Below are 72,089 nucleotides of genomic sequence, written 5' to 3'. Positions count from 1 at the left end.
CTTCAGCTGCACAGAGCTGCTGGGCCAGCGCTATGGCTCCCATCGCGGGGTATACCTGCTCACCAGCCACCGCACTGCCACGGCTGCTGAGGAACTGGCCTTCCTCATGCAGTCACTGGGCTGGGCCACGCTGGTGGGTGAGATCACTGCAGGCAGCCTGCTTCACACCCACACGGTGCCTCTGCTGGACACCCCAGAGGGTGGCCTGGCACTCACAGTGCCTGTGCTCACCTTCATTGACAACCATGGTGAGTGCTGGCTCGGGGGTGGTGTGGTGCCTGATGCCATTGTGCTGGCTGAGGAGGCCCTGGACAAAGCACAGGAGGTTCTGGAGTTCCACCGCAGCCTGGGAGCCTTGGTAGAGGGCACAGGACGCCTGTTGGAGGCCCACTATGCACGGCCAGAGGTTGTTGGGCGGACAGGAGACCTGCTACGAGCCAAGCTGGCCCAGGGGGCCTATCGCACAGCTGTGGACCTGGAGTCACTGGCCTCCCAGCTCACAGCTGACCTGCAGGAGATGTCTGGGGACCACCGTCTGTTGGTGTTCCACAGCCCAGGTGAATTGGCAGCAGAGGAGTTGCCCCCGCCACCCCCTGCCATTTTCTCTCCAGAGGAGCTCTCCTACCTCATTGAGGCCCTGTTCAAGACAGAAGTGCTGCCTGGCCCACTGGGCTACTTGCGTTTTGATGCCATGGCTGAGTTGGAGACAGTAAAAGCCATTGGGCCGCAGCTGGTGCAGATGGTGTGGCAGAGGCTGGTGGACACGGCTGCACTGGTTGTCGATCTGCGCTACAACCCTGGCAGCTACTCCACGGCTGTGCCCCTGCTGTGCTCCTACTTTTTTGAGGCAGAGCCCCTCCAGCACCTCTACTCTGTCTTTGACAGGGCCACCTCAACAGTCACGGAGGTATGGACCCTGCCCCAGTTGGCTGGTCAGCGCTATAGCCCCCACAAGGACCTCTACATCCTGATGAGCCACACCAGTGGGTCAGCAGCTGAGGCTTTTGCTCACACCATGCAGGACCTGCAGCGGGCCACAGTCATCGGGGAGCCCACTGCTGGAGGGGCGCTTTCTGTGGGCATCTACCAGGTGGGCAGCAGTCCCTTATATGCCTCCATGCCCACGCAGATGGCCCTGAGTGCCAGCACAGGCAAGGCCTGGGACCTGGCAGGGGTAGAGCCTGACATCACAGTGCCCATGAGTGAAGCCCTCTCCACAGCTCAGGACATAGTGGCCTTGCGTTTGAAGGTGCCCACTGTGCTACAGACAACCGGGAAGCTGGTTGCTGATAACTACGCCTCCCCTGATCTAGGGGCCAAGATGGCTGCCAAGCTGAGCCATCTGCAGAGCCGCTACTCCAGGGTGACCTCTGAAGGGGCCTTGGCTGAGATGCTGGGGGCTGACCTGCAGGTGCTTTCTGGGGATCCACACTTGAAGGCAGCCCATATCCCTGAGGATGCCAAGGACCGCATTCCTGGGATTGTGCCCATGCAGGTGAGATACAAGAGAGACTTGGCCCAGCACAGTCTCAGGAGGGAGTTGACAAGTTGTCTGTATACTCAGGGTTCAGGGTTCCGTGAGAATTCAGAAGCCAAGACAAAGGCTTCTGAATTTTCATGTTGAAGTTTCATCAGTCACATCTTTCTCTCTCTCTTACTCTGTCATCCCATCCACTCCCATGCCCATTGGGTCCCACAGGAACTCAGTTTGAAAACCCCTGTTACAGAGGAGCTACATTCTTATCAGGGTATTTGCAGGGCTTCTCATCATCAGTGTTGGAGAAAGAGGTCAGTAAGTCACATGAGATCACAGTTTCCACCTCTGGAAATGTGGCCCTTCTGTTAATACCACCTGCTTGCCTCAGGGGTCTGCAGTGTGTGGATGAATCAAGGGGATAGAGACAGGGAAGCAAGGGAGGCCTTGGCCTCACAGCGCTTTGGAACTAAAGCATGGAGCCTGAACAGACCCTGGCTTAATCAGGGGTGGCAGGGCACAATCAGGGGTGGCAGGGCACAGCTCAGAGAACCACAGCAATGAGTTTTGCTTGGTTAGGTACTGACTGCCTTCTCCTCCCCTCCCATGATGCAAAGCACTGCACCCTGAAGGAGCTGTACGGGATGGGCATGTGGCCAGATCCAAGGGCCAACTGGATGGGAAATTCTGAGTGAGGCTGCGTGGTCAGAATATTTCAAGTTTGGGGAAACACTGAATAGGTGAATCAGTGCTGAAGAGTTTTGTGGCTGCTGCTGGGTGGTTGAGGGCAAGTTCTCCAGACCAGTGGCTAAGGGAAGCCATTAGGACTCACCAAGCACTCCCATCAGGTGAAAGCTCTACCCAAAACAGCATGTACAACATCTCCCCACATCTTCTATCATCTGTGATTTCAGTGCATAGTCAGGGAATCTGTTTTCTTGAGTTCCCTTAAAAGCAGGGCCTAAGACCAGGGTTTGGGTATAGGCAACTTACCTGGGAGGTAGACACTGCAGCAGGAGTGAGGGAGCAGGTAGAGTGAGAGCAAAGGAGGACAGCTGACAAGCAGGTATATTATTTGTTCCATAAGACTTGGACAAGTATGAGGAGTGTCTCCCAGAGCTACCCTCTGCAGCACTTGTCCTCCATTGGCTGAGGGTTCCCCTGGGATACACGATTGCTCTGAAACTCTGAAGAAGCTTGGAGAGAGTTCTGAAGTGGAGAGTAGAAAAACACAGGGGTGTGCTGGAGGCAGGGCCTTGTCAGCTGGGGTCCAGTTACTGCTGAAATCAGAGGAGGGCTAAGGGCACCAGAAGCATCTATTGTAGAATTATTCTATTCTACAAAAACAGAAACTGAGGTCTGGAAAGGTACAGAGGACAGTGTTCTGTCATCAAATAGCTTGCTACTGAGGCTGTGTGTCCCAGGCAACAGTGATATCCTGATGGCTCCTTGCCCTTAGTCCAGCTCACAAAGCCCACAGACTTCTAGCAACCTTGGAGAAAAAGGAGGAGGCCCAGGCATGTTAGGGGAGCCTAGTGCTGCCAGGACAGCACTAGTCTGACAGTGCCGCCATATTCAAACTGGGGGCTAACTCCTTTCCAGCGCAGTCAGAGTTCACAGTTTGGTGTCACATGTGGATTCAGATTCTGTGTCTACCACTTACTTGGCTGTGTGACCTTGGGAAAATTTATTGAATTACTGTATGTTTCAGTTCCTTATTAAAACTATGGGGATTAATTGACTCCTCTACCTACAGGGTGGCCATGAGACTGATGGTTAAGTGCTGGAAAGTGCTTAGTACAGGGCCAGGCCCGATAGCCAATGTTGTTTCTCCCTGCCCTGAAATGAGGGGGTATGGGGGCTCAAGGACATCAAGAAGTATCTGGTGAGGTCAGGGGAGACAGAGTGGAGATAATTTCTGGACCTTTCAACTCTAGACATCAGGGCACAAGGTTGGTACACATGAGCATTCTTGTAAGGAGCCTGCTGACCATGCGTGGGACTATCAGAAAAGGTTCTGGTACCCACCACCTCCCTCAGAATTACCTTTGCATACTCTTATTATTTCTCTCAATATGAAAGAAATCTTTGGTGTCCAATTTCCCAAGCTTTAAATTCTTCTCCCCTCCTGACTCTGAGCTGAATCTCTCAATCTTTCAGATCCCTTCCCCTGAAGTCTTTGAAGACCTGATCAAGTTTTCCTTCCACACTAATGTGCTTGAGGACAACATTGGCTACTTGAGGTTTGACATGTTTGGAGACTGTGAACTGCTCACCCAGGTATCAGAGCTGCTGGTGGAGCATGTGTGGAAGAAGATTGTGCACACAGATGCCATGGTTATTGACATGAGGTCAGTGGGCCAACCATCAGTGGTTCTTGGCCTGGCCAGGGTAGCTGCTGAAAGACAGTCAAAGTTATGGGCCTATTAGAGAAGAAAAAGGACCCTGGGACACAGGATAGGATTTGAAAGGACTAGGTCATCTGGCTATCAGGGGTTCTGGTTTAATTGGCTGGGTGAGACCCCAGCACTGATAGATTTTTAAAGTCTCTCCAATGATCCCAATGTGCATTCCAGGATGAGAATTACTGAGTTAATTCAGTGGTCCCCAAATGTGCCTGACTGCAAGACTCCTTGGAGAGGGAGAGGGAAAGAAGACATGAAGAACACACTGATTCCAGTGCCCCACCCTAGCCCTACTGAGTACAAAACTCCAGGGGTGAGGCCCAGTGGTCTACATATTTGAAAGGAATCATCCAGGTCTTTCTGATGATCAGTCATGTTTGGGACAATTGGGTCTCTACCTGTGGTTGTGGCTCACATTATACAGAATCAATCTATGACCAACCTGATCATAAGAATCATAAAGCTAGAGTCCCAGAGAGAATTTACAAATTAGTCTCTACTGTTGTAAAAAGAATTCTTTGCCTTACAAAATTATTTTTGGAGGGAAGATATCAGCTACCCACCTCCTCCTGCTTCTGTAAAGGTGTGCCTGATAGGTGTGTTTCCCTCCTAGAATAGGATCATGTTTCCCATGCCTCCCAGGTCCACCAGCAGGCTTGCCTGGGCACCCTCCATGGCAAGGGGAAGGTCAGGCTACCAGACAGATACTGCTGGGATTGGCTAAGATGGAGTGTCCAGTTCTGGTGGTTGGCTCGAAACATTCCCAGGGTTTTTAGTCATCACTAGGTTGCTCTGGATCCCAGCAGGTGGTTCTCCTCCCTGGGGGGAAAAAAACTGTTTCCAGGGTTCCAGTGTATGTACCCAGAACTTGAGCTTGGGGGCTCCTGTGTGGTCTCTGATCTCTTCATTCTTCAAATGCTCTATTAAACATCTGAACAAACTGCATGCTAAGTACCTATCTGCTTAATGGTGCCATGCACATTTTTTTTAAAGGATGCCCAGCCTACAGGTATACTTTGCTTAAGGACCCTTCCAATCTGAGGTTTGGAAGTTCAGATGCTGAGATCATGGGCCCCGAACTCAGCCAAGTCATCCCAGACCATCAACCAGAAGAGGCTCCTAACACACTGCCAGCCCTGCACTCTTTGTTTCCCAATTGAAAAGACAGGGGCTCAAGAAAATTGTCATGTGGGGCAAATCTAAATGGCCTAGGATTGGTGCAGTCTTTTTCATTTCTGGTGCAATTTCACAACTCTGAGCACTCAGCCACATTAATCGCCTCATTAAGACACCTAGTAGGTTTTGTGAAAATATTTAGAATGAATCTGGGAGGACAGTGTTCCCAAGATGTGTTCCATTCACAGGAAGCAAAGGTACAGGGGAGCAGTCCATGGTCAGTAAGTTAGGAAAATTTATCAAGAAGTTCCTGATGGTAGGACTTGTAAGAGCCTTTAATGTAATGTATACAGTTTGTATCATACATTGTATTATTCTGTGATCAGAAGAGGTAGGTATGGTCTGCAGTATATTCTAAATAAATTTGACCTTGAAAGAAAGAAGACTCTTTCTTTCAAGAGATTGTACTCTGGGGAACTCCATCCAAGGAATCCTGTAGAATGAGGGCACTAGACTGAGGCGGTCTGGAATTAGAACCCCCCACAGGACAAAGATCTAGACCTCCCAGGGGGCAGCAAGGCCCTCAGTGTGAGATCTCTTCTCAGGGGCCTCCATTCCCTTCCCTCAGGTTCAACATTGGTGGCCCCACATCCTCCATTTCTGCGCTGTGCTCTTACTTCTTTGACAAAGGCCCTCCCATTCTGTTGGACAAAATCTACAGCCGGCCCAATGACTCTGTCAGTGAGCTCTGGACACACACCCAGCTAGCAGGTGGGTGCAAAAGTCTTTTCCTTTCTGTTCTCATTCTAGAAGTTTCTGGAGAATTAAAGAAAGACAGCTTGGGTTCAGGTAAAAGTAATAGTAAAAGGAATATAAAGTCTCTATCCTATGCCATGCACTTTGCACATATGATTCTTTTTTAAACCTGTGCTCTCTCTCTTTTTTCCTTTCTTTTCTTAAAGATTTTATGGATGTATTTAGTTTTAGAGAGAGGGGAAGGAAAAGATAAAGAAAGGGAGAGAAACATCAATGTCCACTGAGTAGAATATCCTGCCTAATATCACTCAACTAATAAGTGAAAGCGCCAAAACTTAAACACTGGTTTGTCTAAAACCAAATGCCTCCATTCTTCCCATTACAACCATCTACCTATAAGACAGATACAGAACCAAAAGAATCCCCCTGCCAATCACCAGATCCCATAGGGTTTTTAGTGTTCATCTAACCTGAACTCTCATCAGCAGCTCAGCGCACCTACCTAAATGAAGTTCTTATGCTGGCAGGGCTTCTGTTACCTGCCCTAGACCCAAAACAGTGACCAGAGGGGCAGGGAAGGCCCCTGTGCTTTACAGAGCCATGGCCTTCCCAGGTTTTTTGCTAGTGGAAAGCCTCATTCCATCCCACTTGCCCAGCATCCCAAACCAAGGAATTTGCTCTCCCATCAAAAACAGGAAGCTGGGAGAAGAATAGGGGTATGCATATAACCAGAAAAGCACCCTGAAAATTTCACTTGTACAGTTCCTTATCACATAAGCATTTGGAACTTCCAGCACACATGTTCAACAATATTGAAAAATGTAAATAAAAAATCAGAACCAGGTGAATTGTAAATTCAAACAGACATTTAAGACCAGGAGTTACAAATAGACTCAGATCTTCAGATCATTGCATCCTAGAACTTTAAATTCCATATGGGAGCCTCTGAGCATGGAAATGTGGCTCATATGATTTCTGATATGTAAAGTGTAAAGTGAATGCCAGATTTTGAAGACATTTCATAAAGGAAAAGGATTTAAAATATGTCATCAATAATTTTATTAACTACATTTTTGAGATAAATATATATTTTATATATTTAGTTAAATAAAATTTATTAAAATTTATTTCATCTGTATCTTTTTACTTGTTTAATGTGGCCACTAGGAAACTTAAAATGACAACTGTGGCTTGTATTCTGGCTCATGTTTCATTTCTTTGGATATCATTTTCCTGTAGGATTGTTGTCAAGTCACAGATTTGGCTCTTCTGAGGGCCCAAGGTGAAAAGGTATTTTGGTCTGGTTAACTTTTTGTTATTAATTTCTTTTTATTTTTATAATTAATAAAAATTGTTAATAATAAAAAGGAAATGTACATTTTCCTTTCCTGGAAAAAAATCAAGCCTTTTTCCATTACTTGGTGAGAAAAGAATCTGCATGGAGGTGGGCGGGCTGGGAAGTACTTCCTGATCAAGATAGGGCACAAGCTCTTAACCCCATTTTACAGATGCAGAAACTGACGCTCAGGAAGGTGGAGTGACTTGCATGTGGGTGCAAGGATGAGGAACTAAATGTCAGGCCCTCTTCTCTGTGGGTCCAGGCAATATAGAGAAGACAGGTCTCCCAGGGGGTGACTTGACAAGCTAACTTGAAGTGCCTTCTCGTTTGCAGGTGAACGCTATGGCTCCAAGAAGAGAGTGGTCATTCTTACCAGCAGTGTAACGGCCGGGGCGGCGGAGGAATTCACCTATATCATGAAAAGGCTGGGCCGAGCTTTGGTCATCGGGGAGGTGACCAGTGGGGGCTGCCAGCCTCCACAGACCTACCATGTGGATGACACACACCTCTACATCACCATCCCCACAGCCCGTTCAGTGGGGGCTACAGACGGTAGCTCCTGGGAAGGGGTGGGAGTGGTGCCTCATGTGACTGTTCCTGCAGAGGCAGCCCTCACCAGGGCCAAGGAGATGCTCCAGCACACTATGATAAGATCGAGTTGGGGACCTGGCCAGCAGGGCCCCCCAGAGGGCTTCCATGGACAGAGCCCTGTGGTAGGCGGGACCTCTGGGCCACACACCAAGGGACCTCAGGTCCTTGGTTTTGCCTGAGGACCCAGGGTGCAGAAAAGGGGCCTGCTGAGCTCCGGTTAGGCTTAGAATTGTAAGTACCCTTGGAGCTCATTCACCTGGTCTTATCACCACTGTCATCATCCTCTCTGTTTGGACACCTGGGGAACTGACATTCTCAGTAATACTTGTTTTGCAGTGGTGCAGTCCAGATCTACCCCCAGCCATGCTTCTTAATCACCAGTCCCTGGTCCTCATGCTGTCAGCTAGAAAGCACAGCTCTATCCAACCGAGTTATACGGTGAGTCACAGATGCCAGGACCATGCGTCAATTCACATTTTTTGTAGCCACATTTAGAAAAGTAAAAAGATGCAAGTGAATTAATTTCAGTAATATATTTTATTTAACCCATTATATTCACAGCAGTATCATTTCAACACATACTCAATATAAAAATTATTACAAATGAGATGTTTTTGTACAAAGTCTTTGAAATTTTCCAGCACATTCCCATTCTCATGTGCTACATGTTTAGTGCTTAATGACCATACATAGCTGGTGGCTACCTGTGAGACAGCACAGGTCCAAAGATAAGGGCCCACCACTCCTCTAGAACTGTCCTCTAACACTGTCCTCACTCTTCCCTTCCTGCACCTGCACCTCCCTTGTTAGAACAACTCTCCCACTCTATCCCAGACCATGTCTGTCTCCACCATGCAGACATGGTGCCTGGTGCCAGTGGCAGATGCCTGTGAACACAAGTGGATATCAGGCTGCAAGTCTTCATTTTCCTCAGGTGGCAGCCCTCAAACACTTGAAGAAAAGTCCAGGTTCACTTGGAATCCTCTCTTCCCTGTCCCAGCCCCTTCCAATTCAATTCTACACAGCAAGTCTACCTTTCCTTCACATGTACCTCCCATGCCCTTATTCTCCAGCTCTGCCAAGGTCCCAAAAGCTCAGCATCCTGGTGTGCTAGGCTGCTGCTGAGGGGAAGGCAGTCCTGGACAATGGTCTGGGTACTTGGCCTGTTCATCCAAGTATAGCCTGTTACTGCTGTCTCTGGTGACCAGGCCCAATCCTAGCAGGATGAGAAGCTTTTAGCATGTAGATCCCAATACCTCCTCCAAAGAGGCAACCTTGGGGAATGAGGTTCCTGGATGTCCCAGGTGTCCTGGGAGCCATATAACCTTGCTCCACTGGAGTCACTAGAGACCCAGAAGTGAGAGACCTTGAGGACCCCTCCCAAAGTCATGGTGGGAGTGAGGCTGGAAGAGCAGAGTGGGCGCCAGCTCCAAGATGTCTGAGTGAGGATGAGTACTGGTACCTTCTGGCCTTCCTGCCTATTGAATCCAGGCAGCATCTGCGCCACAGACCACTTCCCCCAGGGCACTGGGCTGACTTTACTACACAATCTTGACTTCCCTGGACCCAAGAGAGTTGTGGAATCTGGGCACACTGCTGGGCCACCACCAATACCAAGGACGTTTGCCACTGGAAAACTGAAAACAGCTCTGTCCAAACAGGACAGTCCAAATGGAAGGCAAGATTTTACCTCTTTTCCTTCTGCTAAATTGAAATAAGCTTAAGTGCATGACTGAATTTTAGTACTATTGTATACTGTGATCTCACCTTTTTCTTCATTAGCCCTATTAAGGTTCAGGCAAATGTGTGGCCCCTGATATGCTTACATTCTTGGGTTCTGTCTTTTCCCACCTCTCTTCTTCCTTCTCTCTCTCTCTCTCTCTCTCTCTCTCTCACACGCACACACACGCAAACATACAAAATACAGACACACAAGATAGAGATCTGGGAGCCACTTCTGACTTTCTCCTCTCAGCCCCCTGTGTACCTACCCTGTACCTGCACAATCATCAGGACCCAAGAAAAGTTATCTGAATTAATAGCGCTCTGTTCTAGGCCCACCTGCAATCTGTCTCCCTTGTCTTGGGGTCCTGGATCTATGTGTAAATCCCCACCACAGCCTCTTGTCTCATCTCTGTGCTTCAGCGTCCAGCCAAAGCTTCTGCCCTACCATGCAACCTTCTCATGTTTCCCCCCTGCTTGAGTACTCCTCAAGGGTCCCACTGCCCAGCAGTGAGAGGGGCTGGGCCAGGCTGTTGTCTGCCTCCTGTTCCCCCAGCATAGCAAAGGGCTTGTGATGTGTCAGGTTTTCCATGCTCTCTAGCACCCCCTTGCTCCCCAGAACCTGCTCTGATGTCACCTGGTCAGATGAAGCCCTTGATTTCTCTGTGCACTTCCAGTCCCCTGAACACCTCTACCACAGTGCTTGTCTCTCTTGTATCATTAGTCTCCCCAACTGTTCTGTGGGGCACTTAGGGATAGAAACTTAGCTTGCTTGTATCTGCTCCTCCAAGCCCAAACAAGCTTGGCAACTGGCAGGAAAGCTCAGCACACCATGAATGAATGAATGGATGGATGAATGGATGGATGAATGAATGGGGCCCCTCTTTACTGAAAAGGCATTATTATGTGATGCAGGTATTCAAGGGGTCTTATGTATCTGGCCCTCCTGGAAACATGGTAAGGAGGGAGGTCAACCAAGAGCAAGAAATGAGGGCTGAGGGTGGCCCTTTGTCCCTCTACCCATTGGTGCTGGAGTGGTTGTAGGACTCCAGATGGGCTGTGTTGCAACAACAGCAACTCAGACCACATTCTGGGCAGCCAAACCATGGGGTCATTATATGGATAAAGAATCACATAGCATGCTGAGTCCATCTCTCCCTTCTGTACCATCCCAGTCATATCCCAAGTAGGTCAGGCCAGCCACAGCAAGTGGTGGAGGCACAGAAGACACGGGACCAGATATGCGCAGCAGAGGATGGGGATGGGGCGATGGGGCACAGAGCTAGGGTGAGTGGGATAAAGGGAAGTGCCTCAGAGTTCCAGGGACCCACGTCCAAATGTTGTCCAACAGAAGCAAGCCATGACTGTGCCAGGATCTGTGTAATTAGAAGAGTAAAGGAATGGTGACTTTCACCATCAGGATTCTTGCTAGATACCTGACTCACCCTCACGCTAGGAAGCAGGGGCCAGGGACTTACCCAGGAAGGAGTGTGAAGGGGTCACCTGCCAGATCCCATAGGTCCTTTCTTTTCAGGGAGGGCTGGAGCACCAGAGGAGGGGACCAGCTCTTCCCCAATTTTACTCTCCTGCTTCCCATGTCCCTGTATCTGCCCACACATTTGTAGGGCTCAGTTATCTACACAGCTTTAGTGAAAGGAGAGGACATAGCACAAAAAGAAAAATGATGCTGTCCAAATTACACTGGTAGACAAGGAAACCTTCCTCCAAAGTCCCCATGCTATGGTGCCCATCTTGCATTTCCTAGCCCTTGAGGATTAATGCCACTTGGCCTAAGGACCTATTTATTGCCTTACTGAACAGGACAGCTGGTGCTAAAAATAGCCTCCTAATCCAAGCAGCTTAGAATAGCAAGGGTAGCAGAGGCCACTGGCTTCCTGTCTCCTGTCCTAGAAAAACACAGTATGGTCAGGCAAGAAAAAAATTGAATTTAGTGAACCCCAACCCTCCTCCCAGCATGCACTATCTCCTCATTCCACATTCAATATTGGCTTCCAAAAATTCTTTTCTCCTAAGTGGCACAAATCAAAACACATAGGAAAAGTGGATTTATTTTCTATAGGATTTATATCCTGCTACACGATCTTAAACTTCCTACATGATTTCAACTACAAAAAAATCAAAAAACACCATGCAAATAGCCAGAATGTATTAACCATTTTTCTGAAAAGAAGTGGCCTGCAGAGGAGGCCTGCTACCTCTAAGAGATGCAAGCACCTTCCAAAATAAGGGAGGATGCATGTTTCACCTTGAGAGTACTGCTGCCTTTCACCCTAAGGAGAATTCTCTTCCTGTGCCCAGATGGATAGGGCTGTATGGATGAGGTTAAATAGTGCCAGGCCGAGCACCTGGCCTGTTTGCAGACTGGGACCATAATAGAGTTAAGGATGCCCAGCTGGTGATTCCTGCCTCTCCTCATCATCACCATCACTAATATGCTTCCTTAAGTCTATGCATTTCATTTTGGCCTCCAGTCCCTGGGTGCCCAAAGACCCAAGACCATAGGAAAAGTAGATGAGAGGACAGAGCCTGTAGGAAAATAGTGGTAAAGACAGCAAAATAGCACGGGCTGCCTTGATGTTAAGATGGCTTGATGTTAAGAGGCTACCTTCTTAGGTGTGGAGTGCTGGGGAGCTTTTACTGAACTTGGAAGGCAGGAGGGAAATTTCCAAAAGACATGTTGCATATCAAAGCCAAAGAATTGGAGTGCAAAGAAAATTAAATATGATGTAGAGAATTTAAGGAATGTGACGATTTTTAGCCAAGAAATGTAGAGGAAAATTCATACCTGCTGATGTGATGTCTTGTGGCAACACAACCAGCCAACCCGTAAATGGAATAGAAGGTGACAGAGAGAGGGCAAAGTCATGATTAAAAGTGACTACTCTCCTGTAGAGAAAGGAGGGCAGGAGAAAAGAGTGAATTAACAGGATTCGACTGCCAAGAAGACTTTGGGAAACCAGCCTGGTGTCAAGTAGTAACTGTCACATTAATAAGTTGCAAACCATCACCTCTATAAGTCATCTTTCAGTCTGTCAATTTAAATGTCTGCAAAGCAACTTGCATTTACCTCAATTTTTACCAAAATAAACTCCATTGTCAAAGTCAATTTTTATCAAACTAAATTCCATCTTGAAAATCAAGTTGGGTAAAGATGTTTTGTTATGCTTCTTCATAACTTGAATTAATTTAATTAGCTTAAATTTATCTTTTTTTCATAACATCTCCCTTGGTTTTGATTTCTGTGGTTCCTTGAGGAGTGCAGCAGGCTAGGAAGACTCACAGACTGAGTTCTGACAGGAATTTCAGGAATCCTGGCCTTGACCTCACCACCACTTGCCCTACAACACTCTATGTCCAGCTTATCAGTGGACATAAATGCTTACTGCTGTAAAATGAGGGAATGGACTAGAATTCTACAATCTCAATTCTAAATTTCTATTTTTGTCTTAGCATAATGCATTTATCCCTCTCAAAATGATTTCAAAAATATTATGAACCAATCCAATAAGCCAGAGGAGGATGGCTATGCACACAGTTTGACACATGTCAAAACTCCTGTTGTTACCAAACAACAAGAGGTCCGAGAGAGGGGCAATACAATATTTGGCCCACCTAGGGATGCCCAAAACTGCTATACAACAGGGGCCCCTCCCAAAAACAAAATACTAAAATCTACTGGGCCCTTCTGTCCGCCGCCAATTGGAAAGACATCTCTTAATGCCAGAGATTTGTGAAAAGGAAACAAAATGTTTATTTAATGCTATTCAGGCTTAATGCCACCACTAAAATATCAAAGTCCTTTAGGGTATACACCTACACCCACACAGCGCTCCCTTCTCCCACTGTCCCAACTCCGGGTACCGTAAATCAGGAAAAGAGCACACGTCTGTATTGCAGGCCGCTGGCACCGTCAGCTGTGTCACTGTGCAGGATCTCGAGTTAATCCAAAGTACTGTGGTACCCTCTCATGGTCCACTGGCAAGAGTCCTTTGTACCCAGTTCCAGTCAAAGTCTCTCTTGCTTTTCAGGCTCCGTGGCCAAAGGGGGCACCCCAAAGCCGTGTGGGCCTCTTCTACCAAAGCTGCAGGAGTCCACACTCCACCAAAAGCATGTGGCTTTCTTCTTCACCTGGCTGCAGGGATCTCCATTCTGGCAAAGCTGCGTGGTTCTTCCCTTTCACCTGGGAAAGAGGGGGTCCGCACCCTGCCAAAACCGCGTGGCTCCCTCTTTCACCTCACCAAGAGGGGGTCCTCACTCTGCTGAAACCGCGTGGCTCTCTCTTCATCTGGCCAAGCGGGGGCCCTTCATGTCTTGGATCCAGCCTTTTCCAAGCTCCCACACAGGCACTCCTCACTCCGGAGCGCAGACCCTAGTTCCATCTTGAGTCCCCTGCTACTCCCTTCTCCCTGGCTCCAAACTTGGCCACAGCTATTTAACATATCTATGAAACCAGTTAAAGGTTATAGATATGTTAAATAATCATTCCAGAGGTTAGCTGCAAAACTGTTGCTATGCAAAACAGCTCTCAATGGCCTGGCTCCACTCATTTCTTTCCCCTGGGGGGAGGGGGGAGGACATCTTATACGTCTCTCCAATATTCCTATACACTTTGAATTCTGGACACCATTCCAAATCTTTTTTGGGGCCCCCCCTGGCTGCACCCTGTATCACTGTGAGAAGTTGATTCAAGGTTTGTCAGCAGCAAGGCTGGAACCAGGCATTTCATTCATTCCTTCCACGAATGAGAAAAAGAAGGTGATCAAAACTATGAGCAATAAAATGACTACAAACTCACAACTATCAACAACTGAACCTAAAAACAAAAACAAACTAAGCAAACAACTAGAAAAGAAACAGAATCACAGAAATGGAGACCACATGGAGGGTTATCCATGGGGAGGCAGAGGGAGGAGAATGAAGGAAAGGTACAGGAAATAAGAAGCTTAATTGGTAGATACAAAATAGGGGGAGGTTAAGAATAGTATAGGAAATGGAGAAGCCAAAGAACTTAACATGTATGTTCCATGGACATAAACTAAGTTGGGGGTGTGAATACTGGAGGAGGGGTGTAGGGAAGAGGGGTGTAAAGGGGAGAAAAAAATGGAACAAATGTACTAGTATAATTAATAAAATATACTAAAACAAACAAAAAATGCCTATTGAACAACCGCTATGTGCCTATGTTCTTCTAGCCACTGGGGATACAGCAGTGCGCAAAGAAGCAAAAATTCCCCCACAAAACTTATGTTCCATTGATGGAAGACACAGTAAACACGACAAATCAGTAAAACAACATAGTACTCAAGATAATAAAAAATACTAAAGAGAAAGGCAGAAGAAATGTGTGTGTGTGGTGGGGAGGCAGAGTGCAAGTTGAAATCAATGCCTGGTCCTAGTTTTTAAACCATTCACGATGACACATGAACACACTGAGGAGATGCGTAGCAGGCTAGGAAGGATGTGAGCTCAAAATGAGGAAGAAGATCCTGGGGTCTTGTTTTTGCACCCATGGTCTTAGGAAAGTCAGTTAACCCTTTGGAGTTTAGTTTCTTCTGCAGTAAAATGAAAATTAAATATCTATCTCCTGGGTATGACAGGGGAATTAAATGGTATACGTCAATGCATACTGTGGAGCCTCAGGATCAAACCTTTTCTGCCCCACAGGGGACAGCAGAGGAGGGAGGCTCGCAGCTTCAGACTGATTTGGGCACAGCATCTCTGTGGGCAAATTCTGCCCCCACATAGCTCCCAAAGGGGCTGGCCCACAGATCATTCCTAGTGTCTCTCAGGGAGAGGGGATCCTCCAAGATTCCCTGTGAGAATGGAGGTGCTCTGTTGGTGCCTGCAGGGGAACACTTCTGGCTTCTTCCAACCGCAAAAGAAAATGCCTCAGGGGGTCATCTCCTCTCTCCAGCCCATTCTTCCCTTCCAACTGTAAAGAGTTCCCCTCCAAGTGCTTCTAGGAGTGAGCTCTCCCAAACCCTTATCCAAACTCTTCTCTTTGGAGGCCTTTGTGTTTCCCCTTCTCCTCGAGAGCTGCCTTCCCAGCTCGTCCTCCTCCTGCTGGCCTTGCAGCACCCTAAAACTTCTGCAGCTCTAGATCACTCTTCTCCTTAGCCATTGCCTTCCCTGTCTGAATCAGAAAAGCCTGCTGGACTTTGAAGCTCAGCTCATGTCCCCAGTCCTCAGGAGGCCTCCCCTCCCCACAGGTCCCACAGGTCTGACTTAGGCATGTCTCCCACATTACCAACCAACCTGAGCTCTGTGAGGAAGGCCCCACCAGAGGGCTACAAACCGCAGGTTAGATGAACAAATTCTGAAAGTAAAGTAGAAATCTGTCAAAAAAAAAATTGCCTTGACTCAAAAGAACTACCAAGAAATGACCTTCATAAAACTAGCCTGCATGATGTCAAAGTTTATGACCTGAGGTTAGCAAGGACAAACATGGAAAAGTAGAGGAGAAAATAATAGAAACCAGAACTCTTCCAATCCTCAGTGTTTTCAGCTTTAAACATTTGCTCATATTCCCTTCCTGAGAGCTAAGGATTGTGTGATAGGTGGGGAGGTGTGTTGTTCCATTTTTTTCCCCTTTTCACTTATTCAGAATGTGAAAAATCATGGCTAAATTGTTGATCTCAATTCTTTGTGTTCCTATAGTAGGATGATACACTCACTTGCTCATCATGGCCTCACCATGGGCAGCACACATATTTCACTCCTTTGAATTGGGCTTGGCCATTGACTTGCTTTGGCCAAAGAAACAGCAGAAGTGACCCAAACAGAGGACTGTGTTGGAAACTGCCCTGCCTAGTTTCAGAAGCTGTAATCCCTGTGTCTAAGGATGAGTAAAGGACCTTGGGACCATAAACCACTTAGGAGACAAACCTTATCTTTCTTGTAGTGGCACCACCTCTGTCTCCTTTCTCTTCACTCTGCTTGGCCCCCGGTGGATGACTGGTTAGCCAATGGTGGGTAAGATTCCTCAAAAGAGGGATGACCTAAGACGAGCATGGTCACAAAGGGACCCTCAAAGAGGGACCACAAAGGGGAGGACTTGGGGGGCAATAGAAAAAGGGAGTGATGGACCCTTGCCCCCTGGCTTTGACATAGCCTGAGTACCCATTCTGTCAGCAAGACTTCTCCTAATCTCTTGGCTGCCTTACTTCCCTGGCCTGACTTAAACCTGAAACAATGCTGGAGGTGGGTGTGGCCCTGTCCTGGAAAGGGCCCCGTTCCCTAGGGTAATCAGGCCTAAGAAAGAATGCATAAAATCCTATTAAAACTGCTTTGCTAATACCCTGAATTTAAATGATAAGGGTCCAAGCAGGAAGTGAGTTTGTTCCCCAAAGTTTTACAGCCCTTTAACTATCTGATTCTGACTCAGAATAAGAATAAGCCCTTGTAGTTCTTTGACTGTTATCTATTGTTTAATCATTTCTGCCTGACAACAATTGATGAACTTTACATTTACACCCCGTATTCCTGTGTAAATTGAACCCAATAAAAGCCTGTCAAGGCAAGGGTCAGAGTGCTCTCCTCTTTTTTTTTTTTACTTTATTAATTAATTTTATTTAGTTATTTTTCAAGTACAGTTTTTTGTCTATTTTTCCCATCCCAGCCTCCCCCGCCCCTTGCTCCCCAAGAGTGCTCTCCTCTTGAAAGAAAAGCCACACCATCCTATTTCCTCCACAGAACGCCAGGACCTCATGGGGACTGAGACGTGTTTGTGTATTAGGCTTGCCCTCTAGTGCTTTAGCATAACCATGAGAGAAGAATGAACTGGGTAGCCCATCAGTTCCAGAGAAAAAGAGCATGGACCTAACTATGTGACCTGGAGCCAAGCCAGCAAAAACCAAGTCAAGCACAGCTGACCCACAGATCCCCTGGTAAGAAGTAGGTACTCTGGGTTATTTGCCACCTAGATTTGTTTTGTAACAAATCTGGATCATGATAATACATGTTATTTACACAGTGATCGCACTGCTCTAGGCGCTGTGTTGGCCATTTTCCTTACATTTTTTTCCACGTAACTCCCTAAAACATTTCACAAAACACAGATGTCATAAACTACATTTTACAGATGAGAAAACTGGGGCTCAGACAATTAAAGCAATTTGTTCAAGGTCAGGTCTAGTATTTAAAAGGGTTAAGACTCAGACCTAGGTTTGTCTGCACCCAAAGCCCATGCTGTGAGCCACACTTGGCTCCATAAGGAGCAAAAGGAATGGGGAGAGGAGCAAGGCCCCTAATTCTTGAAGCTATTAGAGACACTTTGTGCCTAGTGTTACATCCCGTCCTCGCGAGCAAGAAGGGTCGGAGACTGCTGGGTAGTCAGAGGTGTTTTATTGGCCAAAATTTCAAAGTTTTACCTGCGCAGGGGCGAACTCTCGGGGTGCCTCCGGAGACACACGAGTGCCAAAATGGCTGCAAATGAGAGTCGCCCCAAACGCCTACAGACTAGGGTTCTTAGAGAAGCGAGTAAGCAAGCAACTTCCAGAAGCAGAAGGTGGCAGTTAGCTATTGGCTCAGGGGCTATACTAAGGTGCGTGATCTGACCAAGGACTGGTTACTAGAGCTCGTGGACAGCTCGTGATAGTATGGCTGATTGGCTCTTAAACCTCATGCTGTGGTTGTGGTCTTTTTACCACCCCCCCCTTGGCGTTCCAGGAGCTGACTTAACACAATCAGCTCTGTACCTCCTTTAAGTGCACCCTGTCCTTATGGTCGAGCGAGCAGCTAAAGTTGAGAACAATCACTTTGAGAACAATCACTTCCTCGTTTCCCTGGCTCCTTCATTCCCCCCTTCTGTTTGGAGCAGATCAAACCCTTGATTCTGTTTCATTAGAAGGGAGAATAGTATAGGGTTGTGATAAGACCATTAATTTCACTACCTCTACTCTTTCTTTGATAAAGGCTAAAAGTTTACTTATAACAATAGGTCCTATAGTCAATGCTAATAGAAGAATCAAAACAGGGCCAGCTATAGCAGATATTAGGGTAGTTAGCCAAGGGGAGGTTTGGAATATAGAAGCATACCAGCTGGAGTTCTCTTCTTCTAATTTCCTATCTTTTAATCAGTTGGCGAGAACTTTGATGTTCTCTCGAATTACTCCAGAGTGGTTGGCATAAAAACAACACTCCTCTCCTAGGGCTGCACACAGTCCACCCTGCTGCAGAAGCAAGAGGTCAAGTCCTCTTCTATTCTGTAGTGCTACCTCTGCCAGGGAGTCTATCTGGCGTTCAAGATAGATTACTTGATCTTGCAACAGGGCAATGTCCTTCGAAAAGGATTGTGACAATTGCTTCAGACTCTGTTCCCCATGTACTATGGCCCCAGCCCCTACTGCTGCAGACCCCAAGACCCCGATAGTGGCTAGTATAGGTATTAATAACGGTGCTCTCTTTGTTCGCCCCCGGGGCTGTACTAGTGAGGTAGGGTTGCCTCCATATAGGTACACTTGGGGAATAATATATGCACTGATACACAGTTCTGGGCGGCTGGTTGGCACCAAACACTTGAATATTCCTTGAGTGCAAATAAACCATAACCCCTCAGCAGCTCGGGTCACTTGTGGTGTACTGATGGTTTCAGGGACCCTCCTTTGGTTCAGGCAATAATCACTATAATTTGAAGAGGATAAATTATAGTTACCAAGGAGGTAGCAGGTTCCACTCCCGTGGAATTCCGCAAGAGTTAATGCACTGTCGGTCAGACAGTCTCCTATCTCCTGGTGGTTCATTAGGCCTTCGGGAGCGTTTATGCTGCCTGCAGAGGTGTTGGCCCCTATCCCTATATAGAATGGTGGCCTCGGGCTTAAGCATAACCAACATGATTCAGTGAGGCTCGGCTGGGTACTGTTGAAAAAAGGGAAAATCTTATCTAATAAGTTTAGGGCACCAGTCATCTGACGATGGGGCTGTCCTTCTAGGTGTGGGCCTTTTTCATTTATGACATCTGGACGAGCCACCTCTGGTGTATCCTGTGGAGGCGGTTCCTTTGGCCTGCTGGGAGCGTCATGCGGACTTATGAGAGGGCGCACCACCTTGGGTGGCAGCCCATTTCCTAAGCCCTTCATGGCTGGCCCTTCTACTTGGGGAACCCGCCTGATGGTAAACAGGACCCCTGGGTCATAACCCATTGCATAGAGGCGTAGACCCCAGGTGCGTCCTGTATCCCATGTAGGGTCCTTTGGGTCTAAGATAGTTATAGTTATAGGGTTACACTTATCTTGGGCACAAAGGGGATTTTCTCTGTTAGCTGGTGGTTGGGACCTATTTCTTGCAATAGTAATATAGGCGTCCCTCATTGATGGTTCCCATGATGGGGGTGATACAATTGTCTCATATCCCCAACTTTTACAGTAATAATCCTTTACCCCTCCACAGAGGTCTTGAAAATATTTCATGTCATTCCCGACCCAATGTGGACACACATAAAGGTCAGTATGGAAAAGGTCTCGGTTCAGATTTTCATTTCTGTTACAGTCAGATCCTTCTATCCCTGGAGTTCCTCTTAAGGTCAATGCCCTATTTGGGTTAATAGAGGTGAGTCCATTCCCTTCACATAGCCTATGTCCGAACCATTGAGAGAGGTCAGCTTGCAGGGTTACTCTGTTGTCCTTCCCTATGCCGCTGCTGGCAATTACTTCACTATCAGAGAACCTAATTATAACCCAGTGGTGGGCCAGTCCTCCCATGGGGGTGGCCCAAGAGGCAAGCCATATTCCTATGAGTGGGAGAAAGTAAGCTTTAGGGGTCTGTCTGGATCCTTTCGAACCCGCCATTCTCGAGAGTCTTCTCCTGGTGCTTGGGCTACCTTGGTGTGGGAGAGGTGTATCCAATATGGCTTCTCAGCTACTCAAACTGCAGTGGGGGTACTTAGCAGTACCTGGAAGGACCCAGTCCATCGAGGCTCTAAGTTCCCCTTTCTGTGGTTGAGGATCCACACCCACTGTCCGAGCTCCAACAGCTCAAGCGCTGTGCCTCCTCCCTCCAGGTGGCGGGCTTGCTGCAGGGCGCGCACCTCGCTCCAGATCTTCTGCAGCGTCTGCAATGGCCTAAGGAAGTTGTGATTAGAGACTTCTATCTCTTCCTTAGTTAGGCGGGGAACCAGGGGTATAGGTTGACCAAATAGTATTTCAAAAGGGGCCCAAGTCTTAATATATGGGGTACATCTCACACGGAAAAGGGCGAAAGGGAGTAGCTCTACCCAATTCTCGCCAGTCTCTCTCTTTAGCTTTACTAGAGTTTCTTTGAGGGTTCTATTCATCCTCTCTACCTGCCCTGAACTCTGGGGTCTATAAATGCAATGAAGTTTCCAATTAATCCCTAGACTAGCCGCTAATTCTTGTGAAACCTTAGAAACAAATGCAGGTCCGTTGTCAGATCCTATGGCTAGGGGTACCCCATATCTAGGTATAATTTCTCTCATTAGAATCTTACAGACTATGGAGGCCGTCTCTCCTCTTGTGGGGAAAGCCTCGACCCACCCTGAATAAGTGTCAACTAGGACTAGTAAATACTTGTAGCCCAACTTCCCTCTAGCCATTTCAGTGAAGTCAACTTCCCAGCGTTCTCCTGGGGTATTCCCTCGATATCTCACGAAGCAGGGCAACTTCTTGTTTTGTGCATTTACCTGAGCACATGCCCTACACCGTGAGGTGATCGAGTGAATTACTGCTCTGAGGTGTGGCCCTAGGTAGTACTTTCTAATCAGTTGCTCTAACTTATTCTGACCTAAATGGGTGCTGGTATGGATATCTTGCACTACTTGCCTTACTACTCCTTGGGGCAAGTAAATCCTAGTATCAGGGAGTACTATCCATCCATACTTATATTTTCTTCCACCTAATTTGGTTCCCTCTTGCTCCTCCTCGGTGGAGTATTTGGGATCCGGAGGCAATTCTGGCTGGGGAACTAGGGGGAGCAAATTGTCACCTTGGCTTGTTGCAGTCTCCTTGGCGGCAGTATCAGCTAAAGTATTTCCTCTTATAACTGGGGAATCTCCCTTCTGGTGGCCCCTGCAATGTATGATAGCAACTTTCTTGCGTAGCCATATGGCCTCTAGGAGGGTGAGGATCTCCTCACGATTTTTAATGTCCTTGCCTCCTGCGGTCAGGAGGCCCCTTTCCTTGTAGATAGCTCCATGGACGTGGGTGGTGGCGAAGGCATAGCGGCTTTCAGTATAGATATTGACGACCTTTCCTTCGGCTAGTCTTAGGGCCTGGGTCAGTCCTATTAACTCCGCTCTCTGTGCAGATGTTCCTTTGGGCAATGCCTTTTGCCATAGCACCTTATCCTCTGTGGTCACTGCTGCTCCTGCATACTGCTGTCCATTTTTGATAAAACTACTCCCATCAGTAAATAGAGTCAGATCTGCCTTTTCATAGGCTTGGTCTCGCAAGTCTGGGCGGGCCCCGGTCACTGTGTCTAGGACCTGGGTGCAGTTGTGAACAATCTCAGCATCTGGAATCGGTAGCAAGGTGGCCAGATTCAAGGCAGTTGTCTTAAGGAACTGCACTGCTGGAGGATTCAACAGTTGGGCCTGATACTGCGTCAGCCGCACATTTGACAACCACCTGTCTGGGGGTGACCGCAGGATTTGTTCTATATAATGTTCACCAATAACTTGTATATCCTGTCCCAGAGTTAGCTTACTCACTTCCTTGACTAGCAATGAGGTGGCTGCAATGGCCCTCAGGCAGGCCGGCCACCTGGAAGCAACCGGGTCAAGTTTCTTGGATAAATAGGCTCCGGGTCTCTTCCATGGCCCTAGTGTCTGACTCAATACACCTACGGCTACTCCTTCTTTTTCTGCTACAAACAATTGGAAAGGCTTAGCCAAATCTGGCAGGGCCAGAGCTGGGGCAGCTACTAATGCTTCTTTTAAGGACTGAAAGGCTTGTCTCTCTTTTTCAGTCCATGCGAATGAGTCCTCTTTGCCCCTGGTTAGCTCATGCAAGGGCCTCGCTAGTTCTGGAAAGCCTAATATCCACAGCCTGCAGTATCCCACGGCCCCCAGAAATTCACGTACCTGCCTTTTGGTGGCCGGCTCTGGAATTTGCAGAACTGCCTGGATCCGTTGACTGGACAGAGTCCTCTGTCCCCCCTGCAAGTTGTACCCCAAGTAACTTACAGCTTGAGTCACGATTTGGGCTTTCTTGGCGGAGACCCGGTATCCCATCCTCTCAAGGTCCCGCAGCAGGTCTAGGGTGGCTGTTTCACATTCCTCTTGTTCTTGAGCTGCTATTAGAATGTCATCTACATACTGGAGGAGAACTATGGTGGGGTGAGATTTCCGAAACTCCTGGAGGTTTTTGCTGAGGGCCTCATTAAAAATTGTAGGTGAGTTTTTATACCCCTGGGGCAGTCTGGTCCATGTGAACTGCCCTACTAGTCCATTTTCGGGGTCGTTCCATTCAAAAGCAAAAATCTCCTGGCTCTGAGGAGCCAGGGGTATACAAAAGAAGGCATCCTTCAAATCTAAAACAGAGTAATAAGTATGCGTTGGGGGCAATGAGCTTAACAGCGTATACAGGTTGGGGACAGTGGGGTGTATTGTCTCGACTCGGGCATTCACCTCCCGCAAGTCCTGCACTGGACGGTAATCCTGGGTTCCAGGTTTCTGGACAGGCAACAAAGGGGTATTCCATGCGGACTGACACTCTCTTAGAATGCCTGCTTCTAGCAGGCACCGCAAGTGTCTCGCAATCCCTTGCCTGGCCCGCGCTGGTACAGGGTACTGTCTTATTCTGACTGGGCTTGCTGTACTGGACAGCTGAACCAGCACCGGTGGCTGGTGGACGGCCAGCCCAGGCGGGTTAGTTTCTGTCCACACCCCTGGTACCTTTGACTGCAGCGCTTCAGAGACTCTGGCGTCCCCCCGCCTCTCTTCCTGGAGCGCAGCCAGCAAGTACTCTGAGCTCAGAGAGGGGAACTGTTACCTCCACGCTGGCTCCTGCCGCGGGGTCTTCTTGTTGCTTGAAGGTTATAGTGGCTTGGAGCTTCTGCAACAGGTCCCTCCCCAGCAGCGGGTATGGACAGTCTGGGATAACTAGGAAGGAATGAGTGATCGTGCCCCGACCCAAGTCCGTGATTCTGGCAGTTGTCCATGGGTAAGCTTCTGCTTCACCCGTTGCCCCTACAATCTTGGTGGTTGCCTTCTGAATTTGCCCTCGTGGCTGCTTTAGGACGGAATAAGTGGCTCCCGTGTCGACCAGGAAGTGTATTTGCTTGCCCTTGACAGTTAAGGTGACCATGGGCTCCTGGGAGCCAACAGGTATGGAGCCCTGGCCCCGTCAATCCAGAGTCTGGAGGAGGACTTCCGGGCCATGCTCTGGGCCCTTACTTGCTCCTCCTAACTTTGGGCAATCCCGTTTCCAGTGTCCTTTCTCCTTACAGTAGGCACACTGGTCTTTGTCTAAACGCTGTCTCTGACCTTTCTGCTGCTTTCCACTTCCTTTTCCTTTCGGAGGTGCCTTCTGTGCCTCGAGCAGGATTTTGGCCACTTCTTTCGCTCTCCCTACTTCTGGGTCATCCCTGTTTATATATACTTTCTGTGCTATTTCTAGGAGCTTGCTTATATTTTCTCCCTCAAACCCTTCGAGCTTCTGTAGCTTCTTTCTGATGTCTGAGGCTGCCTGAGTCACAAAGGCTATATTGACTAATCTCCTGTTTTCAGGTGCCTCTGGATCTAGTGGGGTATACACCCTGTAAGCCTCCCTCAAGCGCTCTAAGAAAGCCCCGGGCGACTCATCTCGTCCTTGCACAACTTCACTGACTTTACTAAAATTAGTGGGCTTCCTAGCTGCTGCCTTGAGACCCCACAACAGAGCCCGGCAATATTGGAGGAGCGCTTCCCTCCCACCACTCGAATTTGGATCCCAATTAGGAGGTTGGGAGGGCAGGATACCCTTTAGCTCTAACCTTCCTCCCACAGTGGCCCCCTCCTCCCCTATAATGGCTTTTGCAGCCTCTCCCATAATTCTATCCCCTTCCTCTGAGGTGAACAAGGTGTGCAGAATCTGTTGGCAGTCATCCCAAGTGGGCTGGTGTGTCCTAAAAATAGTTTCTAAAAGGGAAATTAACCCCTGCGGCTTCTCTGAGAAAGGGGGGTTCTGGTGCTTCCGGTTGTATAAATCACTGGTGGAGAAGGGTACAGATCAAGCGCGGGGGAGCCGGCGGCGCATCCGGCGCGGTGGGGGCCTCTCGCAAGGGTAAAATGGCCCCTCCTGCCTGAGGAGGTAAAACGGCGGCCACTGTATCTGCCCTGTTGGGGGGCCCGTACCTTTACTATACTGAGTGCCGCCACGAGTATGAGGCGGACTCTGGACCCCTCTACCCTCCTCGGAGGAGTCTGGCAGGTGCTGGGTTGGATACGGGGGTGGAACAAGGGCTGGATCCAGAGGATCCTCGGGCTGACCGGGCAGTACGGGGTATAACCTGGGTCGGGCTGTAGTTACAGTACGTGACCCCCCCGCATCTGGTTCTTCTCTCACCCCTGTGTCACCTTTCTGCCCTGTGGTTACACAGATTGCCCTCTTCCCCCCCTTATTGGCCTGTATACATTTCCGAATGTATCCAGGACGTTCAGGGGCTATATCTACCCAGACATCAATATAGACAAACTGATCAGGGTGGGGCACCCGATACACTGTGGCCCGAACAGCAAACAAGCAGGGGGAGATCAAAGGTCCCTTCGGTGGGCCACCCCACGTCAAAAGTTGGCCACTCAATCTGGCTGAGGGTCCGCAGGAACTCCGGGTCGGGCGGAGGCCCACCGTATCCACTAGCCCGCCTCTGAAAATCAGAAAAGTTGTTCAATAGACAGTCGAGGGGCGATCTAGGCACTGATCCATTCTGGCCCATCCTGAAGTGCTGGACAACCTTAGGGATTTCAGAAACAAGAAAAGAAATGACCAGAGCTAACACAAAACACGTAAACAAACGCCACAACTCCCTACCATGCACTCTCCTCTCGTACACAGGCGAACCGCGGTTCTCAGGCCTGCGTTCTCTTGCAGCGCAGCGCAAAGTGGAACTAAACACAAAGCGGCCTAGTCGCCACTCCCGAGGGCGTCCCCTCTTCCGGGAGCCCCTGGGTGGTATTGCGGTGACGTCTCACCTACCACTTCAGGGTCAAACAGTCTAGACTTCCAAACTAATTGCAAAACAGGATCCTTGTTACTTACGTTCGCTCGAGCAGCTCACCCAGTCTCCGAATTTAGATTTTATATCTCGCTAGGGCCTCCAAATGTTACATCCCGTCCCTCGCCGGAGCAAGAAGGGTCGGAGACTGCTGGGTAGTCAGAGGTGTTTTATTGGCCAAAATTTCAAAGTTTTACCTGCGCAGGGGCGAACTCTCGGGGTGCCTCCGGAGACACACGAGTGCCAAAATGGCTGCAAATGAGAGTCGCCCCAAACGCCTACAGACTAGGGTTCTTAGAGAAGCGAGCAAGCAAGCAACTTCCAGAAGCAGAAGGTGGCAGTTAGCTATTGGCTCAGGGGCTATACCAAGGTGCGTGATCTGACCAAGGACTGGTTACTAGAGCTCGTGGACAGCTCGTGATAGTATGGCTGATTGGCTCTTAAACCTCATGCTGTGGTTGTGGTCTTTTTACCCGCCCCCCCCACTTGGCGTTCCAGGAGCTGACTTAACACAATCAGCTCTGTACCTCCTTTAAGTGCACCCTGTCCTTATGGTCGATCGAGCAGCTAAAGTTGAGAACAATCACTTTGAGAACAATCACTTCCTCGTTTCCCTGGCTCCTTCACCTAGTAGCCCCAATATCCTCGGTTAGCAAAATGCATAATTTTATTTCATTACTTTATTTATTTCAAAGCATATCATAACCAAACACTTTTGCTAATTATGACTGAGCTGTTCATCTAGGCAGTCCATTGCAGACAACCTCACAGACAACTGCAAATTGTCTTTTCAAAGGAAGCCCTGGCAAACCATTTCTTTGCCCTTGCCAAATGGTGGACACTGTACTTAGAGATTTGTTCCACAGCCACCTGTTAACTGTGAGAAGTCATGTGCCGAGAGAGATGGTGGCGTTCCCGGAAATACTCATGACAAATGGGGCATGTGAGTGCCTCTTCTGGCAGCTTCTTAGAATGTAGGTCAGGCCCTGCATGTTCCTTTTTGTGGTGGGACCGCATATGAAAAACCAGGTCCGAGGTCATATGAAAGGAGAGGTTGCACTTTGCACACCAGTTCTGGGTGGATAAGCCTTGGGAAGGGAACGTGGGTGGCAGGAGGGCCCAAGAGGCAGGGGAAGGTGATGACAAGGGTGTGGGTATCTGGTTCATGGCATGGTTAAGCCACAGTGTAGGGGAACCCAGTAAAGCACTGCAGAGATGAGTGTTCTGTGGCAGCATTTTCGGGTTCCAGAAATCACCCACAAAAAGCTTAGAATTGGAAAGCTGACCCCAACAAGGTAAATCTCCAGTCTTGATGAGTCCCAACAGCTCCCCCATGGCATCTGCAGGTCTGCTTGCCTGAAAAAGAGAGGTTGACCCAGGTCTTCCTGATAGATACCTGGCTGGCTTGCTGAAGGCACTTCTCTGCTCCTGTGGGGCTCTGCTGGGCCGCACAGAGAAGACTATACTGCCAGCTGGTTTCCAGGGGATGTCCTGGGTTAGCTGTTGAGGGTCAGGCTGGCCTGTGAGGGCACCATGCTCCCTATCTTTGGCTTGTCTGCCCTGTAGCCTTTTCTTGAGCTGAGAGACCTCCAGGAAGGTGCTCTGCTCCTGTTTCCAGCACACCTTCTGGGCCAATGACTTTCCCAATCTAACCTTCCCTGGGGGTGTTACCAGTGCCAGCTCCACACTGGTCTCATCCTGGCCACTCCTACTGATGGCACCCTGGGAGTCCGGGAAGTTTGCTTTGTCCAGCTGCATTGGCTCGCAGCCCTCACTTTGCTTGGGTTCACTAAGCCACTGACTATTTTCAGATGAAGGGCTATGCAGAATCCCCTTCCGAGCAGCCATGTTGATTGGCAGGGCCTGGGGCAGCTGAGCAAGGTGGACACTCCAACAGTTGTCGTCTTCAGGGCTTTGGCATTCTAGAGGGCTTGGCCTGGGTAAGAGCTGCAGTATTGGAGAGCACCCCCTGCTGGTTGGGCCAGCAACACTTGGACCATAGGACTCTGCAGAGAGAGGAAGCAGCAGGCAGTGAGAGAGGTGCTCTTCACTTGTTGTTTGCATTCAGAGAACCCTGACTACTATAGATGCCACAACTCACCCTGTCCCAGAGTTCTATACCACATGCTTTCACCTCCAGGACTCCATTAGGGAGGAATGACCACACTGTACAATGTTGCCACCCAGAGGCATGGCTCACTACTCTCTCCATACCTGTCAACGTCTAGGCAGTAGCTGCTGTATTAATGGAGCACATATCAACCAGCCAGTTCTGATTCTGTTGACAGCTCTAACATGTTTGGATGCTAATTTAGGGAAGTTTGCATTCCTTGCTACACAGCATGCCAATTTCCTCCCTGAATCTTTAGAAGTGCCAAGAACTTTAGGCACCTGGGGACAGGAGCCCCTGCAGGTAAACATGTGTGGAGAGATGGAAGCTGAAGCAATAAATATCTAGGCATGACAGGGTGGGTCTGGGGCTGTGCCTGGCTGCCCCTTATACCCCACACCTGGGGCACGGGGTACAGGGGGCAGCCACCTCTCTACTTGGCCCTACCCTAGGAACAAGTGAGGGTCTCTCCTGTCTCTGCTTGCTGGAAGTGAAAACACTTGGTTCTCACACATGAATCCACTTTATTTCTTTCGGCTCCCCTGGTAACTGTCAACTGTCCTCTGTGCCCACCTGCTGGACATACTAAGGTAACCAAGCTTCCATTTTGCTCTTGAGGCTTCAAGGAGAGATATATAGTGGCCATTTGTGAGGGTGGCATCAAGGGGAAGAGGGTGCCATCAGCCCTGCTGGGGAGGCATTCATTCCTGCCTTTCCGTAATCAGATCCATCAGCAAGTTTTAGAAATTGGGAAACCCATCTTCAAGAACCCCACCTCAGCTGGTGAGTAGTACTGCTAGGCCACAGTTGACTGAGTGCTCCAAGTTTTCATCATTAGAAAATATTTATTCCCAGGCCCATAAAGACCGTAAGGAGTAGGTGGCTGAGCTTCTTCACAGGTATCTCCATGGGCTTTTTATGTACAAATACCATGTGTGCTCATATCAGCTCTTTCTGCTAGTCCTGCTGCCTGCCCCACATAGAGAAGGAAGCCCAGACACCCTGCCTTCCCTCTATCTCAGTGGCAGGAGTCTGTGATGGGTATTTTGCATATGTTACCTCCTTCCATCTTTGCCCTTTTTCACAGATGGTAGGACACAAGTTTTGGAAAGCTACACACCCTGCCCAATGTCTCCTGTCGGTAGGAGGTGCAGCTGGTGTTGAAAACTATAGGGAACTGATCTGCCTGGCAATGGCGAATGTAGCCCAGCCCTATTGGAAAACCCATAGGTATGTGGTGGCACACAGGACACCAAACCCACAGATCAGCTTTCCCATGGGATATCAGGTCTGAGTTGTACCTGGGCTGCTTTGAAACTTGTTCTTGCTAAAACTCCCTCACCCTGAGTTGAAGCAGAAAATGCTTACTGCATATCTTTAAAGTAACGTCCTGAAGTCTGTGCTAATTCTCCCAAGGACTGAAGTATAACCAGAGCAATTACTCTTATTGTTCCCACTCATTTGCAAAATATTTTCCTTGTTAAGCTGTAGGAAATAATCAATAACATCCTTTCCTTTGTTATCTGTAAAAATTAATTACTAAAGCAAACCTAAGCATAATGAATGAGAGCCTTCTTTCATGTATGCTATCAGAAAGCCATCAAAAGCTTGTCAAGGCAAGTATGGAGGTGCTTTGAGAGAGTGGCCAAGTCATCCCTTTTCCTCCACAAGACTTTGGTAGTCCATGTGGATTTGTTTCATCTCATCCACAACACCGCGGACACTGCTGGCAAGAGTCCACATCAGAAACCCTAAAGTGTGTCCCCAAAGCCTGCCTTAATTGAACTACCCATGTCACCCTCACAGTGCCCTGGTAGTAAGCACCAAGTCCAAACTGTGCTTCCAGGAGGATCTGAGACTTTCTTAACATACCTTCCAAACTAATTCTTCAAAAAGGATGCCATTGACATCAGAGATTAGTGCTAGCCAATGTTTCTTGAAGAAGCAGAGGCAGCCATATCAGCACATTACTGAGTTCCCCTGAACTGACTATCCACCTCTCTCAGCCTCAATTTCTCATCTACAAACTAGGGTTGAGCTAAATTATTTCCACAATCCTTCCCAAATCTATCAGTGCATGACTCTAATTGGGGTGAAGCCAAATCTCTCCATTTCTCAAAAAGTAACTGATAGGCTTAAAGCTTTATTGCTGTGCTTCCCATGAGCTCTACAAAGAAACAGATGCCCAGGCCCTGGCAGAGTGGCTCATTTTACTTGGAGCATCATTTCAAGCACCAAAATGGTTGCAGGTCCCATTGCCAGCCAGGGCACATACCTAGGTTGTGGACTCGATCCCCTACTGGGGTACATATGGAAGACAACTGATCGATGTTTCTCTCTCACCTCAATATTTCTCTCTCTCTTTCTCTCTTCAGCCTTCTCTCTCTAAAATCAATAAAAAATATCTTTGGGTGAGAATTAAACAAAAAAAACCACATACTTGTGTATATTCATACCCTCACACATATACAAATATACACACATTTACATACACTCACACTCATACATTCACACATACACTTACACTCATACTCAAATACACATATAACACACACACACACACACACACACACATACATCTCTGCATCCCCTTCTTTCTCTTTCTCTCAGGCAGTTCTCTAGATGATATTTTATTTTATTTTTTTAAATACTTTATTTATTTTTAGAGAGAGTGGAAGGGAAGGAGAAAGAGTGGGAGAGAAACAGCAATGTGTGGTTGCCTCTCATGTGTCCCCCACTGGGGACCTGGCCTGAAACCTAGGCATGTGCCCTGACTGGGAATCGAACCAGCGACCCTTTGCTTCACAGGCCCGTGCTCAATCCACTGAGCTACCCCAACCAGGGCTAGATGATATTTTAAAACTATCATGTAGATATACTTCACAAGCCTGGACAAGAGCCTCCTTGCTGTCCTCCTGGTTATGCTGCACCCCAACATCTCTCTGTAGAGAGCCCCAGTGGGCTGCCTTCACAACTCAGACAATCTCTGCTAACCACAGCTGTGTGGACACTGTTGCCAGGACTGTACAGAGTGCCCTTAGCCACAGATGCGACCCTCTTTTCATCACTGAACTTTTGGATATGTAGTCTTACTACAGGATAGAATATTTGTTACCAGGCTCCTTTATGACCTAAGAATAGAAATCACTGTTTATCGACTACTTAAGTATCTATATGCCTTAGGCTTAATCGCCTTACTTCAAGGCATTTTCACAAGACCCATGTAAGGGAAGTTGCATGTCTCAACCCAAGTGCAATCATCCTCAATCTGTCAAATACCATGTTGCTAAACTCAGCACTGCATTTCAGCTTTTTGAGACACTGTGGATCTGGATTCTGCTAACTGCTCTGTTAGATATCCATCTAACTTCACCCTCCATCAATGCTGCAAGACAAATTTCAATAATGATAAGGGGAAGAAAGAAGACAAGAAAATGACATAATATAAAATAATAATGAGGAGGAGGAGGAGGAAGAGCAGGAAAAAGGGAGAAGAAAAGGAGCAAATAAAGATACTGACTTTTGGCATGACTCCCAATCTTCCTGAGGGTCACTAACTCTCACAGTAGAGCATCATCACTACTGGAGTAAAGTTACTCTGGCAAGTGCAAAAAATATCCACAATACTCTGTTTGCAGTCCCATCTAATCTCAGTCCACTCTGTCTGCAACAATCACCCGATCCAAGCTTCTCAAAATGGAAAATGATGTGAGTCTGACATGGCTTCTCCCCAGTGAGCCCCTGCCAACTTCTGATGCTCAACTCTTCTTAATGGTAGACTCTGAGGCTCTTTTCCAAGGTCAGCAATACACTTGGAGTCTCATCCAGCTCCAAGCTACCTGCACCTCTATCATGTACCTAGAGGACCTTTGCAGATATGTGAACATCATCTCTGGGGTCACTCCATGCCCTGGCCAGTGAGTTCAGGGACGGAAGACCAAATGCACAGGCCACATGCACTGTCTCACTTCTCCTTTCCTACTTATACCTACCAGTGTCCTTTGAAGCTAGGGGATGGTTCTCTGTCCCAGGGCATAGCGAAGCTGCTCCTTCCTCTTTCACCTTCCACAGACACCAGCTGCCCTGGCAGCCAGGGGTCTATGCAGCCCTTATTCTCCTTGCCCTCTACAAATATTAATGAACACCTTGTTGTCCTCTGCTCTCTTCAATAAGCTCAATTTATTCTAGAATCTCAACTTGTGCTATTATTTACTGGTCATCATCACTCTCTGTCCTGTGTGTCCTGAGAGGGGGTTTTTCTTGTTCTCCTCAGTTCTTTCCATCTGAACTCAGTAACACATTCTCTGAGCCACACAGACATCTTTCAGTACCACCTATGTTGTTCCAATGAAAAGAAATTGATTTCAGTCTCAAACTCTTCAACAATTTCTGAGCCTTTAGATCATGGGATTACTTAATGATGATCTCTGAAACTGAGATTCCAAGTCCACAAGGTTTCTGACTACATCCAGCCTTCCCTACCATGGGAATGCTTCTCCCTTGGGCTCCCAAAGTTACTGGGCCACAAACCAGGATTCTACTGACCAACGGGGGAAGTGCTACATTATATGAAATGAAGCCTCACCCACCCCATGGTGTTAAAAGCACATGTTTGTTTGTTACCTATTCTCAAGGTATTGACTGAAGATTTGGATCATTCCTTATCTAGGAAGCACTTGACACATTCTCCCATATTACTTTCCTTTTCATGCCATAACCAGGCTATCCTATGTAATCATCAAGCCTTTTATTACATAGAAGTGCACAAGCTCTTGGGTCAGATGCTTAATCTGCTCTTACCAACTGGTCACCCTGGGCAAGGTGCTGATCTTCTCTCTGCCTGTGTTTCCCATTTTCAAAAAAGGATCACCTTGGTGCCCACTTTATTAGATATTTATGAAAAGTAGATGGATTAATATAACTAAGTGCTAAAGAGCCTAGCTCAATCAATAAATGTTAGGTAGTATCAATTAATCAATTATCATGCTAGCGCAAAGGGTCAGAGTCAAAGTCATGGCCACCTTCCCTCTATTCCCATGCATCCAGGGACTAGTGCACAGTGGTGTTTAATGAATGACCAAATGGCTGGCACTTTCCTTGTCCTATACTCCATTTACAGAAAAAAGATCTGATAGCAAATAACTGGATGACCTCAATTTTCCTGAGATCTGTAAAGATACTCTTCACCCTGAGTCAGCTAACTAGCCTCCAGTAGTCCCAAGCTGCAGCTCAGAAACTAGATTCTACTCAGTGACACTATCTACATGGCCCCACAGTGCCTTCCTGTGTTTGCCTTCCTTTTCAGCTAAAACAAATGAGCACAGAAAATATCTGCTGTGCTACTTTCGTTCCCTAAACTCTGAAACTTTGGTTCTAACTATGGATTGTGAGATCCTGGGTTTTCCTGAGAAGAGAAACACACATGTTTTCTTGGCATCTTCTAACACTGGAACCCTGAGAAAATTAAAAACCAAAGAGTTATCCAGGCTCCCTGGAGGCTGACTGGTGGTGCCATGGAGCTAGGAGAGAGAGACTTCCAGGCCAGCTTCCATGAGGCTCCATGTCCAGCTATGCCTATACCCCTCCAGTATCAATGCCTGCTGTGTTCAAGTAAAACTAAATGCAGCATTCCCAGGATGCAGCCAGCCATCAGACCCATAATAAGGTCAGGCAGAGACCTAACTTGGCCATGAGGACCAATTCCACTGGCTTCCTTCAGGGGAAAAAATCCATGGTTGTACATCAGATTTCCCAGTCAGACTCTACCTGATGCCAACAATAGTGTCATCTACTAGAAAGGATAATTACAGCCTACTTAAAGAAAAAAAATTAAAGTATTTCATTTTAAAGATTTAATCTTGAATTTAAAAAAAATGGTGTAGTTATCTGTTTTAAAGAAAAGTTGCCACCTCATGGGTTTCTGAAAGAGAAATCTAAGCAAAGCACACATGATAATCAAAATCATTTGAAAAGCATCCATTTCACCCACCCCACCCCAGAATTCTAACACATTGGAAGTCAGTGGTTAAAACAACTTAGGAAACAAATTGACTGTCCAATCAATAAAATAGTCTTCCAAATCAAAGTTCCATACATATGCATATGAATTTGTTCAACATTCTTAGATCTAAAATGAAAGATTATTTCAATAAACATACTTCAATCCTCTTTTATTATATTTAATTTCTGCTCACTTCCATGTGACTTATCTACTAATAAATTCTCTTACCTATATCAACTGAAGTTAAATAGCTGAATTGTTATTAAAAATAACAATAAACTAAAAAGACAGGTTCTATTATTTATAAAAACCCAAATCTTCAAATGTTATATGGTAATTAATAGCTTTAAAACAAACAACTTTTCTCCTTACAGTTTAGTGTGTATACACACATATGTAGTTTAAGTATACATGTGTTTGAACATATGTTCTAAAAATATCATTAAATAATTGAATCATGTCTCTGATAAAATTAAATTTGTAACAAAAAGCAAAAATGTTTTGATATTCAATACTTCTATTTTATTCCTTAAAATGGCTCAGATTTATTCATCTAGATTTCTTCATTTAGAAAGTGTCTAGGACAATGTATGATGTTAAGAAATATTTCCCATAGATAGGAAGATGGCAACGGACTAGGACGGAGCACATTCCATTTCCCCATACACATGGGAGAAAATCCTGGTGGATCTACGGAGGAACTGCGCAAACAGCCAACAGTTCCCCAGCATATATGAAAATAAGAAACCAGAAATCATAATAGACACTGAAAAACCAGGTGGTAAGGAGACGGCTGCAGGACAGTAGGGTCTCAGGGACCAGAGCAAAGACAGGAGCATCAGCAGCCTCAGTCAGTGCCCAGCACCCAGTGATTTTACCACAGACTCTTTGGGAGCCCTGGACCTGCCGAAGGGTCCTTGGGAGAGAGCTGGGTCATAAGTTCCCTCCCTCCTCAGCCAAGCAAGGTTGGGCAACACTGTGGAGAGATCTGTTTGCTTGAGTTTACAGAGAGGGTGATAAGGACAAAGGGCCTTGATCAACCAAGGACTCTGTGGTCGCCAGCTCAGGAGAATTTAGAGGCACAGTGTCAGGCTCTGACTCCGATAGTCACCAGTCTGGCTGGGGGATTAGGTTGTGCTGAGAGGCAGGCTTTCTTAAGGAGAAATTTTTTGGAAAGTAAACTGAAGGATTCTTCTGCAACAGCCCATTGGCCGGCTCCCCACCCAGCCCTTGGGGAGCTGGGCAGAAGCCTGTGTGTTTTCCCACAGAACTGGAAAGGGTCGTGCCAGATTCCACAGGACCCAGGCAGCCTGGCGGGCGTGCACATGTGTGCCCCTACACCCCAGCCCACAGGGAGGACCCCCAGGGAAAGTGCTTTGAAGAGGACCTAGATCCCCTTCATGGGGTGCTGAGGAGAGGCTCAAAGTTAGTTTTTGGGAGAGTGCTCAGAGAAAGACCACATAAATTTCCCCTTAGCCTGCTGCAGCCAGAAAAAAATGGTTTGGCCAACTTGAAACCAACAAGAGATTTTTTTTTTAAGTAATCTTTTATCTTTTTAATTTTATTATTGTTTTATCTCTCAATGCTTTCTTCCTCTCCTTTTTCTTTCCTGTTTTATTCCTTCTTCCTTTCTTTCCAAAATTATCGATTCTTTCTCCCTCTCCCTTCTCCTTCCTTTTTTTTTTCTTACCCACAAGTGACACAAACAACTTGGAAATGTGAAAAGACCAGAGTTAGACCCAAAGAGGGGCCATCCCAACTGTAGAGACAGAGAGACAAGTTTCACTTTGCTATAGCAGAGAAGCCACAAGTTGCTGCATATTTGTATTATTATTATTACTTCATTATTCTCACTTATTTTATATTTTAATAGTATCTTTGTATTCCTCCTCTTTTTATATAGGCTTCTTAGCCTTGGCTGATTATATTGTATCATTTGACAGGTTTCCCCTGTTCTTTCCTCCACAGTGTATTGCTAATTTTCCATACTTCACACCACTTGTTTTCATTTAGCACACTACCCAAAGTTCTATACCCCGTATTCATGTTATCTAGATCACATAGAGTCTGTCATATGATTGTTGCTCCAATATTATTGTAAATAATAGCTATTCTATACAACTGTAAATACTCCACAACACATCTGACACATCTTAGCACACTTCACAGTTTCCAGAACTCTATTACTGTAGTGGTTAACTCTATTCTCTCACACACTAAACCTATTTATTATCCTTTACTCTCACCTTACCTCAGAATCTCACCCCCCACAACCTCACTGCTTCCTAGATCCAACACAGAAACATTCCCTCCCAAACAAGGGACTTATATTTTGTCCATCCTATCTTAAAAATGGCAAGTTGAGTTGAAGATTATGGTTAACACTATATATAGCCTAAAGATCTTCTATCTCTTCTCTACCGGCTGTGACTGTAAATATCAAAATATACTCTCCCACTGTCATAAATCATTTTGCCTCCCCCTCCAACTGATCACACACACACAAAAAAAGACTAGGTGGAAACAGAGAAAACTAGGATACCCAAAGGAGACTGCACCACTAAATTTCACAGATATTCTACCACAGAAGTTCACACCATAAACCCAGAGAGTCAGAACAGATCAATTTAAGAAGCTGAGGCTAACATGAAGAGTCTCACAAATAATAAGAAGACAAAGAAACAATCCCCAAATGGAAGGAATAGAAGGAATGTTAGATGAAATAGAGGCAAGTCATCTATCAGATACTAAGTTCAAGGCAATGCTTATCAGGAAGCTCAATGAGCTCACAGAGAATTACCAGAAAGTACAGGGAAACTACAAGGAATTCACTACAAAATATATGAATATGAAAAAGGAAATAGAATCTACCAGCAAGGGCCAAGAGGAAATGAAGAATACAATTTCTGAACTGGAGAACACAGTAGAAGGAATCAAAAGCAGGATCCATGAAGCAAAAGACTGGATCAGTGAATTGGAAGACAAAGTAGAAAAAAACACCCAGAAAGAGCTAGAAAAGGAAAAGAGGCTCAGAAAGAATTAAGAGGGATTAAGAGAAATGCAAGAAAATATGAAATGTAATAATATATGAATAATAAATATACCAGAAGGAAAAGAAGAACAAGGAATAGAAAACCTATTTCAAAAAGTAAGGAGGGAAAACTTCCCTAATTTGATGAGAGAAAAAGTCAAACAAATCCAGGAATCACAGAGAGTCCCAATCAAGAGGAACCCAAAGAGGCTCACTTCAAGACACACCATAATTAAAATGGCAAAATTCCAAGATAAAGAGAGAACCTTAAAGGCAGCTATGGGAAAAAAACGAAGTAACATACAAGAGAGCACCAATAAGGTTAGCTACTGACTTCTCAATGGAAACGTTCCAAGCAAGAAGAAAATGCCAAGAAATATTCCAAGTAATGAGAACCAGAGACCTGCAAGCAAGGATACTTTACCAAGCAAGGCTCTCAATCAAGATAGAAGGCCAAATAAAGAGCTTCCAAGACAAAAGAAGTCTAGAAGAATATGCCTCCACCAAAACAGCTCTGCAAGAGATGCTAAAAGGACTGCTTTAAGAAAAGGAAGGAAAAGAGAGAGACAGAGAGGAACACAGGTACAAAAATGGCAATGAATAAGTACCTATCATTAATAACATTAAACATAAATGGATTAAATAAGCCAATCAAAATACATAGAATAGCTGAAATGGATAAAAAAGCATGACCCACACATATGCTGCCTACAAGGGACCCACCTCAGGACAAAAGACCTACACAGACTAAAAGTGAAGGGTTGGAAACAAATTTTCCAAGCAAACGGACAAGAAGAGAAAGCCAGGGTAGCCATACTCATATCACACAAAACAGACTTCAAAAATAGGACCGTAAAGAGATACCCAGAAGGTCACTTCATAATACTCAAGGGAAGAATCCACCAAGAAGACATAAACATTGTAAATATATATGCACCAAACATAGGAGCACCAAAATATATAAAGAAGTTCTTAGAGAACTTCAAGAAAGATACAGACAGCAACAAATTATAGTGGGGGATTTTAACATCCCACTGTCAAAAATGCACACATCTTCCAAACAAAATATCAACAAAGACATTGTGGTGTTGAACAATGCCCTATATGAAATGGAATTAACAGATATATATAGAGAGACCTTTATCCCAAAGAAGCTAAATACACGTTCTTTTCAAATGCACATGGAACATTTCCAAAGAGAGACCACATGATAGGACACAAAACAAGCAAGCCTCAACCAATTCAAGAAAACTGAAATCATACCAAGCATTTTATCAGACCACAAGGGACTGAAATTGGAAACCAACTCCAAAAGAAAAAACCCAAAACACTCAAAATCATGGAGATTGAATGGCATGCTATTAAACAACAAATGGGTCAAAAATGGAATTAGGAAAAAAAAATCAGAAAGTTTCTGGAAACAAATAAAAATGAACTCACAACAACCCAAAACTTATGGGTCACAGCAAAGGCAGTCCTGAGAGGAAAGTTCACAGCAAAACAGGCCTATCTAAAACAGATAGAAACATTTCAAACAAACAACCTAACCTTATGCATACAAGAACTCAAGGAACAACAACAGCCCAGAGCAAGTAGAATAAAGGAAATTACCAAGATCAGAGCAGAATTAAATGACATAGAGACTAAAAGCACAATTCTAAGGATCAATGAATCCAGGAGCTGGTTTTTTTTTGAAAAGATAAACAAAATAGACAAGCCATTAAGCAGGCTCATCAAGTAAAGAAGAGAGAGGACCCAAATAAACACAATCAGAAATGAAAGAGGAGAGATTACAACTGATACCACAGAAATAGAAGGGATTGTAAGAAAGTACTATGAATAACTGTATGCCAAGAAATTTGAAAACCTAGGTGAAACGAACACATTTCTAGAAAAATATAATCTTCCAAAACTCAGTGAAGAAGAACCAGAAAGCCTGAACAGACCAATAACAGAAGATGAAATTGAAGCAGTAATAAAACAACTCCCATGACACAAAAGCCCTGAACCAGATGGTTTCACAGAAGAATTTTACAAAGCATTTAAGGAAGAGCTAAACCCTATTCGTCACAGACTATTCCAAATAATCCAAAATGATGGAAAACTCCCAAACTCTTTTTATGAAGCCAGCATCATCCTAATCCCAAAACCAGATAGAGACACAACAAAGAAAGAAAACTTAAAGCCAATATTGCTGATGACCATAGACACTAAAATCATCAACAAAATACTGGCAAACCGCATCTAACAATACATCAAAAAGATCATACACCATGACCAAGTGGGATTCATCCCAGGGATGCAAGAATGGTTCAATATTCGCAAATCAGTAAATGTAATACATCACATAAACAAAAGCAAAGACAAAAACCACAAATCATATCAATAGATGCAGAAAAACCTTTTCATAAGGTACAACACCAATTTATAATAAAAACACTCAGCAAAGTGGGAATAGAGGGAGCATTCCTCAATATAATAAAGGCCATATATGAGAGACCTAGAGCCAACATCATATTCAATGGGCAAAAACTAAAATCTTTTCCACTAAGAGCAGGAACAAGACAAGGTTGTCCACTTTCACCACTTCTATTCAACATAGTATTGAAAGTTTTAGCCACAGCAATCAGACAAGGAAAGGAAATAAAAGGCATCCAAATCAGAAAGGAGGAAACAAAACTGTCATTGTTTGCAGATGACATGATAGTGTACATGGAAAATCCTACAGACTCCACTAAAAAACTGCTCGACCTAATAAATGAATTTGGCAAAACAGTGGGATACAAAGTCAATATCCAGAAATCAAAGGCATTTTTGTATACTAACAATGAAATAGCAGAAGCAGATTTAAGATAAAAAATTTATTTGATAGAGCAAAAAGAAAAATAAAGTATCTGGGAATAAACCTAACCAAGGAGGTAAAAGACCTGTATACAGAAAGCTACACAACACTGAAGAAAGATATCAAGGAAGACACAAACAAATGGAAACATACACTGTGTTCATGGATTGGAAGAATTAAGATCATCAAAATGTCCATACTACCCAAAGCAATTTACAGATTAAATGCAATACCTATTAAAGTACCAATGGCATATTTCACAGACATAGAACAAACACTTCAAAAATTTATATGGAACCATAAATGACCCCAAATAGCAGCTGCAATGTTGAGAAAAAAAGAACAAAGTAGGAGGGATCACAATACCTGATCCCTAACTGTATTACAATGCCACTGTAATCAAAAGAGCCTGGTACTGGCATAAAAACAGGCACATAGACCAATGGAACAGAACAGAGAGCCCACAAATAAACCCAAGTCTCTACAGGCAATTAATATTCGACAAAGGGGCCAGTAACATAAAATGGAGAAAAATATCCTCTTCAACAAATGGTGTTGGAAGAACTGGACAGCTGGGTGCAAAAACATAAAACTTGAGCACCAACTTACACCATACACCAAAATAAATTCAAGTAGATAAAAGACTTAAATATAAGCTGTGACACCATTAAAGTTTTAGAGGAGAACATAGGCAGGAAAATCTCACATATTTCATGCAGCAACATTTTTACTGATATGTCCCCTAGAGCAAAAGACATAAAGGAAAGAATAAACAAATGAGATCTCATCAAAATAATAAGCTTCTGCATGGCTAAAGAAAACAGTATTAAGATAAAAAGAGAACCAACTGTATGGGAAAACATATTTGCCAATGATACCTTAGACAAAGGTTTAATCTCCAAAATATACAAAGAACTTACACAACTTCACTCTAAGAAGACAAGCAACCCAGTTAAAAAATGGGCAAAGGACTTGAACAGACACTTCTCCAAGGAGGACATACAGAGGATCCAGAGACACATGAAAAAATGTTCAATATCACTAGCTATCAGAGAGATGCAAATTAAAACCACAATGAGATACCACTTTACACCAGTCAGAATGGCCATCATAAACAAAGCAACAAACAAGTGTTGGAGAGGTTGTGGGGAAAAGGGGACCCTAGTGCACTGTTGGTGGGACTGCAGACTGGTGTAACCACTATGGAAAACAGTATGGAATTTTCTAAGAAAACTAAAAATGAATATGCCTTTTAACCCAGCAATTCCACTGCTAGGAGTATATCCTAAGAACCCTGAAACACCAGTCCAAAAGAACCTATGCACCCCAATGTTCATAGCAGCACAATTTACAATAGCCAAGAGTTGGAAGCAACCTAGGTGCCCAGCAGTAAATGAATGGATCCAAAAACTATGGTACATTTTCACAATGGAATACTATGGAGCAGAAAGAAAGAAGGAGCTCCTACCCTTTGCAACAGCATGGGTAGAACTGGAAAGCATTATGCTGAGTGAAATAAGCCAGGTGGTGAAAGACAAATACCATATGATCTCAACTTTAACAGGAACCTAAACAACAAAACAAACAAGCAAGCAAAATATAGGCAAATACACTGAAATAGAGAACAGGTTAACAGTGACAAGAGAAGAGAGGGGAGGGAATTTCAGGGGACAAGGGGAAGGACTCACAGGAACAAGTATAAAGGACACATGGACAAAAACTAAGGAAGTTGGAAATGGGAGGGAGGTGGGGAGCACTGGGGGGGTGGGCTGGGATGGGAGTAAAAGACATAAAACTGTACTTGAACAGTTAATTTAGTTTTTTAATTAAATAAAAAAGTAAATTAAAAAATATTTTACCATAGACCTACCTAATGTACACAAAAATAGTAATTTCAAATGCCATAATAATTGCTATAAAATATCTGTCTTGGTCAACATTAATTATGTAACTTAATTTCTGCACATCGGCAGCACTGACAGTATATATTTTTAAAATACACAGTGAATTCTTTATTTCAACTTTCATCGAAATATTTCACATGCAAAGCCCTGGCTTCACTATTGTCTCTCTCCAACTGAGCTCTGAATCCAAGAGCTCCCCTGCCTGGCCTTGTACAGCCTCCACACAAAGATGGTGTGAGTGTCAACGTCCCCTAAATGTTCGTGCAAGTTTTAGTTTAATGAGGTGCTGTCTGTGCCTATTACTAAAGGAAATGTCAAGAAAAGGATTAAATCAATGCCTTGTCCTTAAAGCCAAGTATTTCTTTAAGTTAACCTGAAAATTCAGAGATTTATAATTGTGTATTTTCTCCACAACAGGCACTGAACAAGTTACATGCCCAGACCTTTAGAGACAATCTGCTGGAGAAAGGATCACAAGCCCTGGATGAGAATAAGCAACCCAGGATTAGTGAATAGATGGATGAATGATTGAAAATAATTGTGGCCCGAAAAGTCAACCTAGGAGGAAAAAAATTCAAGGCGGACTTGAATTTTTTCTAGGGATACGGGAAGAAGGGCAGAGGAGAAAGGAAGAGAGAAAGAGGCGGGCAGAAAAAGGGGTAGGACGGGGATAATTTGTAGCAAGGGAGATATAGATCAGAAGAACTGAGATCGATGAGAGAGAAAAACAGGAAGAGACAGTAAATAAAAGACAACATAGAGGCAGAGGGGCAGGATAGGTTGGCACTTAGAGGAAAAGGAGAGAAAGCCAGTGACAGAGGGAAGGGAAGAACCCAACAGTCAAAGGCAGAGCTAAATCTCCCTGGGGAAAGGGCAGAGGAAGTTGAGAAGGATCTCGACCCCCCACTCTCACTCGCGGCTCGGTCCAGGGGAGTTGGACAGCGGTCTCACACCGGCTCTCCTGCGGTCCCGGGCTCTGAGGACACACTTGTAGTCCGGCTACCGCCTGATCCAGCGGCAGGACCGGCTGGCAGGACCCTGGGTCCGCCTTCAAGGTGGGGCCTTGGGCCACGCCCACCGTGAGCCCCCCCACCCCCTCCTCCGGCTTTCTCCAAGGGAACTATGTAGCTCTTGAACTCACCAAGAGTGGTGCAAAGTAGATCGGCTTTCCGGAAACTGTTGACCGGTGCTCTGGACTTCCAGCCCACGCCTGCATCCCGGCTACCGGATACCGGTGGAGCCCAGTCCTTTCAGGAATTCAGCTCCGCAACCCCCCCCCCCCCCCCGACGTCCCAGCTGCCTGGGCCTCTGCCTGTAGGACAGGGGAGGCATCCTGGCTCCATTCGTGTCTGAGGTGCATACACCGCCCCCCACCCCACCCCCTGCTGCCTCTAGACGTGGCCCCAGGCCACCGCCCAGGCTTCCCCTTCCGCTGTTCACTGGCTTTGTGCTTCGTGACTTCTCTTTTGGGTCTGTGGGACCCAGGGGACAGCCGGGACGTTAATCCAGATGGTTCATGCCCTGCGCTGCGGATTCTCTGTCCTGCTCAAAGACGCGGCCAGTGCTCTGGACTTTCCTCCCCGCTCCCCGCTGCATTTTTGTGGTGCCCTGAGAACCTCCCAAATTTCACTGGAGCCTACTTTACCCTCTGCCTCTCAAGAGGCTCCTCAGCTGTGAAATGATAGATTGTGCCAAATAACTGTTAAGTTCTGAGACATCACAGAATGCAAAGGTGTTGAGAAGTTAACTACCTAGGGAGGGTGGGACAGGCTAGGACTGAAAAGGGGGAGGAATAGCTTCTGAGTGTGTGACATTCCAAGGCTTAAACTCCCTTGAGCTTTGCCCTACAGTGACAGGTGATAGGAGATAGGAGTAGTCTTAGGTAATCAGAATGGTTGCAATTGCAGCCAGGTGCAGGGGTCACATTATTTGAGCCTGGGCGGGGCGGGGGCGGTGCATATTAGATTGGGGAAGGATTGACAGACTGAAGGGAAGTTCTGCTCTGAGTCCCTGCTCCTTCTTTCATTAGGTCAATAAATGTTCTGGATGTCTGTGGGAGGAAGAGGTGCAGAAGCATGAGGTTACAGGTTCTGTGCTTTCCATAAGGTTTTGGAGCAGCTATTAACAAAGATTAATCAGATTGTAAAGGACAAAAATGATAAATCTGAGGTGGGAAAAGAAGGATTCAGAACACGCATTAGAAATTTGGGGGATGACCTTCAAAGCAAAGTTTTGTTTTGTTTTGTTTTGTTGTTTTTTTTTTTTTGAAGAGAGATCATTGATGAAGATAGAAATGAGGCATTAAATCTCAAATTTGAGTACTGACCCCGCTTAGTGAAATTGCATAACATCCAGGAAAACCTCGAAAATAATCTCTGCATTTAGAATTCTGTCTCTAACTTAATTGCCATTTCAGAGTGAGCAGATGCCAGGTGGGTTCTAGATGTATCAGGGTGATGCCCAGGAACAGGGACACAAAGGCTATCAGCCAAGGCTATCAGGTTGTGGTCAACACACCAATGTGGGTGGATCGGGAGCAACAGCCCAGGTGAGGGCTGACAACCCTGAGGGCTTTTCAGAGGGCGTATGTAGGGTGTGTTGTATTGTAGCGGAAAAGGGTATTTTTCCAAGGTCGCTCTCAGCGACCGCACTTTCTTGAGTAAGCAGAAGCCTTGCTCTCCAATCAGGTTTTAGGGTTGGGAGAGAGAGCAATGAACTTTCCTTTCAATTAGCTTTTTTTACAAGAGCCTCTGCACATTCTTTAAAAGCTGCTTTTTGCAGCCCTTTTGATTCTGCCTTTTCCTTCCACCTGCCTGTAAACAGAAAAGCAGATAGTAAATGAGTGTTTTGGTTTCAACCGGACTCCGAAGATTGCTTTGAGAACTCAGAGTTAGTTAACAGGATTGTTTATGAGTGCCCTGGCACCAAAGATGAGGCAAATCCCCCCTCCGGCTTGAGATCTCAAGCGTTCCTACGTGAGTAAGGGCCTTGTGGGGAGGTGTCTGGAGTCAGTCAGTCCCTGAGGTGCGAAGGGGCTTCATAGATAATTCCAGTCCCAGTAATTTAACTCTGGTCTGGGTCAGGGAGTGCGATATAAAGGTTGGTCACCTGGCGCCTCGAGCCCTCCCTCGCAGTCTTAGACGAGTGGGAAAAACCTGAAACTCATAAGCGGGCTTAGGGTACCCCGGATACCAGGCAGCCCTCCCTGACGGTTTTCACCAACAGTACATTTTTGACCCACCACACTATACTCCCCAATAGCTAGTTAGTTAAGGTTTAATACGGGCTGTGGAATCTGAAATGGCAGATATCGAAAGTAAAAATGGAAGCTTTTTAACAACAAGTATAGGCTCTCTAAAGAACAAGAGCAATGTTTTATACTAATTTGGCAGTTTTTTAAAGCTGCTAAATATCTCCCTGATAAGGGATCTTTAGACTTAGTTATTTAGGAAAAGTTGGGCAGAAGTTGAAACCACCAGGTGGTGTGAGATAAAGACTAGAGTCTCACTCCCTCCTTTAGAGGATTTAATTTGAAAATACTAGTTTGCCTGAATTTTGTTTTGTTTCTGTTTTTAAAAATAACATCTCAGTCTCAAAATGTTTTAATAAATAGAATGAGATTTCTAATATTGTTACATCATAAATATTCTACTCAGAAAGAATTTAAATTGATTATTAAAAAAAAGAAAAAGATCTCACTTCCCATCAGACAGTAAAAAGCTCAGGAAAAAAAAAATGAGAAAATGTGTCTTTTAACTATTCTGAATCCTCTTTCTGAAGACCCAGGGAATGCTTCAGTCCTGGGAACAAGCCATGCCGAGCTTGATATCTTCCCTCCCTCTTCAATCTCCCTAAAAATTTTTAAGGGCTCTAGATATGAGACAGCTCACTTTTGAGCACATGGCAAGAATGCAGTAATCACCAAGAATAAAACAACAACAAAAAAGTAAATGCATTTGCCAGTACAGAAAAACTGTTTCTAAAAGTTATGAATGTGTTCATAAATTTGTCAGTCTAAAGCATGCTATAAGTAACATAAGAAGTGTGACATGTTAAAGAAATATTAAGGATCTTCCTTGTTTATGCCAGAGCTATGACCCTTTATTGTAAAACTGAGATATCGGTATACCATCTCCCAGGGGGAACTAGCCTGTCTCCCTGGAAAACAAAGTACCATTTTTTAACTCAGTACCTGTAAACACTAATCATTTCCTTGGGAAAGAATGGGCTATTCTGTTCTCAAAGAAAAATGATTAGTCAATCAAGTCACATTAGGCCCTTGACATGTAACCATTTTTCACATTATTAAAGAATGTCCTGATTGTACAGGAATTAATCCTCAAGGACTAAATTCTCAAATAATTTGGCAAACAGATGTCACTCATTATGCTATTTTTGGAAAATTCCTATATGTTTGTATTTCTATAGATACTTTTTCTGGCACTTTACATGCATCTCCTTTAACAGGAGAATCTACAAAAAATATACAAGCCCATTGGCTTGAGGATGGCCTCGGCAAATTAAAACTGATAATGGCCCAGGATATCTTGCCCATTCTACTCAAGCCTTCCTTCAGCATTGGAATATCCAACATAAAACAGGAATACCTTATAATCCAACTGGTCAGGCAATTGTTGAACGGGTGCATCATACCTCTAAAAATCTTCTTAAAAAACAAAAAAGAGGGAGTCAGGAGTCTACCCCCCCGAATTTGATTATGTTAACTATCTTTACCTATAATTTTCTAAACTGTGATGAATCACTCTGTACTCCAATTGAGAAACATTTTCAGGCCAAACAACCAAAACCACCTTACCCTCAGGTCTTGTATAGAGATCCTCTGGGAGGTGGTACTTGGCAGGGTCCTGTAGACCTCTTAACATGGGGAAGAGGGTGTTCATGTGTTTCCATCCCTACAGGTCCTGTCTGGCTTCCAGCTAAAAGGGTGAAACCTTATCATAAACAAAACAGACATCAAGCTCCACCACCTAGAGATGAAAGCCGATCAGCTAGCAGACCAGGTGGCCCAACTGACAATGGCCAACTAGAAGAAAACAAGCACTGGATTCTGGTGCCAAAAAATGCAGATAATGTTGCTAAGTATTTACTAATTTATTTTTATGTTCTTATTGACACTTTGTGTTTTCCTTTAAAGGAGCACCTTTATGCTGCAAGCAAAGAGCAATACAGTAATTACTATCAGTTTTCCATAGTAACTATAATTGGCCTGCATACCCAGGAGAGGATTTATCATACTCAATCCCTCTCCAATTCCTCCTTGTACTTTAGACAAGAGTCACAAAGACTCAGTCTCTTGGTCTTTGTGCAGAGGACCGAATGCTACTATTGCTTTTCTCCCCAAAAGTCCTTTTGTAGTGGAGAACTGGGGAGCTAATTGGAAAGTACCAGCTAAGTCTGACAAAACAATAGTTTTGGCTCTGCCTGAAATCCTATATACTAATATGTGGTGGGAGGGGCCCGGTACTGGCCCCTCCCACCACACTACCCCTTGGCATTACAACTTATGGAAAACGGGCTTGCCTTTTATAACTAGAAAACACCTGTATAAAAATTTTTTAGCCCTGGCTGGTGTAGCTCAGTGGATTGAGAGCGGGCCTGCGAACCAGACAATCGTAGTTCGATTCCCAGTCAGGGCACATGCCTGGGTTGCAGGCTAGTTCCCTGCAGGCCAGTTCCAAGCAGGGGACGCACGAAAGGCAACCATACATTGATGTTTCTCTCCTTCTCTCCTTCCCTTCCCCTCTAAAGATAAATAAATAAAATCTTAAAAAAATTTTTTTAAAGCCTCTATCAGAATGGCCCTTTAAAACAAGATTGGGTCACAGTTTGTACCTCTCACCCTTACTTGTTTTTGGCAATTCCAGGGACAACTCAAGTGTTTTATAACAAATCAGCAAAAATTTATTCTTTGCCTGTTCCTTCAGGATCCATATATGCCAGCTGTCTTATTTATCTCAGCATCACTCAGTTAAGTCTCACTACAGTTTATACAGTTAGAAGATAAACTCAGATATGGGTGCCAGTGAATGTAACCAGAGAATGGGAAGATCCCCATGACATAATAGCGCTTAATAATGCACTGGCCTCTTTAAGAGTCTGACGGTTTGTTGGCACTTTGATTGCATTTATTGTTTCTGCTATAGTTGTCGCAGCTACTGTGGCCACGGCAACGGCTGCCCTCATTGGGTCAGTTCAAACTGCTCATACTGTTGATGTTCTCTTAACCAATTCCACTTTAGAAATGCTTCAACAGGTCCAGATTGATTAAAAAATCCTGACTCAACTTTCTGCGGTTGAATCAGCGTTCAGCTGGATTGGTGAATGCCAGGATATGCTAGTGATCTGTCAACAGCTGACCTGTGATCCTGGTTTCTCCAAGCTGTGTGTCACCCACTACAATGGAACTCCAGCCAATATTCCTGGAGTGATATTCAACATCACCTAAGAGGAATTTTTTCTACTAATTTAAAGGGACAAATCAATAAATTGCAAGTAGAGTTACACAAACAGTTGCAGGACATTCAACACTTAATTAAACAGGAGATTCTTCAAACCCTTAGTGATAATCTTGGCTCATTAAACCCAAAACACTGGTTTGGTGGACTCAACCTAAGATTGTGGGTCACTGGAGCTGCTGGTTGTTTACTGATTTTAATAATGTTTTATATATTACGATGCATTTACAAATTATTTGCCCAGGGTTGCAAAAGAGACCAGCAAGTAGCAAGTCTTATGGGATGTATCATCACAACAGCCTTAACAACAACAAAAGGGGTGGGGGAATTGTAGGGGACCAGTTTGTCTTGGCCTGGCAAATGTGACTCAGCTCTGTATGGAAAACCTACAGATGTGAAGTGGTGGGCAGAACCCAGACTTGCAAACCAAGTTTTCCCATGGGAATCAGGCCTAGAAAATGCTTACAGATTGTTATGGCTTGCTCTTGCTAAAACTCCCTCACCCTGGTCTAAAGCAACGAATATGTATTGTCTATCTTCAAGGTAATTTCCAAAGCCTGTGTGAGCTCTCCCAAGGACAGAGCTAATCAGCTCATTGCCATCCCCCTCTGCATGTTATTTTTATTTCCTTGAGTGTACCTAGAATGTAGACAGTAATATTCTATGTGATAGATAATACATCTTTCTTTGATTTAAGACCCCAAGAAAATAATAAAAGACTGTCTAGACAAGGGTCAGGGCACTCCCCTCCTGAGGGAGTGGCCGAGGCACCATAGGCACTCTCCCCTTGAGAGAGTAGTCATGCCTGTCCCCTTTTTCACAGGATTGTTGTCAGCTGTGCATTCATTCTCACTGTCAGCCACAACAGGCGGACTCTGCTGGACAGGGTCTGCCACATCAGGGGATCATTTTGTAAATTATATAAATGTCTAATGTCTAACCACTATGCTGTTCATGTGAAACTAATATAAAATAATATTGAATATCAAATGTACTTGAAAAATAAAAATTAAAAGAATTTAATATTTTTAGAAAAGAATGAACACAAAACATTTTTCAGATGTACAAAGTTTAAGGTTATGACCCACACAGCCTTGGTGGAGGAACTACTAAAGAAGGTACTTCCAAATGAAGGAAACTGAACTCAGATGAAAGAAGAGGATTTCAAGAAATAAGGAAGAGCAAAGTAGCTGGAAAAACCTGAGGTTTATTGGGAATACCTACATGTTGCAAATCACAGGGACAGTCATCAACTTAGAGAATTTTTTTTAAAGGGTGAAGAAGATGAAATAGAGTTAGGTAGGTAGAGTCTCAGAGGGTAGAGAAGTTCCAAGAAATTTTCAGATATATACACACAGAGTCCTAGAGCTATTAGAGGAGCCTGAGCTCTCCTAGGCGTGGGCCTGCATTGTGTCCCCACCGGGTCCAGTCATTGGCTGGTAGCAAGGGTATTTTCTCCGTCCATTTGGAGTGAATTGTGGTGGTGGCTGGTGGGCCCACAGCAGTCTCCCCTTCAATTACACTCCCTACTGTTAAAGAGATCTAAGTGGTACATTTTCATGGCCCCCACAATGTAAATGGGCTTGACTTACAAGATAAAGACAGAATTTGTCAAGTTTGTTTGTTTTTAATTTTAGCTATATGCTTTTTAAAGGAGAAACATCTAATATATAAGAACACAAATAATTTGACTGCAAAAGAATGAAAATAAATACGTCAGAGTTACTGAGCAACCCAAAAGAAGTCTGAAGTCTACAACACATGAAAAACAGTATTAGGGTTAAAGAGAGTAAATTCTTAAATAATAGTTTTATTTTCCAGAAAGCTACAAAAAATTTAAATTGGCATGCATTTAATAAACTAAAAATAATAAACAAAAATGAGACATAAATTAGGAGAAATTTGTCAAACTCATTATTACAGTGAAAAATTTTAATACTCATTTGTCAAGAAGATAAAATATTACTTAAAACATGGACTTAAACAATAAAATAAACTTGGCTTAATGGGCTTTTAAATAATCCTCCACCCAGTTATATATTGAAATGATTTTCAATAAAATTCAGAGAAATAGTACCCTATAGTGATGTGGACCCTGGTTTGTGGGGTCCACCACATTGTGGATGAGATATGAGAAATTCACGTGGACTACCGAGTCCTGTGGAGGAAAAGGAACAGCATGGCTTCTCTCTCAAGGGGATAAAAAGCCTCCACCCTTGTCCTGACCAGCCTTTATTTCTTTTCTGGGCATATTACATGATGGTCCTCATTTACTATGCATAGGTTTGCTTTAGGTGGTTACCTTTTACTGAAAATAAAGGAGACAATGCCACTGATCACATCACAGAAGAAGGATATTTGCAAATGCAAAGGGAAAAGTGGTTGAACTGGTTACATTCATCCAAGGAAGGTTACATCCTTCCTTGGAAGGAAATTACAGTAAGCACTTTCTGTCTCAATTCAGGGTAAGGGAGTTTTAGCAAAAGCAAGTCTCATAGCAGTCTAGGTACAATGCAGGTTTGATTCCCCATGGGAGAACCTATCTATGGGCATGGGTCCTGTGCATCTCCGAGTGGGAGCTGGGCCCACACCACGCAGAATGGTCTCCTATACTACAGACCATGTATTCAGATCACAATGTAATTAGGGTAGAAATTAATAAAAATAATTTTTGAAAATATATCAGTTGAAAATTTAAAATCTTATCTGTAATAATGGATCAAAGAAAAATCAGAAATAAAATTAAAATATACTTAAAATCAAGTGCCAATGAAATATGACATATGAAAACTTATGAGATACAATGAAAGAGAAACTTAGAAGAAAATTTGTGACCCACCCAAAAGGCATATGTTACAGAAAAAAAAGGTGAAAATAAATGATTAAATAATCTTCTAAAAATGTTAGAATAAGAATAGTAAAATAAATTCAATGAAAATGAAAAGGATAAGAAGATTTTAAAGAAATAATAAACAAAGTAAATACATTATAAAAATTAGAGTAAAAACAAGTCAAAAATTATTTTTAAAGTTTACTAATATAGATAATACTATAATAAAATTGATCATAAAATAAGACAGTGCTTTCAGTGTTTAAAAATATATATAACCTCCCCCAGAAGCTATTAAATATACCCTTTTCCTTGTAGTTACCTGATGAAGTTACCACATAATTACTGTATATCTCTTTATGTACTCTGCTTTATAATTAAAACAGTAAGTCTAACTTTCCCCCCTTTGTAGCAATATCCTCCCTGTTGTGAATGCACAGAATAAAAAAATAAATAATAAAGTAATATAAAAGGAATTAAAAGAAAATATAACTACAGATACAACATAAATATAAAAATAAAAAATATTCTGAACAACTTTTTCCAACATATGTGAATAAATGTCTAAATTCCTAAAACAATGTTACCGAAAATGACTGATAAAAGCAATAAAATCATTAAATAATAATCCAATGTATTTAATGTATTAGTTAGTCTTCTTGGGCTTTCATAACAAAGACCACATGCTGAAATTTATTACCAACAGAAATTGGTAAACCAACAGAAATTTATTGCCTCACAGTTCTGGAGGCTAGAAGTCTAAAATCAAAGTGTCAGCAGGGTTAATTTCTTCTGAGGCCTCTCTTCCTAGATTGCAGAAAGCTACCTTCTCACTGTGTCCTCACGTGACCTTTTCTCTATGTCTGCACAAAAGAGAGTTCTGATATCTCTCTCTTCCTATGAGGACACAAATCCTATAAGATTAATGTCCAACTCTTATAACCTAATTTAACCTTAATCATCTCTTTAAAGGCCTCATCTTCAAATATAGTCATATTGTGTGTCATGGCTTCAAAATATGAATCAGAGGTGGGGTACACAACTTGGTCCATAATATGCATGAATATTAAATAAATTTAGCACTTTAAAGACTTCCAACAAAAAAAATACTGGCCACAGATGATACCATAACCAATATTCAATAAGAATATTATTGGGATCATGTTCAAAAGTCTTTCTAAGGAAAGGAAAGGAAAGAAAACCCTCAGCAAATTTTATGAGGCTATTACCTGATACCAAAACCAGTTAAGGACATTACAAAAATAGGAAATTACAGGACAGCCTCCCTTATAATCATAGGTTAAAAAAAAAAAAGAAAGAAAACTAAAGCTAATAGAAAATTCAATCCATTTGCATTTAAACATTATAATGGCCAAGTTGGGTTTAATATAACATGTTAAAATTGGTTTTATGTGCATTAATGTAATTAGTCATATTAATATGTCACTCAGGAGAAATAGAAGTTCATCACAAACCTACATAAAACTATTTAGATAAATTCAACACTCATTTGTAATTTGTAGCAAACCAAGAATAATAGATATTTGATTGCAGAAGATGGTAGAATAGAAAGACTCAGAGTTCACCTCCTTCCAAAGACATACTGAATGTATACATATAGAGAAGTTCCTCCTGGAAAACAGCTGAGGACTGATTTAACAGCTTCTACATAACTAACAAGAGAGGAAATACATAGAGAAGGGTAGCAGAGTGAGAGATGTGGTAACCATGGGAACCCTACCCTGACAAGGCACCTACAGTACGAGGGACATAACTGAGAGGCTCATACTCAGATTTGCCTGCCTTGGGGAACTTCTATAAATGAGCAATTTAAAGGGCATCTAGCCTATACATAAAAAACCCTAAGGCACCTTTTATTTTATTTTTTTTAATTTTATTTAGTTATTTTTCAAGTACAGTTTTTTGTCTATTTTTCCCATCCCAGCCTCCCCCGCCCCTTGCTCCCCACCTCCCTCCCATTTCCACCCCCCTTAGTTCTCGTCCCTGTGTCCTTCCTATTTGTTCCTCCCTAAGGCACCTTTTAAATGTGTGGAGAACTGCAGGAACATGCTGGTGAGTGTCAGTTTTATGTTCCTTCACTACCTAGACAGCACATGTTGGAAGTTGTTCCAACTCTTTAGTCAGCCTTATTTGGCCACCACAATGCATGTTGGCCCTCCTTGGCCAGTGCCTACCTCAGGCAATCAGTCAATCAGGGCATTCCTAGACACACATGCCCCAGAGTACCCTAACCTGTGTCTGCCACTAACCAGCCCAACCAGCCCACCAGATCATCCAGGAACTGCTCATGGCCAAAATCACCATATATATACAGTCTATATGAAGATAACTCTTACTCAAGGCCACTACTGCAAGATTTTGAGAGTTACATGTTTCATCTAATTTATAGAAACCAACATAGAAAGTTAAACTGAGGGAACAAATGAATGTATTCAAATGAAATAACAAGACCCCTCTGTCCCCCCAAATCCTAATGAAACAGAGATAAGTAATTTGCCTGATAAAGAATTCGAAGTAATGCTTCGAATGCTTACCAGACTTTGGAGAAGAATAAAGGAGCACGGTGAAAACTGTAACAAAGAGTTAAAAAAAAATCAGAACTGAAGAATATAACTGAAATGAAAAGTACAATAGAGGGAATCAATAACAGATTAGATATTACAGAATAGATTGACAACCTGGAAGATTGAATAATGGAAATCACTCAATAAAAGAAAAAAATAATTATAAAATCATAGGATAGTTTGGACATTTGGGACAACTTCTTGCATACTAACATTCACAGTATAAGGAGTTCCAGAAGCAAAAGAGAGATAAAGGAGCAGAAAACATATTTAAAGAAATAGCCCTGGCTGGTGTAGCTCAGTGGATTGAGCATGGGCTTTGAACCAAAGTGTTGCCGGTTTGATTCCCAGGCAGGGCACATGCCTGGGCTGCAGGCCAGGGGGGGGGGCATGTGAGAGGCAACCACACACTGATGTTTCTCTCCCTCTCTTTCACCTCTTTCTAAAAATAAATAAATAAAATAAATAAAATCTTGAAAAAAAAAGAAACAATGGCTGACAACTTTTGTAAACCTGGAAAATAAATAGATATTCAGGTCAAGAAAGTATAGAGAGTCCCAAATAAAATAAATCCACAGCGATACAAGGCACATAATAATGAACACAGCAAATGTTGAAGGTAAAGAGAGAATCTTGAAGGCAGCAAGAGGAAAATAACTACTTACAAAGAAAGCTTTGTAAGTCTATCAGCTGATTTCTCAGTAGAAACTTTGAAGAGCAGAGTTGGCGGTAGAATATCTTTAGTGTGCTCAAAGGAAAGAATCTGCAAACTGGAATGCTCTACCCTGCAGGGTTATTATTCAAGAAGGAGAACAAACAAAACCTAAAGAAAAACTTTAAACCCACTGCTATACTGGCTTCACAAGAAATGTTAAAGGTTGTTCTTTAAGCACAGAAGAAAAAGCCATAACAGAAATAAGAAAATAAATGAAAGAAAAAAATCACACTAGTAAAGTCAATTTTACAGTAATGGCAGTAGATCAGCCAAATAAAAAGCTAGTATGAAGGTAAAAAACAAAACAAAAAAAGCAAATAAATTATAGCTACAATAAGTCTTTAGGGGATACACAAAACAAAAAGATCTAAAATATGAAATCAAAAACATAAACCATGGAGGGGAAAGTGAAAATGTAGAATGTATAGGAACTTAAATAGTTATATACATAGGTCAAGATATATGAACCTCATGGTAACCACAAACCAAAAACCTACAAGTTACACACACAAAAAAATGAAGAGCAAGGAACCCAAACATAACACTAATAAAAACCATCAAACCAAAAAGGAAGAGACTAAGGGAAGAAGAAGGAAACAGAAAACTACAAATACAACCAAAAAAGAAAATGTCAATACCAAATGTCAAAGATCATACCTGTTGATAATTATTTTAAATGTAAATGGACTAATTGCTCCAATCTGAAAAGACATAGGGTAGCTGAATATTTTTTAGAAACAAGACCCATTTTTAAATATTTCCTGCATGATTTATTTATTTATTTATTTTAATTGTTGTTCAAGTACAGTTTTCTGTCTTTTACTCCCATCCCAGCCCACCCACCCAGCCTTCCCCCATCCCTCCCATTTCTACCCCCCTAGTTTTTGCCCATGTGTTTTTTATACTTGTTCCTATAAACCCTTCCCGCTTAAATTTTTTTTATACTGTGCACATGAGATTTCAATATCTAAAGATACATATAGACTGAAAGAGAAGGGATGGAAAAGATGTTCCATGCAAATAAAAACAAAAAAATCTGGGGTAGCAATCCTCATATTAAACAAAATAAACTTTAAAACTAAAGCCGTAAAAAGACCTGGCTGATTTAGCTCAATGGATTCAGTGTGGGCCTGCAAACCAAACAGTCTCTGGTTCAATTTCCAGTCAGGGCACATGCCTGGGTTGTGAGCCAGGTCCCTACTAGGGGGTCCATGAGAGGCAACGACACATTGATATTTCTCTCTCTCCCTTCCCCTTTCTCTAAAAGTAAATAAAATATTTTAAAAGAGACAAAGAGGTGCACTACATAACAATAAAGGAGTCAATCCAAGAAGAGGGTATAACATTCATAAATATTTGTGTACCCAACACAGAAGCAGCTAAATATATTAAAGAAAATATTAACAGACAAAAAAGGAGAGTTTACAATAGCAGTAGAGGACTTTAATACCCCACTTACATCGATGGGTAGATCATCCAGACAAAATCAAAAGGAAACATTGTCCTTAATGACACATAAGACCATGTGCACTTAGTAGATATATACAGAACATTACATCCCAAACCAGCAGAATACACATTCTTTTCAGGTGCTCATAAAATATTCTCCAGGATAGATCACATGATAGGCTACAAAACAAATGTCAATACATTTAAGATTGAAATCTTATCGAGCATTTTTTCCTGACCAAAGTGCTATTAAACAAAAAAATTAGTTATAAGAAGATAACTAAGAAAAACACAAACATGTGGAGAATGAACAATATGCTACTAAACAACCAATGGGTTAATTAAGAAATCAAAGAGAAAATTAAAAAATACCTTGAGACAAATGAAAATGGAAATACAACTTTCTCAATTTCACGTGATGCAGCAAAAGCAGTTCCAAGAGGAAAGTTCATAGGGATACAGGCCTACCTCCTACCTCAAGAAAAAAGAAAATTTCCAAATAAACAATCTAGCACTACAACTAATGTAACTTCCAAATAAACAATCTAACATTACAACTAAAAAAACTATAAAAAGAAGAAAAACAAAATCAGAGTAGAAGGAAGGAAATAATAAAGATCAGACTGGAAATTAACAAAATAATGGTTAAAAATAATAGAAAAGGTTAATGAATCTAAGAGCTCTTTCTTTGAAAAGATAAGCAACATTAATGAACATTTAGCCAGACATGTCAAGAAAAAAAGAGAGAGAACCCAAAGAAATAAAATAAGAAATAAAAGAGAAATTATAATTGACACCACAGAATTACAAAGAATCATAAAAGAATACTGTGAACAATTATACACCATCAAATTGGATAATCTCGAATATCCCACTTCTAAAAAAGTACAATCTTCCAAGTCTTAACTAGGAAGAAACAGAAATACTGAGCAGAGTGTTTACTAGTAATAAAATTGAATCAGTAATCAAAAAACTTCCAACAAACAAAATTCCAATAGCAGACAACTTCACAGGTGAATGCTGCCAAATACTGAAAGAATAATTAAAAATTATTCTTCTCAAGATACTCCAAAAAATTGAAGAGGAGAAAATGCTTCTAAACTCATTCTGAAAGTCCAGTGTTACCTTAATACCAGAACCAGATGAGGACACTACAAAAGAAAGAAAAGAAAGGAGAAAAAGAAAATTAAAAAATTACAAGCCAATACCCCAGATTAAAATAGATATAAAAATTCTCAACAAAATACAGTGTGTGTTACTTAAGAGCAAAGATATATTCTAAGAAATTCTTCATTAGGTAAATTAGTTATTGAGCAAACATGACAGAGTGCACTTACACAAAACTAGATGGTATATAATTGTATGAGCTATACTTTAATGCAACTGGCAGTAAAGTAGGTTTGTTTACATCAGCATCACCACAAACATCTGAATAATTTATTGCACTATAATGTCAAGATGTCACTAGGTGATAGGAATATTTCCACTATAATCTTATGGGACCAATTGTTGTATATGTGGCCCATCAATGACTAAAATGTTATAAGAGGAATGACTGCATTAGCAAACTGAATTCAAGAATATATTGAAACACCATACACCATGACAGAGTAGGATTTATTGCAAGGATGCAAGAATGTTTTAATATCTGCAAATCAGTCAATGCGATGTAATATATCGCATTAACATCAAAGATAAAAATCATATGATCATCTCGACAGATGCAAAATAACCATTTGATAAAACTCAACATTTATTTATGATTTAAAAAACCCTCTCAGTGAAGTATGTATAGAAGGAACATATCTCAACATAATAAAGGCTTTTTATGATAAACCCATAGGAAACATCATGTTCAACAGGAAAAAGCTGAAACCTTTCCCTCTAAAATAAGGAAGAAAACATGGATGCTTACCCTCACCACTTTTATTCAATATGGTATTGGAAGTTCTAGCCTCAGCAATCAGACAAGTAAGAGAAATTTTTTTTAAATCAAAAAAATTGGAAGATGGCGACAGGGTAGAAGGGAACAGATTCCGTTTGCCCCTAACATAGAAGAAAAACCTAGCTGATCTATGGAACAAAAGAGCCAACAGTACCCCAGCATATATGAAAATAAGAGACCAAAAATTGTAGCAGATACTGAAAAAAACAGATGGTAAGGAGAGTGCTTGGGGACCCGGGGGGGGGGGCTTTGGCCCCAGACCTGGCACCCACCACCAGTCTGCCACAGAGTCCCTGGGAGAGAGCCAGGTCAACTGCTCCCTCCCCCCCTCCCTGGCCAAATAAAGTTTAAGCAGCACTAGCAGAGACCTGGTTGTTTGAAGTCACAGAGAGGAGAATAAAGACAAAGGCAAACACACAGGGGCTGTGATCACCCTCAGAGTCTGCGGTCTCTGGCATGGGAGAGTTGAGAGTCATGCAGTGATGAGCACTGACCCCGACAGTCAATGGTCTGGCTGGAGAATTGGCTGTGAGAGAGGCCAGGCCACTGTATGGAGCAGCAGGCTTAAGTAGGAGAAATTTCTCAAAAACAAAAGTCAAAAGAGAGACACTGTTTGGGGAATTCTCCTGCAGCAATCGCTCTGGCCTCCCAGCCACCCAACTGGACGGTGATCCTGAGGTTGCACAGAAGGTTGTGTGAAAGACCCTGTGCACCCCCATAACACTGAGAAGGGTGCAAACTCGAGCGACCTAGGAAAACAGGCCAAGAGCACATGCGCATCCACACCCCACCCCACAGTGGTAACCCAGGAGAAAGTGCATGCTCCAGAAGGCCTGGATCCTACAACCAAGGTGATGGGGAGAGCAGGAAGGCTGAGTGCAGATGGGGAAGGAAAAAAAAGCCATACCAGTTGCCCCTCAGCCTTCTGCAGCCAGCAAGACCAGAAAAACCAGTTTGGCCACTTCAAAACCAAGAGGCTTTTTATTATTGAGACAAAAAAAAAAAAAAAAAAACCCTGGAACTGTGAAAATACCAGAGTTGGACCCAAAGAAGGGGCATCACAACAGCTGAGAAAGTGAGACAAATTTCATTTTGCTATTACAGAGAACCTGCAAGTCATTGCACATGTGCATTGTTACTATTATTTTCATTATTCTTACGTCTTTTATTTTAATTGTATTTTTGTATTGCTCTTCTTTCTGTATGGTCTGCTTTGCTTGGCTGGTTATATTGTATCATTTGACAGGTTTCCCCTGATCTCTTTTTCATATTATATTGCTAATTTACTGTCTTTCACTTGTGTTCCATTAGCACACTACTCAAGGTTCTATACTCCCTATACTTGTTATCCAGATCACATAGATTCTGTCATATGATTGTTGCTCTAATATTATTGTAAATCACAGCTATTCCATACAATTATAAATACTTCACAACACCCCTCCAAGATCTTAGCCCACTTCACAGTTTCATGAATTCTATTACTGCAGAGGTTAATTCTATTCTCTCACACACTATACCTATTTACTACCCTTTACTCTCACCTTACCTCAGAATCTGACCTCCCACAACCTCACTGCTTTCTAGACCCAACTCACAATCCTTCCCTCCCCAACAAGCGTCTTACGTTCTTTCCATCCTTTCTGAAGAGTGGCTAGTTGGGTGGAATATCACAGTTAACACTATACATAGTCAAAGGATCCATCTCTTCTCTACCAGCTGCTACTGTAAATATAGAATACTCTCTTGCTGTCTTAAACCATTTTGCCTTCCTTTACAACTGATCACAAAAAAAGAATAAGTGGAAGTTGTGAACACCAGGATACTGACTGAAAGATGAAACCCAACAACAAAGGAACCACCAACAGATAACAACAGAAGAAGGTGAAGGAGGGAATGGAAACCACACAATCCTCAATCCAAGACCTACCTGGAAATACAACTAAACAGTGGAGAAACTACCCAGTAAAAACAACTGAATGAGAGCAAGGCAGAATCCTCAAAAGCTTCTACACATGGAACAACCAGCTTCAACACTACCTGGCCTCAACAGCACAACAAACTACAAGAGGTGGTGGACGGGGTGACCCTCAGTTAACCAGCTGGTGGGAAGGACCCACCAAAGAAAAACTCAACAACAATCAAAACCCAAAAGACAAACTCAGACCCAACGTAAAAGACAGCCTATGACCAGTGAGCTTCGCAAATCGAGGAGCCTACACCACTGAATCTCACAGGTATTCTACCACAGAAGTTCACACCATAAACCCAGAAAGCCAGAACAAATCAATTTAAGAAGCCAAAGCTAACAAGAAGGGTCTCACAAACAATGGAAAGACAAAGAAACAATCCCCAAATGAAAGAAAAGGAGGAAGCCTCAGAAATAATGCTAGAAGAAATAGAGGCAAGTCAGCTATCAGATATTGGGTTCAAACCAATGGTTCTCAGTAAGCTCAATGAGCTCACAAGGAGCTACCAGAAACTACAGGGAAACTACAATGAACTCACTGAAAACTATATCAATGTGAAAAAGGAAATAGAAGTTATCAACAGGGGCCAAGAGGAAATGCAGAATACAATTTCTGAACTGAAGAATACAGTTGAAGGAATCAAAAGCAGGATCAATGAAGCAGAAGATTAGACCAGTGAGTTGGAGGACAAAGTAGAAAAAAATATCCAGAAAGAGCTAGAAAAGGAAAAGAGGCTCAGAAAGAATTAAAAGGGATTAAGACAATATGAAATGTAATAATATACAAATAACAAATATACCAGAAGGAGAAGAAGAAGAACAAGGGATAGATAACCTATTTGAAAAAGTAATGATGTAAAACCTCCCTAATTTGATGAGAGAAAAAGTTTACAAATCCAGAAAATACAAAGAGTCCCAATCAAGAGGAACTCAAAGAGGCCCACTTCAAGACACATCATCATTAAAATGGCAAAATTCTAAGACAAAGAGAGAATCTTAAAAGCAGCAAGGGACAAACAGGAAGTAACATAAAAGGGAGCCTTGATAAGGTTATACACTGACTTTTGAATGGAAACATTCCAAGTCAGAAGAAAGTGGCAAGAAGTGTTCCAAGTAATGAGAGCCAGAGGCCTGCAACCAAGGCTACCCTACCGAAATAAGGAGCTTCCAAGACAAAAGAAGTCTAAAAGAATACACCTCCACCAAACCAGCTCTGCAAGACATGCTAAAGGGAATGCTCTAAAGAAAGTAAGGAAAAGAAAAAGACAGAGAGAAACACAGGTATGAAAATGACAATGAATAAGTACCTATAAATAATAACTTTAAACATAAATAAATTAAATGCTCCAATTAAAACACATAGAATAGCTGAATAGATAAGAAAGCATGACCTACACATATGCTGCCTACAGGAGACCCACCTCAGTACAAAAAACCCACGCAGACTGAAAGTGAAGGGCTGAAAACAAATTTTCCAACCAAATGGACAGGGGGAAAAAAATCCAGGATACCAATACTCATATCAGACAAAATAGACTTCAAAAAATGGCTATAAAGAGAGAACCAGAAGGTCACTTCATAATACTCAAGGGAAGAATCCACCAAGAAGACATAAACATTGTAAATATATATGCACCCAACATAGGAGCACCCACATACATAAAGAAAATCTTAAGAAAACTTCAAGAAAGATATTGACAGCAACACAATCACAGTAGGGGATTTTAACACCCCACTGTCAAAAATAGACAGATCTTCCAAACAAAATTTCAAAAAAGATATTGTGGCATTGAAAAATGCCTTAGATGAAATGGACTTAATTGACATATAGAGAGCCCTTCATACCAAGGAAGCTAAATACACATTCTTTTCAAATGCATATGAAACATTTTCAAAGACAGACCACATGATAGGACACAAAACAAGCCTCAACAATTTTAAGAAAATTGAAGCCATATCAAGCATTTTTTCAAACCATAAGGGAATGAAATTAGAAACCAACCCCAATAAAAAAAACACTCAAAATGATGGAGATTGAATAGCATGCTATTAACAATGAATGGGTCAAGAATGAAATCAAAAGAGAAATCAAAAAGTTTCTGGAAACAAACAAAAATGAACTCATAACAATCCAAAACTTATGGGACACAGAGAAGACAGTCTTGAGAGGGAAGTTTATAGTGATGCAGGCCTACCTAGTAAAGATAGAAACATTTAAAACAAACAACCTAACCCTACATCTACAAAAACAAGGGTAGCCCAGAGCAAGTAGAAGGAAGGAAATAACCAAGATCAGAGCAGAATTAAATGACATAGAGACTAAAAGCACAATTCTAAGGATCGATGAATCCAGGAGCTGGTTCTTTGAAAAGATAAACAAAACTGACAAGCCTTTAAGTAGGCTCATCAAGAAATTGAGAAGACCCAAATATACACAATCAGAAATGAAACAGGAGAGATTACACCTGATACCGCAGAAATAGAAGGGATTGTAAGAAATTCCTATGAAGAACTGTATGCCAAGAAATTTGAGAACCTAAGGGAAACAGACAAATTCCTAGAAAAATATAATCTTCCAAATCTCAGTGAAGAAGCAGAAAGCCTGAACAGACCAATAACAGCACATGAAATTGAAGTAGTAATAAAACAACTCCCAATCACACAAAAGCCCTGGACCAGATGGTTTCACAGGAGAATTCTACAAAGCATTTAAGGAAGAGCTAACCCCTATTCGTCACAGACTATTCCAAAAAATCCAACAAGATGGAAGACTCCCCAACTCTTTTTATGAACTCAGCATCATCCTAATTCCAAAACCAGATAAAGACACAACAATGAAAGAAAACATAAGGCCAATATTCCAAATGAACATACACACTAAAATCCTCAATAAAATATTAGCAAACTGCGTCCAACTATACATTAAAAGATCGTACATCATGACCAAGTGGGATTCATCCCAGGGATGCGAGGATGGTTCAATATTCGCAAATCAGTAAATGTAATACATCACATAAACAAAAGCAAAGACAAAAATCACATGACCATATCAATAGATGCATAAAAAGCATTTGATGAGTTACAGCACCCATTCATGATAAAAACACTCAGCAAAGTGTGAATAGAGGGAGCATTCCTCAATATAATAAAGGCCATACATAAGTGGCCTAAAGCCAAAATCATACTCAAAGGGCAATAACTAAAATATTTTCCACTAGGATCAGGAACAAGACAAGCTTGCCCATTTTCACCACTTCTATTCAATATAGTATTGGAAGTTTTAGCCACAGAGTCCAGACAAGAAAAGGAAACAAATGGCATCCAACTCAGAAAAAAAGAAACTAAACTATCACTGTTTGCAGATGACATAATACTGTACATAGGAAATCCTATAGACTCCACTAAAAAACTGCTCAACCTGATAAATGAGTTTGGTGGAACAGCAGATACAAGTCAATATCCAGAAATAAAAGGCATTTTTGTGCCCTGGCTGGTTTAGCTCAGTGGATTGAGAGCGGGTCTTCGAACCAGAGGATCGCAGTTCAATTCCCAGTCAGGGCACATGTCTGGGTTGCAGGCTAGTTCCCAGCAGGGGACACATGAGAGGCAAACACACATTGATGTTTCTCTCCCACTCTTTCTCCTTCCCTTCCCCTCTCTCTAAAAATAAATAAATAAATAAAATATGTTTTTTAAAAGGCATTTTTGTATACCAACAATGAAACAGCAGAAGCAGAAATCAAGAAAAAATCTTATTTGATATATCAAAGAAAAAAATAAAATACTTAGGAATATTCTTAACCAAGGAGGTAAAAGACCTGTATGCAGAAAACTATACAACACTGAAGAAAGAAATCAAGGAAGACACAAACAAATGGAAACATATACCATGCTCATGAATTGGAAGAATTAACATCATCAAAATGTCCATACTACCCAAAGCAATTTACAGATTAAATAGAATACCTATTAAAGTACCAATGGCATATTTCACAGACATAGAACAAACACTCAAAAACTTATATGGAACCATAAATGACACCGAATAGCAGCTTCAATTTTGAGAAAGAAGAACAAAGTAGGAGGGATCACAATACCTGATATCAAACTGTATTACAAGGCCACTGTAATCAAAACAGCCTGGTACTGGCATAAAAACAGGCACATGGACCAGTGGAACAGAACAGAGAGCCCAGAAATAAACCCAAGTCTTCATGGTCAATTTATATTCAACAAAGGGGGGCAGCAACTTAAACTGCAGTAAAAATGGCCTCTTCAACAAATGGTGTTGGAAGAACTGGACAGCTATCTGCAAAAAAATGAAACTTGAGCATGAACTTAAACAATGCACAAAAAAAATTCAAGGTAGGTAAAAGTCTTAAATATAAGCCGTGACACCATTAAAGTCCTAGAGGAGAACATAGACATGGAAATCTCAGGTATTCCATGCAGCAACATTTTTACTGATATGTCCCCTAGAGCAAGGGACATAAAGGAAAGAATAAACAAATGGTATCTCATCAAAATAATAAGCTTCTGCACAGCTAAAGAAAACAGTATTAAGATAAAAAGAGAACCAACTGTATGGGAAAACGTATTTGCCAATTATACCTCAGACAGAGTTTACTCTCCAAAATATACAAAGAACTCACAGGACTCTAAGACAAGCGACCCAATTAAAAAAAATGGGCAAAGGACTTGAACAGACACTTCTCCAAGAAGGACATACAGAAGATCCAGAGACACACGAAGAGATGCTCAATATCACTAGCTATCAGAGAGATGCAAATTAAAACCACAGTGAAAAAAAAATAAAATAAAACCACAGTGAGATACCACTTTACACCAGTCTGAATGGCCATCATAAACAAAGCAACAAATAACAAGTGTTGGAGAGGTTGTGGGGAAAAGGGGACCCTAGTGCACTGTTGGTGGGATTGCAGACTGGTACAACTACTATGGAAAACAGTATGGAATTTTCTCAGAAAAATAAAAATCAACCTGCCTTTTGACCCAGCAATTCCACTGCTAGGATTATACCCCAAGAATCCTAAAACATCAATTTCAAAGAACCTATGCACCACAATGTTCATAGCAGCACAATTTACAATAGCCAAGAGTTGGAAGCAACCTAGGTGCCCATCAGTAAACGAATGGATCAAAAAATTCTGGTACATATACACAATGCAATTCTATGCAGCAGAAAGAAAGAAAGAGCTCCTATCCTTCGACACAGCATGGATGGAACTGGAAAGCATTATGCTGAATGAAATAGGCTAGGCGGTAAAAGACAAATACCATATGATCTCACCTTTAACAGGAAGCTAAACAACAAAACAAACAAGCAAGCAAAATATAAGCAAAAACACTGAAATAGATAACAGACTGACAGTAATCAGAGGGGAGATGGGAGGGAATTTCAGGGGACAAGGGGAAGGACTCACAGGAACAAGTATAAAAGACACATGGACAAAACCTAAGGGGGTTGGAAATGGGAGGGAGGTGGGAAGCACTGGGGAGGTGGCTGGGATGGGAGTAAAAGACAGAAAACTGTACTTGTACAACAATTAAAATAAGTTTTAAAAAATCCAAATTGGAAAGAAAGATGTAAAACTGCCACTGTTATAAGATAATATAGTTATATGAATAAAAAACCCTAAATAAGTCCACCAAAACTCTATGAGAATCAATAACTAAATTCAGTAAATTCTCAGGATGCAAAATTAATATTCAGAAATATTGCACTTTATACAGTAATAACAAAATATCAGAAAGATAAATTAAGAAACAGCCCCACTTACAATTGAATCAAAATGAATAAAATACCTAGGAATAAATTTGACCAAAGAGGAGAAATATTTGTACTCTGAGAACTATAAGACACAAATGAAAGAAATCAAACACAGCACAAGTAAATGGAAGGACATATGAGCTCATGGACTGGAAGGACTGATATTGATAAAATGTCTATACTACCCAAATCAATCTGCAGATTTAATACAATCATGCTCAAAAACCAATGCCATTTTTTTCTGTGTGTGTAACTAGAACAAAAAATTCTAAAGTTAATGTAGAACCATGAAAGACCACAATTAGCCAAAGCAATCTTGACAAAAAACAAAGTTGGAGTTATAAATCTCCCTAATTTCAAACTATACTACAAACATATGGTGATCAAAACAGTATGGTCCTGGCACCAAAACTGATGCATATGTTATTGCATATGTTAATAGAATAGAAGAGAGAATTCATAAATAAACCCAGGTTCACACAGTTAATTAATCTATGGTCAAGGAAGCTGGCATATACTATGAAATAAAGCCCCTTTGATAAGTGGTATTGAGAAAACTGGACAGACACATCTGGACCACTTTCTTACACCACAGAAAACATAAACTGAAGATGGATTAAAGATTTAATGTAAGACCAAGAACCATAAAACTCTTGGAAAAGAAACAAATATAGTAAACTCTTTGACATTAGTCTTAGCAGTGTATTTTGGGGGTATGTCCTTCTGGGAAGAGTGCAAAAAAGAAGGCAAAAGTAAACAAGTGGGACCATATTAAACTAAAAAAGATTTTGCACAGTGAAGAAAACCACCAACACAAAAAATACAAACTTTTTTCAAATGTCTATTTGGTTGAAGATATTTGAAGATATACATTTAAAATAATATGTCTAATAATGGCTAAATATCCAGAATATATAAACAACTCATACATCTCAGCATGAGAAAAACAATAACTTAAAAATTTGCATAGGAACTATACACACATTTCTCCAAAGAAGAAATACAGATAGATAGCAGATATATGAGAAGATGCTTAACATCACTAATCACCAGGAAAATGCTAATTGAAACCACAGTGAGATAACACTTCAGAATGGCTATTAGTCAGAATGGCTATTATCAAAAGTCAACAAATAACTTGGAAAAGAAGTGGAAAAAAGGGAAAAGCTCATGCAAAACAAATGAACAAATAAAATAACAGAAACACACTCATACATACATATAATAAACTGATGGTTGCCAGGGGGTGGAGGTTAGGGAAATCAGTGAAAATTGTGAAGCAGAATAAGAGGTACAAATTTCCAGTTATAAAATAAATAGTTCATAGAGATGTAATGTACAGCACAGGAAATGTAGTCAGTAATACCATAATGAATGTGTATGGTGACATATATTTGCTAGACTTACTATGATGATCACATTTAAGATACAAATTCAACTCTGTACACTACAAACTAGTATAATATTGCATGTCAACTATACTTTAATAATAAAAAAGAATGTTAGGGAAGTTTTCTAATTTGGTAAAGGAATTCTACCAATCCTTCAATAAATATCATTTTTTAACATTTTCTTTTTTAATTTTATTTAGTTATTTTTTAAGTACACTTTTTGTCTATTTCTCCCATTCCAGCCCCCCCGCCCAGTGCTCCCCACCTCCCTCCCATTTCCTCCCCCCATAGTCCTCATCCCTGTGTCTTTCATACTTGTTCCTCAAAATCCCTCCCCCTTTTCCCCCTTAAATTTCCTTCCCTCTCCCCTCTGGTCACTGCCCACTTGTTCTCTATTTCAGTGTCTTTGTTTTTATTCTGCTTGCTTGTTTGTTTTGTTGTTTAGCTTCCTGTTACAGGTAAGATCATATCGAAAACCTATGCACCACAATGTTCATAGCAGCACAATTTACAATAGCCAAGAGCTGGAAGCAACCTAGGTGACATCAGTAAATGAATGGATCAAAAAATTGTGGTACATATACACAATGGAATTCTATGCAGCAGATAAAAAGAAGGAGCTACTACCCTTTGCAACAACATGGATGGAACTGGAAAGCATTATGCTGAGTGAAATAGGCCAGGCGTTGAAAGATAAATATCATTTTTAATGGTGATATGTTGTAAGTATTTCCTTTAAAATCAATAATGCCTCAATCACAGCTTCTAGTCAGCATTTCTCCAGAGAAGTATTCAGCATGGTGATTTCAGGTTTTGTTTTCATTTACTGCCTATTAAATGTAAGGGCTCATTTACTAATGGGTCCTTAGGTTCCTTCCAGCACTTGGCTGTTGTACATTGTGCCGCTATGAACATTGGGGTGCAGAGGTTCTTTTGGACTAGTGTTTCAGGATTCTTAGGATACAATCCCAGCAGTAGAATTACTGGGTCAAAAGGCAGATCCATTTTTACTTTTCTGAGGAAATTCCATACTGTTTTCTATAGTGGCTGCACCAGTTTGCATTTAATAGGCATTGTGTTGAATCTATAAATTGCTTTGGGTAGTATGGACATTTTGATGATGTTAATTTTTCTATTCCATGAACATGGTATATGCTTCCATTTGTTTGTGTCTTTCTCGATTTCTTTCTTCAGTGTTGTGTAGTTTTCTGAGTAGAGGTCTTTTACCTTCTTGGTAAAAGAAGGTAAAAAAGAAGGTTTATCCCTAGGTATTTTATTTTTCTTGTTACTGTATCAAATGAGATTTTTTTCCTAATTTCTGTTTCTGATATTTTATTGTTGGTATACAAAAATGCCTTCAATTTCTGAATATTGACTTTGTATCCCTCTGTATTACCAATTTCATTTATTAGGTTTAGTTATTTGATGGAGTCTATAGGATTTTCTGTGTATATTATCTTCAAATGATGACACTTTTGCTTCCTTCTTTCCAATTGGATGCCTTTTATTTTATTTTTTTCTTGTCTGATTGCTGTGGCCAGGACTTCCAACACTACATTGAATACAAGTGGTGAAAGTGGACATCTTCTTGTTCCTGACCTTAGTAGGAAAGCTTTTAGTTTTTGCCCTTTGAATATGGTGATGGATGTAGGTCTCTCATATATGGCCTTTATTATGTTGAGGAATGCTCCCTCTACTTTCACTTTGCTGAGTGTTTTTATCATGAATGGGTGCTGTACCTTATCAAATGCTTTTTCCACATGTATTGATATGATCATGTGATTTTTGTCTTTGTTTTTTTATGTGATGTATTACATTTATTGATTTGAGAATATTGTACCATTTTTGCATCCCAGTAATGAATCCCACTTGATCATGGTATATGATCTTTTTAATGTGTTGCTGGATGAGGTTTGCCAATATTTTGTTGAGGGTTTTAGCATATATGTTCATCAGTGATATTGGCCTGATGTTTTCTTTCTTTGTTGTGTCTTTATCTGGTTTGAGTATTAGGATGATGTTGGCTTCATAAAAAAAATTTGGGAGCCTTTTGTCTTCTTGGAATTTTTGGAATTAGTCTGTGAAGGATACAGGTTACTTCTTCCTTAAAAGTTTTCTAAAATTCTCTTGTAACACTGTCTGGTCCAGGGCTTTTGTGTGCTACGTGGTTTTTTATTACTGTTTCAATGTCAGCTGTTATTGGTCTGTTGAGGCTTATGTTTATTCTTCCTTCAGTTTTAGATTATATTTTCTAAAAATGTGTCCATTTCACCTAGGTCTTCAAATTTCTTCGTAATTTCTTACTATCCATTGTATTTCTGTGGTATCAGTTGTAATCTTTCCTTTTTCATTTCTGATTTTATTTATTTGGGTACTCTTTCTTTTTTCTTGATGAGTCTGCTTAAAGGGTTGCCAGTTTTGTTTATCTTTTCAAAGAACAAGCTCCTGGATTTATTGATCCTTAGAATTGTGCTTTTAGTCTCTGTGCCATTTATTCTGCTCTGATTTTGGTTATTTTCTTACTTCCATTTTCTCTGGGCTGTGTTTACTTTTGTTCCTCCAGTTTTTGTAGGTGTAGGGTAAGGTTATTTATTTCCATTTTTTTCTCTTTTTTAGGAATGCCTGTATTTCTATGAACTTCCCTCTCAAGACTGCCTTCTCTCTGTCCCATAAGTTTTGGATTGTTTTGAGTTGATTTTCATTTGTTTCCAGAAACTTTTGATTTCTTCCTTGATCCCATTCTTGACCCATTCATTGTTTAATAGCATCCTAATTCAATATCACTGATTTTGAATGTCTTGGGGTTTTTTCTTTGAGGTTGGCTTCTAGTTTCTGTCTCTTGTGGTCTCAGAAAATGCTTGATATGATTTCAATTTTCTTGAATTTGGTGATGCTTGTTTTGTTTCATATCATGTGGTCTATCTTTGAAAATGGTCCCTGTGCATTTGAAAAGAATGTGTATTTTGCCTCATTGGGATGAAAGGTTTTATATATATATATATATATATATATATATATATATATATATATATATATACACACACACACACACACATATATATGTGTGTATATATATATGTATATACACATATATATGTGTATATATATATATATATATATATAAAATCAGCTAATTCCATTTGATAGGGTGTTGTTAAAGGCTGCAATATCTTTGTTGATATTTTGTTTGGAAGATCTATGCATTTTTGACAGTGGGGTGTTAAAATCCCCTAGTATAAGTGTGTTGCTGTCAATATCTTTCTCGAAGTCCTCCAAGAATTTCTTTATGTATTTGGGTGCTCCTATGTTTGGTGCATATATGTTTATAATGTTTATGTCTTATTGATTGAGTCTTCCCGTAAGTATTATGAAGTGACTTTCTGGGTCTCCTTTTATGGCTCCTCTTTTGAAATGTATTTGGTCTGTAATGAGTACTGCTACCCCAGCTTTCCCTTCTTGTCCATTTGCTTGGAATATTTAATTTCAACCCTTTACTTTCAGTCCGTATAGGTCTTTTGTACCGAGGTGGGTTTCTTGTAGGCTGCATATGTGTGGGTCATTTTCTTATCCATTCATCAACTCTATGTCTTTTTACTGGAGCACTATTACATTAACATGTAAGGTTATTATTAATAGTTATTCATTTTTCTCCTTTGTACCTGTGTTCCTCTCACTCACTCTTTTCCTTTCTCTTCTTGTATTTCTTTTACTGTATCTTGTAGTGCTGGTTTGGTGGAGATGTATTCTTTCAGTCTGTTTTGTCTGGAAACTCCTTATTTCACCATTCATTTTAATTGCGATCTTGCTGGGTATAGCCACTTTGGTTTCAGACCTTTGTTTTTCATTACTTGGAATATGTCTTTCCATTCTGTCCTGGATTGGAGTGTTTCTGTTGATAAATCAGCTGCTAGCTTTATTAGAGCTCCTTAGTATGTTACTTCCTAGTTCTCCCTTGATGCTCTTAAGATTCTCTCTTTTTCTTTAAAACTTGGCATAATTATGATATGTCTTGGAGTTGGCCTCTTTGGGTTCATATTGATTGGAACACTCTATGCTTCCTGAACTTGCATGATTTATTTTCTCTCTAGGTTTGGAAAGTTTCTTGTCATTATTTTTTCAAACAGTGTTTCTATCCCATGTTTCTTTTCTTCTTTTGGTATTCCTATGATTCAAATGCTGTTGCATTTTATGTTATCTCAGAGTTCACTTAAGCTATCTTCATATTTTTTTGGTCTTTTTTTCATGCAGCTGTTCTACTGGGGTATTTCTTTCCACCTTGTCTTCCAGCTCACTAATTTGGTCCTCTGCTTCATCCAGCCCATTTGTAATACCTTCTATGTTTTTTTTTCATTTCCAAAATTCTATTGTTCATTTTCCCCTGTTTTTTTGTTTATAGTTTCTATTTCCTTTTTCATACTGTTATAGTTCTCACTCAGTTTCTTGTAGTTATCTATGAGTTCCTTGAGTATCCTTATAACCATTTTTTGAATACTATATCTGATGGTGTTCTTACCTCCATTTCATTTGCTCTTTTATTGGGGAGTCTTACATTCCTTTTGATTGCAGGTTCTTTTTTTGTCTCTCCATTTTAGATGACTCTTTTTGTTTGTTTCTGAGGTTCCTGATGTTCCACTTTGCTAGCTGCCTTTGTAGTGTGAATTTATATGGTAGGATTTCTTTGAGATTTAGTGTTGTGGTCTCTTTTATCTCCTTGTCTGAATGTTATAGGTTTGCCCTTTCTTCTGTTTGCGTGGGCTTGTTTGTTGTACTTGGGTTTTTACCCTTTGGTGGTTCCTTTGCCAGTGGGTTCTCTCCTTCAGTTGGTTTACTGGTGTTCAGAGCTCCCACATAATTTTGTATGTGATCAGTGTCATGGGAAGGCAAAAGGGATTAAGACAATGGAAGAGTATTCTATGGAATTTAAAGCACCAACAAGTAGAGGAGAGACAGGAAATTCTGTAGATAAGTATAATGTTAACCATGATATTTCCTCTGACTAGCCACTTTTTATAAAAGGTGAAAAAGAAATAAGACCCTCCTTAGAGGAAAGGATTGTGAATTGAATCCAGAAAACATTGTGTTTGTGCAAGCTTAGATGATGAGATTTAGTGAGAGTGAAGGATAGAAATTAGGCATAGTGTATAAGAGAACAGAGTTAACTACAAAAGTAATAAAGCTCAGGAAGATCATGAAATGGGCTAAGATCAGGGAGGGGTGTTGTGTAGTATTTAGAATTATAAGAAACAACAATTATTTACAATGGTACTGGAAAAACAATAATGTGACAAGAAATATATGATTTGGATAACAATAATAGAAAGTACATGATTAGGAGTAGTGTGTTATCAGAACACAAGTGAAATGAAAGAAGGAAAATTAAAATACAATGTGAAAGAGAGAATAAGAAAAACCAGTCAAACAATGCAATTAAACAATATAAAATGAAGAAACTAAACAGAAAGAAGAGTAATAAAAAAACT

The 72,089-nt window shown here is 42.3% G+C and overlaps 2 protein-coding genes across 5 annotated transcripts in view; one reads left to right on the top strand and one right to left on the bottom strand.

Moving 5' to 3' along the window:
* The window catches only part of RBP3 (retinol binding protein 3), a 14,193-nt gene extending 1,663 nt beyond the window's left edge, over positions 1 to 12,530 (top strand). The window contains exons 1-4 of one of the 2 annotated variants that reach the window (XM_037158458.2): positions 1 to 1,090; positions 3,635 to 3,825; positions 5,624 to 5,766; positions 7,424 to 12,530. The exon at positions 1 to 1,090 is cut by the window's left edge and continues 1,663 nt beyond it. In XM_037158458.2, the coding sequence (XP_037014353.2) occupies positions 1 to 1,090; positions 3,635 to 3,825; positions 5,624 to 5,766; positions 7,424 to 7,860 (1,861 nt within the window). In that variant the 3' untranslated portion in view covers positions 7,861 to 12,530. Of the gene's footprint in view, positions 1,496 to 3,634; positions 3,826 to 5,623; positions 5,767 to 7,423 lie in introns of both variants that reach the window. The other variant, XM_037158456.2, reaches the window with a different exon arrangement.
* A 13,150-nt stretch (positions 12,531 to 25,680) lies between these two features.
* ZNF488 (zinc finger protein 488) lies at positions 25,681 to 42,673 on the bottom strand. 3 transcript variants are annotated; one of them, XM_053663817.1, is made up of 2 exons: positions 42,600 to 42,673; positions 25,681 to 27,576 (listed from the first exon to the last, which is right to left on the bottom strand). In XM_053663817.1, the coding sequence occupies exon 2, from the start codon at positions 27,416 to 27,418 to the stop codon at positions 26,444 to 26,446; it is 975 nt and encodes a 324-aa protein (XP_053519792.1). In that variant the 5' UTR covers positions 27,419 to 27,576; positions 42,600 to 42,673; the 3' UTR covers positions 25,681 to 26,443. The 3 variants fall into 3 exon arrangements, 2 of the variants coding, with proteins under 2 accessions (XP_053519792.1, XP_053519793.1); XM_053663818.1 differs by lacking the exon at positions 42,600 to 42,673 and adding an exon at positions 29,956 to 29,965; XR_008391331.1 differs by lacking the exon at positions 42,600 to 42,673 and adding an exon at positions 30,024 to 30,729 and having other exon boundaries at positions 27,500 to 27,576.
* Between the last annotated feature and the right edge of the window lie 29,416 nt (positions 42,674 to 72,089).

Source organism: Artibeus jamaicensis, unplaced genomic scaffold (assembly GCF_021234435.1).
Source record: "Artibeus jamaicensis isolate MK-2021 breed Jamaican fruit bat unplaced genomic scaffold, CSHL_Jam_final contig_332, whole genome shotgun sequence".
Classification (NCBI taxonomy): Eukaryota; Metazoa; Chordata; class Mammalia; order Chiroptera; family Phyllostomidae; genus Artibeus; species Artibeus jamaicensis.
Note: the sequence above shows the minus strand (reverse complement) of the source record. Positions and strands in the feature narration are given on the sequence as shown.

Excerpts from the sequence above, each read along its gene's own strand:
- ZNF488 (XM_053663817.1), bottom strand. The coding sequence starts at position 27,418 with ATGGCTGCTCGGAAGGGGATTCTGCATAGCCCTTCATCTGAAAATAGT.